Source organism: Bidens hawaiensis, unplaced genomic scaffold (genome assembly GCF_021521415.1).
Source record: "Bidens hawaiensis isolate Kalapana, Puna unplaced genomic scaffold, B.hawaiensis_p1.1 tig00026938_1, whole genome shotgun sequence".
Classification (NCBI taxonomy): Eukaryota; Viridiplantae; Streptophyta; class Magnoliopsida; order Asterales; family Asteraceae; genus Bidens; species Bidens hawaiensis.
This window is the reverse complement of record NW_027494350.1, coordinates 22,641-94,729: the sequence shown is the minus strand read 5'-3', so window position 1 is coordinate 94,729 and position 72,089 is coordinate 22,641. Positions and strand designations below refer to the sequence as shown.

The following is a 72,089-nucleotide window of genomic DNA, read 5'->3' as shown; positions in this document are numbered from 1 at the left end:
TTTGATGTTTTAGGGCCTGAATTTACATCGCTCTGCGACCACAATGCACGTTCTTGTTGTTTTTAATGTTGACACCGACCGAATTGATGTTTGTTCACGGCTGCAAAGCGTGGTTTTGTTTTTTTATATATGCTAATTTGTTGGGCATTGACGGAGTAATTTTTTTCCGATTATACCATTAGCCCGGCGCAACGCGCCAGGGGTATTAACTAGTTTTCTTTTAATATTGTAAACCAAAGCCGAATTTTACAAAGTATAATAGGATTACTTTACAAACCAAGATACATCACATGATGGCAGGCCCTTTCGTATTTTAAAACTTATTACCTTATAGAAAAAGATTAATATCCGTTTTTTTAATATATTTTTTTTATTTTATAATAAGCTTTTGTCTTTTTATTTTTAATATTTAAATAACCTATTTTACTTGAATAAAAAATATCTTGTAATAAGAGGACTGATAGCAATGTTCTTTACGGTGAGGAATGAAATATTTTACTTTTATTGAGATATGTGTTTTTTTTTAATTTGATGAAATATTTTATTAAGTTTGTACTTTTTTTATATTAGTGAAGTAATTTAGGTTTTTTATCAAGTATTTTTTATGTTTCATTTTAATTTAGAAAATAATTGATTACAAAAATTTTAAAAGTATCTAATTATTTGATAATGATTAAAGGGACATGAAAAGATTGTAAAAATATCTAATGATTGAAAGGGCTCGTAAAAGTTTGTGTTTTGTTTGGGAAATAGTACATGATAAGTTTTTGTGGCATACATTTTTAAATATCTAATGATTGTACGTGTCTTATCGTGTATTGTTATACACGATATATCAGCCTTAGTTTTTTTAATCAAAAGTCAAAGTTTAACTATAAAGATTCAATTCTATGAAATTTCAGTTAGGGGTGTATGGTGAGGTTCAGTGAGCTTTTGACTTAAAACTGAATCAAAACCAAAGTTGCGGTTTTTTGATTATTTTAAAACGAGTAAAGTGTCATTTTTGTTCTTGTGGTTTGGCAATTAATGCGAATTTAGTCTAAAAAAATTAATTTTTGCATATGGACCCTCCACGTTTCCCAGTTCTTGCCAATTACATCCAAATCACTAACCCCGTTAAATTTATTCCTTAAGTCAGATGTAGACATGTCTTTTCACTCTTTCTTTATTATAAGGCCATGGGGTATACTCTAACCCATACATAGGTTAAAGTGACATGGCACTTTAAAGATGGATTAAACCACTCCCCACTTGTGTTAAGTGTGTTAAAATGGCCCATGGGTTATGCTTTTAACGGGTTAAAAGGAACAATATGCATTAATTATGTATTAATTACTAATTGATTTGTTATAATTATGTGTTAAATGAAGGTTAACCCATTTCCTTTGAATGACATAAAGTGAAAGAGAAAAAATTGAGTGATGTGAAGCTTATGTGGAATTAAGATGGGTTAGAGTATACCTCATAGCCTAATACTTATCTTAGTGAATTGCGGTTTTCGTCCTTTTGGTTTGTCCAAATCTGCGATCCTAGTCCAATAGTTCAAGTTTGCAATTTTTGTCCTTGTAGTTTTATTTCACTTGCAATTAAACCGGAATTTATTAACCTCGTTAAGTCTGGTCGTTAACCCATTTGCTTGCCCCTCATGTGACGATCAGTTTTGTCGTTTTTCTCCCAAAATAAACCTCAGTCCTAATTCGCAACCTCTCTCACGTGAGGGGCTGAGGTGTATTTGAGGAAAAAAGATAAAAAGAAGGAACAAAACTGCCCCTTACGTGAAGGGCACATTAATGGGTTTAACGATCAGACTTAACGAGATAAGGAATTCGGGTTTAATTGCTTGTGAAATGAAACCATAGGGAAGAAAATTGTAAATTTGAAATTACTTGACTAAAACCGCATATTTGGACAAACCAGAGGGACGAAACCGCAGTTCACTGAAATAAGTATTATAATAAAGAAAGAGTGAAAATACATGTCTACCTCCTGACTTAACGATTAAATTTAATCAGGTTAGTGATTTGAATGTAATTGGTAAGAACTGGGAAACGTGTAGGGTTCATATGCAAAAAATAACTTTTTTGGACTAAATTCGCATTATTTGTCAAACCATAAGGACGAATATGACACTTTACTCTTTTAAAACCATTTGGTTTCGGATTTTTTGGTTTTTGGTTTACGGGTTTGATTCGGTGTCCCACCAAACCCTGATAGCACTTAAATGAGTTATAACATTTATTTAATTGTGAAACCCTTTCATTATCGAACAATAATTCCCGCCTATCACGAGTTTCACCAAACCCGAATAGCCCTTAAACAGGTTACAACAACTCATTTATTGAAACTCTTTTATCTTTGTTGTCGGTCTATCTTCTCCAACACCATTGAACTTCCGGTTACCACCCACCATCGTCAACATCCCCTCTCATGCATCAGCCACTATCGTCATCTACATATCAACCACCCATTCTTTATTGGGTTCCTCATGAATCGTCGAATAAACACCGGTTAGTTGGCCATCGGTTCAGATCGATCTGGTCAGCCCCCCCCCCCCCTACCTCTTTTATGTATAAAACCTTATTATGGTTAACATGTTTTTATCTTCATCACTTATATCATCACCACCACGCCAACCTTGATTCCATGCCTATAATGGTTGTTATTGGTAGCAGATTACTAATATACTATGCTATCTTAATTTATAAAATAAAGCACGTCTCATTTAGTTTTTAATATTAATTTTCTCTAATAGAAACCTAGGTTAAACGTTCGTCCATTTAAAATTTAAGTGATTAGTTCATGAATATAAACGAATGTAAACGAACATAATTGAACAAACGTAAACGAACAAAAATAAACATGTATGAACAATTAAACGTAAACAAACATAGGTAAATATACATAAACACGCTTAATTATGAACACGAACGAACAAATATAAAACATTAAGTAGATGGTTCATTTAATATTTCATTAAAATAAACATAAACGAACATAACAATACATAAATGTAGGGGTGTTTAGGAAATCTGAAAGAAACCGAAATCCTAACCGAGACTGAAACCTGAATAATTCGATCCGAATAACGAATTCGGATTCAGATTGGATTCGGATAGGGATTTAAAAAAAATTCTGATAGTTCGGATTATTCGGCCGAATAATCCGTACAAATAACATGTGATTTAATTATTTTGAATTTTGGCTTTATTTTTATATGTGTGCTAGAATTATGATGGATCATGGATTTAATTCAATTTTGTTTGAATTTGACTTATATTTGTGTATATTTTATTTTAATTTTCAGGTTTTGTAATTTATTTAATTAGACGATTGTTTGAATGTTTACAATAGGGTCTATTTCGGGCTATTCGGATTTATTTCGATTATCCGAATACATTCGAAATTAATTCGGATCAGATACGAACACCCCTAAATCTGATCGGATCGGTTCAAATTTCGGATAGGGACATAAAATTTTCAAATTCGAACCGAATAATCTCTTATCCAATTCGATGAACACCAATACATAAATGGATCTAAATAGGTCCAAGTATTATAAACTTCCTTACAATAAATTAAGTTATAATTTAAAATATATATATTCACAATATTCGAAATGACAAATGTAAAAAATTTGTAAAAGAATTGTAATGCGGGGGCTCAAAGCTAATATATAGACTTGATGTGTAACTCGAAAACCCACTTAAGTTGAGAAAACTCTTAAAAATCATTGTAACAGTTAAATTTTTATAACATAATGTAATATATTATTATCATCACTTAGATAAAAATAACCACAAAAATATTTTAGTTTACATGTGGGTTACGCTATGTGCGTGTATTAGAGAACATATTTTGTATAAATAAGATGGCATGATTATCTCCTAAAGATGATTTGTAAAATCATTGCCTAAATTATATATTGTACGATGTATATATGATAGACGGATGAATGAAAGACGCATGCAGTTAGTTTACCAAAAATCTAATTCTATCATGGTATCATTCCTTTGAACAACAAACCCTAGCGCCGCTACTCATCCTCTCCGGCTCTGTTCTTCTTCCTTCGATCCTCAACCTGTGTACTTTCATCCTCCCTTCATAGTTATACACTTCAATGGCCACCATGCACACTACTCTAACCGTGAATAACATCCGCACCTTAACCCAGCTCACCCTAGACCTTGAAAACGGTGAGTATGCATCTTGGGTTGAACTATTCACAATATACTGCACGGTTTTCGAAGTACTGGATCACATCTTCCCAACGGCGGACTCATCTTCATCCTCTTCTACCGCCGACAAAGACAAGCAAAAAGATAAAGATCCTGCACCACTTGCTTCTTGGACTCGTTTGGATGCCGTGGTTAAGCAATGGATCTACGGCACGATATCTCGCAACCTTCTAATGAACGTGATCAAACCGAAAGCTACCGCAAAAGAGACATGGGACACCATTGCTCACTTGTTTCAAGACAGCCAGGCTTCTCGAGCAATAGCCTTGAAAACTCGCTTCGCCAACACTAAACTTGAGTCGTTTCCCAACATATCCGCCTAATGCCAAGAGCTAAAGGTAATATCCGATCAGTTAGCTAATTTCGTGGCACCTATTTCCGATGCCGATTTAGTGTTACAGTTGATTTCCGGTCTCACCCACACTGAATATGATGCAATCGGTATGTTTATTAGTCAAACCGTCACACTGCCCACCTTCTCCCAGGCTAGATCTAGACTCACACAAGAAGAAACAAGGCGGGCTGGATATTCTTCTAACTCGGTTGCGGGTACAACCTTACTCACCACCATAAACAACTCGGCTCGTGAAACGTCTAACCGTGGCTCTCCTGGTTCGATGTATGAAAATCGTGGGTCCGCTGACACATTCCAACGCGGCCGAGGTCGTGGACGATCTCGTGGTCGAAGTTATTCGGGTCAAAGCAACCCTCCTGGCCTCCCTGCTCAAGGAACATACTACTCTACACCTAACAATCCATGGGGGTATCATACACCATACAACAGCATACACACTCCACCACCTCCTCACCCAACTGTAGCCACAACCAATCGCCCTCCCTTCAACTCTGGGCATAATTCACAATCTGGAATACTAGGCCCAGCACCCCAAGCCCACTATAACTCCCTACCACAACAAACACCACAACAGTATCCAACACCTCCGTATGTTCCTAACACCCTTGAGCAAGCCTTCCAAACCATGACTTTGAACCCGGATCTACAATGGAATCTTGACTCTGGTGCAACAAACCACATGACCAACACAACAGGTACTCTCTCTTCTTTTTTCAATAATAGCATTCCTAATAATATTGTCGTGGGAAACGGGTTCCAAATCCCCATTCTAGGGACGGGCTATACCAAACTCAATACCACATTTAAACCCTTACATGTCAACAACATTCTTTACGCACCTAATCTAATTAAAAACCTCTTATATGTTTGTCGCCTTACTACTGACAATATGATTTCTATTGAATTTGACCCATTTGGTTTTCTTGTGAATGACTACCAAACGCGGATCCCTATCCTCCGCAGCAATAGTACTGGCGACCTATACCCGCTTTCACTCTCTACCGACACCAAATTCACAAGTCCAACAGCCTTTGCTGCTCTCTCTCAAGACCTCTGGCACAAAACACTTGGGCATCCTGGAATTTCCCTTTGGCAACATTTGAATAAACAAAACTTTATTTCTGTTACCAAACCATCTATTAAACGTATTTGTCAGTCGTGTGGTTTTGGTAAACATGTTAAGTTACCTTTTTATGATTCATTATCAATTACACATCTTCCATTTGATATATTGCACAGTGATTTATGGACGTCTCCGGTGCTTAGCACCGGTGACCACCGCTATTATATATTGTTTCTTGATGACTTAACAAATTATCTATGGACTTTTCCACTTACCAATAAATCACAAGTGTTCTCAATTTTTCTAATTTTTCATAAGTTTATACTTACCCAATTTAATGCTCACATTAAAACTTTCCAATGTGACAATGACACCGAATACAATAATAAATCATTCCATGATTTTTGTGCCCAACACGAAATGTCATTTCGTTTCTCATGTCCCCACACTTCTTCTCAAAACGGTAGGCGGAAAGAAAAATTCACTCCACCAACAACATCATCCGTACACTCTTAACACATGCTTCCGTTCCCGCCAATTTTTGGCATCATGCTCTTCAACTCGCTACTTATCTCATCAATATCCTACCTAGCAAAACTAAACAAAACCATACCCCCACCTCACTACTATACCACACTTATCCCATTTACTCTCATCTTCGCACCTTTGGGTGTCTTTGCTACCCGCTTCTTCCATCTACCTCCATTAACAAACTCCAAAATCGTTCCTCTCCTTGTGTCTTTCTTGGATATCCCGCTAACCATGGAGGATACAAATGCTATGAACTATCCACACGTAAAATTATCTTATCTCGCCACGTCGTGTTTGACGAAACTATTTTTCCTTTTGCTTCCTTACAAACTCCTCCTCCTTCATATGATTTTCTACATTCGAATCTTTCGTCCGACACATCTCGGGTGTTTTGGACGTCCCCAACCCCACCTCCCAATCTAAACTCCACCACTCAAAACTCTCCAAACCTCAACTCATTCGAAACAACAAATCACTATTCATTGTCCTCACCCCCCTCATCTCCAACGGCCCAACACTCCTCCACTCAACTCACGGCCCAAACACCACCCTCACATACCACAACCTAGACCCCATCTAAACCATCCCCTACTACTACTACTACTACTACTACTACTACTACTACTACTACTACACAAACTCATCCCATTTCACCACCCTCCACTCCGACACACACCACCACCACACCCGACACCACCACGGTGACCAACACATCTCGCACCACTACCTCTACCCACAACTCACCGCCGCCTCCCCCTAACCGGACCATGACCACCCGCGGCATGTCCGGAATTTTAAAACCAAAAACAATATTCAATCTTCACACTCATACCACACTCGAACCACTTCCTCGCAACCCTATTGATGCCTTAGCCAGTCCTATTTGGACCCGGGCCATGACTGATGAATTCAATGCTCTTATTGAAAATGAGACATGGGAGTTGGTACCTCGTTTACCAGACATGAATGTTATTCGGTGTATGTGGATATTTAAACACAAAACTAAATCAGATGGTACACTTGAACGATATAAGGCCCGTCTTGTGTGTGATGGAAGGTCTCAACAGGTGGGTGTCGATTGTGACGAGACATTCAGTCCGGTTGTAAAACCGGCGACCATCCGTTTGGTTTTATCCGTTGCCCTATTTCATGGGTGGGATATAAGTTAGTTGGACGTTAAAAATGTGTTTTTACATGGGAATCTATCTGAAACCGTTTTTATGCATCAACCTATGGGCTTTAGAAACCCCCACTTGCCTCATCACGTGTGTCGCCTGAAAAAATCGCTATATGGTCTAAAGCAGACACCTCGGGCTTGGTATCAACGGTTTACAGATTACGTGACTACTTTAGGGTTTCGTCATAGTTTGTGTGATCACTCACTATTTATCTATACTCATGGCCGTGACACTGCTTATTTATTATTATATGTTGACAACATCATTCTCACAACCTCGTCGGCATCTCTGAAAGAAAGTATCGTATCACGGCTTTCCGGTGAATTTGCAATGAAGGATCTTGGACCTTTAAGTTATTTTTTGGGCCTTTCAGTGTCTCGGGATTTCAATGGAATGTTTCTTTCCCAATCTACATATGCCATGGAGATCCTTCAACGAGCTAATATGGCACAGTGTAACCCCGCACACACACCCGTCGACACTACAGGTAAACTTAGTGCCGACGCCGGCACTTTACTTACAGATCCGACCATGTATAGACGATTAGCAGGTGCCTTACAATACTTGACCTTTACACGGCCTGATATCTCCTACGCTGTGCAACAAGTTTGCATGCACATGCATGCACCATGTACTGATCATTTGCACGCTCTTCGAAGGATTTTAAGGTATGTGAAAGGTACTATATCCAAAGGTCTTACATGCATCGTAGTCAGATTTCGACCTTAGTTTCGTACACTGATGCTGATTGGACCGGGTGCCCGGACACCCGTAGATCTATTTCTGGATATTGTGTCTATCTAGAAGACAACCTAATCTCCTGGTCATCGAAAAGACAATCCACAATTTCTCGTTCTAGTGTCGAGGCAGAGTATCGCGGGGTTGCTAATGTTGTGGCTGAACTTTGTTGAATTCGCAATCTACTTCTTGAACTAGGACGCCCTCCGTCTCGGGCATCATTGGTTTATTGTGATAATGTCAGCGCCATTTATCTTTCAGGAGGGGGTACATGCTATGTTTAAGAAGGCGGCCTTTAAACGGATGTATGAAAGTCTAGAAACAAAAGAGGGGGAACATGCTATGTTTAAGATTGCCAAAGCCAGGGAGCGTAGAAGGCAAGATCTAGGACCGGTGAAGTTCATAAAGGATACAGATGGGCATGTACTGGTCAAGGAGCAGGACATCAAGCTAAGATGGTAAACCTACTTCCACAATCTTTTTAACAATGGGAGAGCTTTCCAAGAAGAACATGACAACATAAACTTTCAACGACAACAATCGAATAACTGCTACTGCCGACGGATCACACGAGAAGAGGTGAAGGATGCTCTTAGGAGGATGGGAAGGTCTAAGGCGGTTGGCCCAGACAACATACCCATCGAGGTGTGGAAGTGTCTCGGGGAGGAAGGAGTCATGTGGTTAACTACTCTATTCAATAGTATTCTCAAATCAGGTAAGATGCCAGACCAGTGGAGGAGCAGCGTTGTAGTTCCTATCTATAAGAACAAAGGAGACGCCCAATGTTGTGGTAACTACCGAGTAATCAAACTACTAAGTCATACTATGAAGCTATGGGAAAGAGTGATTGAGGGTAGACTTACACGAGAAACTCGGGTTACGGTCAACCAATTTGGCTTCATGCCGGGGCGTTCCACCACAGAGGCAATACACCTTATAAGAAGATTAATGGAAAAGTATAGGGAGAAGAAGCGTGATCTACATATGGTGTTTATTGACCTAGAAAAGGCCTACGACAGTGTGCCACGACAGGTGCTCTGGGAGTGCTTGGAGGGTAGAAGAGTGCCCAGGAAATACATAGAGATAATTATGGATATGTATACCAGGAGTGAAACAAGTGTCCGTGCGCCAGTGGGGGATACTGATTTCTTTCCTGTAGAGGTAGGTCTTCACCAGGGGTCAGCGTTGAGCCCGTTTCTTTTTGCAGTAGTCTTGGATGAGTTGTCAAAGTCGATTCAGGGGACTCTCCCGTGGTGCATGATGTTCGCAGACGATATTGTGTTACTTGCTGAGAAAAAACAAGATCTAAACATGAGGCTTGAGGAGTGGCGAACAACCTTAGAGACAAAAGGTTTAAAGATTAGCCGATCTAAGACGGAGTACCTCCACTGTGATTTTGGTGGGATAAACGACAATGAAGACGCACAGATCACAATTGAAGGGCAGGTGGTCCCGCAGGTAACGAAGTTCAAGTATTTATGATCATTTGTACAGAGCGATGGGGAATTAGACAGTGATGTGACCCACCGAGTTCAGGTAGGATGGTGTAGATGGAAAGCAGCCACAGGTATATTGTGCGACAAGAGTTTCCCGACTAAACTAAAGGGAAAATTCTATAGGGTGGCAGTTAGACCTGCAATGCTATATGGAACAGATTGTTGGGCCATCAAGAAGGCACAAGTGCGGAAGATGGAGGTAGCAGAAATGAGAATGCTACGTTGGATGTGTGGGCACACAAGGCTAGACCGAATAAGAAACGTTGTGTTTCGCGAGAGATTAGGGGTGGCGAACATAGCAGACAAGATAAGAGAGTGGAGATTGAGATGGTTTGGACATGTAAAGAGAAGACAGACGACGAATCCTGTTAGATCCGTAGAAAACATTACTATAGAGGGGAGGAGGGGTAGAGGATGACCGAAATTGACTTGGGATGAGAGGATTAGGCATGATTTGATAGACCTAAACCTCTCCGAGGACATGGTTGAGGATAGGAATTCGTGGAGAAGTAGAATTAAAGTTAAGGATTTTTAGAGAGAATTGAATACCTTAGGGCTTAGATTTAACTTATTTATGTCACATACCATAATGGTATTTCCCTTACATATATTATTATTATTATTATTATTATTATTATTATTATTATTATTATTATTATAATTATTATTAGCTTTTATATAGCTGTTAAACTGTGATCTTATTATTAATATTATTATAATTAGTAGTAGTTTTTATATAACTGTTAAACTTTGATTTCCTTTATTTTGCTTCATACACATGTACTTAGAGCCGAGGGTCTCTCTGGAAGCCACCTCTTTATTCCTTTGGATAGAGGTACGGTGTGCCTACATCCCACCCTCCCCAGACCCTACTTATAGCTTTGCTGTCGGTGGGATTTTACTGGGCATGATTGATTGATTGATTGATTTATCTTTCAGGTAACCCGGTTCAGCATCAACGCACAAAGCATATTGAAATAGACATCCATTTTGTTAGAGAAAAAGTTCAAACAGGTCAGATCCGAGTTTTACACGTCCCTTCGCGTCATCAGTTTGCTGATATTTTCACCAAGGGATTACCGCGCACCTTGTTTGAAGATTTTCGAGACAGTCTAAGCATCCGTGATCCTCCCGCTTAGACTGCGGGGGTATATTAGAGAACATATTTTGTATAAATAAGATGGCATGATTATCTCCTAAAATTATTTGTAAAATCATTACCTAAATTATATATTGTACGATGTATATATGTTAGACGGATGAATGAAAGACGCATGCAGTTAGTTTACCAAAAATCTAATTCTATCAGCGTACAACATTTGATTATTACATGTTTTTGCGCGTGCTAGATGTGTAACAATCAAAATGTTGCACATTGCTCATATATAACCTATTTTTTTTATTTTTATTTCACGTGATGATAATAAAATATATTGCATCGTGTTAAAAAAATAAGAATAAATAAATATTGTTTGTTGAACTAATTTTCAATTGGCTATGTATGCACATGTTCACTTACCATTGCATCATTCTTGTTATACCAATAAAGATAAAAGAAACAATGGAGCTTCTTCCTTTGATTCTTTCCACCATCATATTTTTCTTCTTCCTACATGGAATCGATCTTTACCGAAAAAGAAGACTCCCTCCCGGCCCGGTTGGCCTTCCCATCATCGGAAGCCTCCTCGAAATTGGACCAAAACCCCATGAATCCCTAGCCAAACTCGCACATAAATACGGTCCATTTATGACCATCCGACTAGGCAGCATCACCAGCATAGTGGCATCTACACCCGACGCTGCTAGAGAAGTCCTTCAACACAAAGACGAGGCTTGCTCAGGCCGTCTCATCCCAGACGCTGCCACCGCTTTAAATTACCAAGAAACTGCAATCCTTTGGATGTCACCTAATAACGAGACATGGCGAGCCATGAGAAAAGCCCTTAACATGTATCTCACCAACAAACAAAAACTAGACAGCCTTAGTGACCTAAGGCAAAATGTGGTGAATGAAACTCTAGACTTCCTTAGGGAGTCCGGGCGAAAAGAAGTACTCGTGGACATTGGAAAACTTGCGTTTACGGTCGCACTCAACCAGATGTCGAACACGTTTCTTTGGCAGAATTTGATCACCAGCTACGAGTCTAATAATATCAATGGGTTCAGGACGGCTGTTGAGACAGTGATGGAAGTGCTTGGGAAGTTTAACATAGCCGACATATTTCCTATGTTGAAACCCTTGGACCCACAGAACATACGAAGACATGCTAAGGAGGCTTTTAACTGGATGGATGAAATGGTAGATGGTTTTGTAAGTGAGAGACTAAAACACCGAGAGTCAGAACTTCCTAGGTTTGGTGATATGTTGGATTCACTTTTGGACTACAGTCTAGAGAATGAATCCAAGTTCAACCTTAAACACGTCAAGGCTTTAATTGTGGTAAACCCTTAATTATATTTATATGTTCAATATAGAAAAAACTAAAAATTTAATTATAGTATATAGTTTACTTATGAAAAATAAACGAAAACATGATGATGATGACATGAAAAAATATTTGGGTGAAGGATGTAGATGTTTGTGCCAGGTTACTTGGCACATTTATGGGTGAAAAACATCTTTACAGTCTACACATAGATGATCTAATACATAAAATCTAATAAAATTATAATGAAATGTATATTATGCAATTTCAGTAATGAAAGCTATCAATGGCTCAAAAGACTCACGATAATTCCCTTAATTAAAACCAAAGGTTCTAACAACAAAGGTTTTTTTCAATAAACTTAATCAAAAACTAAACAACCTTGTATCCTTATTTAAACTAACTACATGAAAACGATAAACTAGGAAACAAATAAGATAAAATAGAAAGTTGAAATTCAAACAAATAATAAAAGAATTTGCATATGATGATCCTAAGAACAACTTTAATTAAAACTAGTTGCTTTAAAATATAGGATCTGTTTATAGCAGGAACGGACACAGTTTCAGTCACAGTAACATGGGCAATGACTGAATTGTTGCTTAATCCTGACGTGTTACTAAAACTCCGTGAAGAAGTTAACCATATAGTTGGACAAGATGGAAAAGTACAAGAAGCAAACATACTTAGTTTGCCATACTTGCATGCTGTCATCAATGAAACAATGCGACTTCACGCACCGGCACCTCTATTGGCACCACACAAAACTATGACCGAGGTTAAATTCGGAAACTATATTGTACCCGCCGACACTCAAATATTTGTGAATTCATGGGCCATTTCAAGGGACCCGAGATATTGGGAAAACCCTTTGTTGTTTATGCCAGAAAGGTTCTTGACAAACAAGATTGATTACAAGGGGCAAGATTTCGAATTTTTACCGTTCGGGTCGGGCAGAAGGAGATGTCCCGGAATGGCTTTGGGTCATAGGATGACAAGTTTGATACTTGCATCGTTTGTGTATTATTTTGATTGGAAGCTTCCACATGCAAAAGATGAGATGAATATGAATGAAGTTTTTGGTCTCTCACTACAGAAGGCGACACCACTTATTGCTATGCCTATACCCGTACCGGTACCCCTCAAATAACATGACGATTTCCAATGTTAATGTCCTACGATTGTTGTTGTGGCTAAAGATATGTTTTTATTGAAGAAGTTACTATGAACGTTTGTAACATTGTCTAAAGTGTTAATTGTTGAATTTGGGGGAAAGAAAATGAGAGACAGTGCTACCTAATCGACATAGATGCGAGTTACGGATAATGTTTATGTCCTCATACAATTATATGTCAAGTTTCAGTTGCGCGTCTAGCACTAGTAACCAATGATGCATTCAACGTCGGTTACTTGTCTGACGCTGGTATCACGTTTGACGCCGATTATTGTAGGGCTAATATTCTATTTTAGTATTAGGATTGTGTATGTCTTTATATTTGCTAATAGTTTGTATATTATGTATATCAGTACGTTTATTTTGTAAGACGAAATGTAAAAGTTTGAGAAATGATGACTATATAAAATGGCCACTTAACTCATTTCTCCAACAACTCTACACAACTTCTTGGAAATAAAGAGAGTTTTCTCTCACCAAACACCTCCACCACCTACCTAACTTTCTATCTTTCTTTCTTTTGTTTATACAAACTAAGATCCGAGATCCGAGTGTTGTTAGTGATTTTCGCAGCTAACAACACGGATTGATCCAATTAAAGTTGTTAGGTCCATCCAAAGAGGACCTACAATTATGAGTCTGACACTAGTAATCAGGAATGCGTCTAACGTTGGTTATGTTGCCTGCATTGACCGACGTTGATTCTGTGTTCGGAGCTGTTATGTTTCCGACATTGGTAATCAGCATTGGCGAAGCTTAGACAAGTTCGTTGGGGGGGGGAATAAACGAGAGGGGCGGGCTCAAATTTTTAGTCAAAACATGTACAAATTTCGTTCAAAAAGCGGTTAAATTTACACTACTGCGTAAAAATGCAGGTGGCCCTCACTAAGCTTCTTACTTGGTAATTAGTTATGTGTCCGATGTCCGTTACATTGGATATCCGATTACCATACTTTGAAATTCCTATATACACCTCTCTTGTTCTACTAACACAATCAAGAATTCCCGAATGAACACAATCAAGAATTCCCGAATGCATGCATAATTGTATTACTATAAGCGCAAAAAACCCATAGATGAAATAATGATATCACATGTGCAGATAACTATCATTGAGTTCTCAAGCGATCAAACTTAAAAGTTCCTTCAAGTCTTTGTTTTATTTAGTTATATAAGTTATCTATAAACTCAACTGAATTAATGGGCAATAACAATTAAGTAAAAGTAAAATTAAGTAAAATAACTAGCTAATTTCTAGTTACATCAATCATTTTCCAATAACTATTTTTATGCAAATAAATAGATGAAACAATGATATCACAGACAGATGCATAACATTTAGGTTTATTGGATTTTAGTAATCCTTGTTGCATGATATTGGCCGATAATAATCCATATTCATTTTATCGTCACTGGTGGTCCCAAATTAAAAAAAGTTGGCCTCCAGTGGTCCCCCGTTAAAAGTGACTTAACGGCGTTATACTTTTTTCTGATTTTTAAACTAACGTTTTAGGGCTTTTGATGTAAACTTAGTTCGAAACGGTGCTCCAAAACGACGAAATAATGCTTCAATTCGAGTGTATGAACTTACAATTAACAAAAATCAAGCCATCTGGATCACCGTTTCAAGCTAATTTTTACATAAATCGATTCGTATCCTCCTTCCGATCAAAAGCCCTAAAACATTAGTTTGAAAATCAGAAAAAAAAATATAACTGTTATTAAGTCATTTTTAACGGATGACCACTAGATGCCAACTTTTTTAAATTTAGGACCGCTAGTAAGTTATCATATTAACCTATAATAGTTATAATAAGTTATCGTATAATAGTTGATGAAAGAATTGTTATTCTGTATGAGTCTTGTGTACGTATGAGTCAAAACTATTTATATAAGTTATCTATCCAAATCATACGGTTCCAGACCATGCTTTTTTTATCTCTTTGTAAATAATTTGGAGACCAATGCATATGAGTCAGGACCTACAAGTAGAGATGGCCAAAAAAACCGGTTGGGGAACCGGTTTACCGGTTTAAACCGGAAACCGGTTTTTACGAAAACCGGTTTGACCGGTTTACAAACCGCCGGTTCGTATATCGGTTACAAGTTCTAGAGAAAAAACCGGTTACTGAACCGGTTATGGAAAAAACCGGTTAATTTTAAAACCGGTTATTATGAAAAAAACCGGTTATTAACCGGTTATTTTAAAAAAAAAACCGGTTAATTAAAAAAACCGGTTCTAACCGGTTTCTAAACCGGTCCTAACCGGTTAGACCGGTCCTAGTTTTGCACCAAAAAAACCGGTTAATAAACCGGTCCGGTTATTTAAAAACCGGTTTTTTTCCAGGCCAAGAAAAACCGGTCCGGTTATTAACCGAACCGGTTTTTTTAAAAAAACCGATTTGTGCACCTCTACCTACAAGCAAAACTTTATGCATACTGCCATCATATGCTTTATTAGTTGATTGATCTCTCTAGAGCATGAAACACCACCTACACATAAGATGCTAATTTTAATTATATCTTATGCTTTCTTCAAATATTTTCTCTCTTTTTTTCATAAAACTTTGGCAATTTTAGAGAAATTAAATTGACTTCAAAAAAATACAAAATGCAAGTAGTCTTACACTTAACCGCGAAGAGATATTGTTCACAGGTGGATTTAGATAGATTACTGATTGGAGGAGAATTAATCTTATTCGCAACCCGCCGTCTTGCATTGTTCAACTTGAGGGAGCGGTTTTGGTAGAAGCAAGTATTACGGAAACACAGAAGAGACACCATATATATGATGAAACTAAATCATTAACTAAAGAACTAATCTATTATATATGGTGATGATATAGTTCTTTTAAAATCGTATTTAACGCGTTATTTATTAAAAAAAAATAAGTACCTATGTGGGTTAACCCGATCCATGCCCAGTTAAGTAGTTAACCTACAGATTTAAAAAAAAAAGGAAAATTGGATTTTAATAATCCCAACTTAATGTTGTTGGCCAATAATAATCCCAACTTTAAAAATAGCTGTCACTGGTCCCAACTTTCACACTATTTGTTTTCATTGAACATTCGTTAAAAAAAACTTAACGGCGTTAAGTTTTTTTCAAAATTCAAACTGATATTTTAGGGCTTTTGATCAGAATGAGGATACGAGTCGATTGATGTAAAACTTACCTCCAAACAGTGGTCCAAACAACTAAAGGATGCTTCAATTCCGGTGTTTAAACTATTAATTAACAAAAATCAAGTTGTTTGTAGCGTCGTTTCAAGTTAAGTTTTACATCAATCGACTCGTATCCTCATTCTGATCAAAAGCCCTAAAATATCAGTTTGAAATTTGAAAAAAACTTAACGCCGTTAAGTTTTTTTTAACGAAGGTTCAATGAAAACAAATAGTGTGGAAGTTGGGACCAGTGACAGCTATTTTTAAAGTTGGGATTATTATTAGCCAACTGCATTAAATTGGGATTAATAAAATCCAATTTTCCAAAAAAAAAAAAGATGTGTTCTTACTTTAACTTGTCCCTTTAAGTTGTTTGATTTTACTAATAATTTGTTTCTCTTCGTTTTCATGTTGAATGTGGTGTTGCATATACTATCACTCAGCATTAAAAAAACGTGCATACAACGATCATTGAGCTCTTCATCAAATGAACGAATATAACCTCATTTGTTATCTCTATTTGCATTGTTTGGGACCCGCAGTTTGCCTAAAGCCTGCTGGTGTCTCGGCTTCTTTTGTCTTGTCATCCATGATTGTCATTGAAGAGGTAGGTCCCAGCAGAGCCCAGTTGGACCCGCAGGACTCACCTTGAAGAGAGACGTCTGCGCAGAAACCAACTGGATCCGCAGGACCCACCATGCTCAGAGACGTGACGTCCTTACGCGCAGTACGCAAGCTGTTCCCGCAGGAAATGCCTCCCAATGGTGAAGTACTCCGCCTGTTCCCGCAGCTGCAGATACAAGCCATCAGGGAAGGCCACCCGCGCAGCAAGGCTACACGCACAAGGCACTTAGCTCTCAATAATTCAGTAGTCACCTGAAGGAATGAGCAAAGCCGGGAACAATCCCGCACAAAGGCGGGAGGGGGAATACTCCCGCCCAAATGAGCCAGTCCGTACGATACTGGAGGATCTTTTGTACTGTACCTGACGAGGTATGGGCAAAAGATCTGACCAGAGATACGACAGCTCATTGACAACAGTATGGCGAGCAGCATGCTCTTGTACTGTAGGTCACTATTAGCCGCTGCCTACTCACCAACTCCTGTCATACCACGTGCATAGCCTGCAGTTGGTGGAAAAGGAATAGTACACAGCAGGCCTGGTCACTGTCGGCCGCTGCCTACCCACCAACTACCAGCATGGCACGTGCGTAGGCCACAGTTGGTAGAACAGGAATACTATTCAGCCGGCTACACCTTCTTGGAAACCTACCTTCGGCTATAAATACCCCAAATGGTATGATCATCTCATCTTATCTTGTATCTTATATCTTATACCTGATATCTGCTCTAGCAATCTCTTAATATACACTTATATTCAAGAGCAATCTAGTCTGATTCTCACGCCGGAGGGTGGTCACAAGGAGGTACCCCCCCCCTTCTCAGTGACGAGCTCACGGTGTCTGTTTTGCAGGTTATCAGAAGAACCATCTTTGCCGGGTCTAACCCCTCGTGGGAAACATCTATTTAACCCCCAGATTATCCGTAATCTGCCCGGGGTCATTTAGTGTTTCTTTATTCGCCATCCGTGCATAAAAGCTAGAACTTCATTTCTTTTCAGTTTTTTCAAACTTCTGGAAAGATGGTTAAAGAAACTCCGGTAACAACAACCCCATCTACTGGGGGGAATACCGGCGACTACACAGTTTTAACGAACACTACCCCAGTTACCCAAGCTGGGGCAAGTGCAGTAAATAATCTCTCACTAGGATTCACCGATACCCAGTTAGAGAGACAAAGAACGAGGCTCCCCCGCCAAACACTCGATGAAGTTAAAGCGTGGGCGGAAGCACGTCAAAAAGAATTCCAAGCTGAGTTGGATGAACGCTTACGTTCACTCCAACAGCCTGAGGAATTCGGAGAGTACTTGGACGATGATTCGGAGGAATCCGATAGTGACGCAAACCCTCGTCATAGGGCGAAAGGGAAGCGTAAGGAAACGGACTCCCAACCGAGAAGGCGTTTTGGAGAAACCTTCAAACCAAAAAACGCGGGTGGAAACCCACGTGACTTCTCCAAAACATTTACACCAACTGCTGCAAAGGCGGGAACGTCCAAATTTGCAAGGGACATTGCGGAAGCAATCGTCCCGAAAAGTGCCAAACAGATGTCCAACATCGGCACTTACGATGGTATATCTGATCCAGACGATCATTTGAACAGGTTCATAGCGGGGGCAACCGTCAGTAGTTGGACGGAACCTACGTGGTGTTACATGTTCCAAATGACGCTTGTTGGGGCAGCTAGAGCGTGGTTCGATCGTCTACCTGTCCACCACATCTACGATTGGGAAGACTTCCAGCAGAAGTTTAGCCAACACTTCAGCCAACAAAGAAAGTATACCGAGGAGCAATGGACAATCCTCAATTGCATTCGAGAAAAAGATGAATCTTTGCCAAACTTCATCACTCGCTTCAACTCAAAGAAGCTAAGTCTGGGTAATATCAGCGAAGATCTTGTTCGCGCTGCTTTCATCCAGGGCGCGAACGACCCAGAGCTCATCCGCACCTTAACGGGTAGAGATGGCATGCCATCCACATGGGATGCCATCATGACAGCAGCTAAACGCTTTGCGGAAACGGAAAAGCAACTGGGTAGAGATCTCCCCCAGAGCACAAACCTCTACACCCAGAAAACAAGAGAAGACAACATCCTTACCGCCCGACTAAACAAAAAGCGGAAGCTAGGCATTTGGCAGTCAAGGGTAAACTTTGACACCTCATCCGGCTTGCAACATCGGTTAGGCGGAAGGGATAACGTACAGTCGAACCAGAACTCCAGATTGACGCCACTCACCAAAAGCGTCACCGAGATATTCGCCACTGAGGAGCTCCCATGGCCAAAGGCTCCAATAATCCGACATCGTCACAATGCTGATCGGAGCAAATACTGTGAATTTCACAGGACAAAAGGCCACAACACTGAAGAATGCACATACGTGAAGGACATCGTCGAAGCATTTGTCAGAGATGGGACGCTCGCGCACCTCGTGGCGTAACGAACGCTGAGCAGGCCGATGCGTGTAGAACCCCAGCTGGGGAAAACACGAATGAAATTGCAGCTTCAATGTTGGAGACTACATACTGCGTAAACAACGAGATCCCGAACCAGGTGCATATCGGCTCGATGGCACTCTCATCCCAACAACATGGAAGGGAGCTCAATTACACAGTTTGCATGTAGATCAATTCCAAACTTGTAAAGAAAAGGCCCACAGCCACTTCTAATGGAAATGATTCTCCTTAGAACATTGATGTTGATAATCTTACATTTATACTTATGAACTTTCCACACTGATATGCCAGTCTTAACCGCATACATAAGTGGGAAAGAAGTCGTTACTTGTGGAAGGCGGCAAAACCCGCATAAACACAAAAAACGACAAACCTTCACGCAGGTCAGTCATAGGTAAAGTTTGGTGATCCCACTAAGTGAAAGTGCCGGTCCTAACCGCACAAATCATGATAAACTGAACCCATTGACAACCGCGCGTCGAACGGTTAATTTATTCAACACTGATGCCGGCTTTCACCGCATAAATAAGTATAAAGAAATTGTTGCTTGTGGAAGGCGGCAAAACCCGCATAAACACAAAAAACGACAAACCTTCACGCAGGTCAGTCATAGGTAAAGTTTGGTGATCCCACTAAATGAAAGTGCCGGTCCTAACCGCACAAATCATGATAGAAGAAACCGAACTAACCTATTGACAACCACGCGTCGAACGGTTAACTTATTCAAAATACTTAGAAAATTTCTAACAGAACGATGAGGAAAACCTACACGCAGGTCAGATGTAGGTAAAGGTTAGCCATCCTACTAAGTGCAAGTGACGGTTTTACCCGCACAATCACGAACGAGGAAGCAAAACTTTAGCCTATTATCTACCACGTTCAAAGGTTAACTTATTCTAAACACTTAGAAAATTTCAAAGGAAAAGATGAGGAAAACTTCCACGCAGGTCAGATATAGGTAAAGCTTAGCCATCCTACTAAGTGCAAGTGACGGTCTTATCCGCACAATCACGAAAGAGGACGCAAAACTTTAACTTATTATCTGCCACGTTGAAAAGTTAACTTATCTAAGTACTAAAGAAATTGCTAAGTTAAAACAAAATATGCGTGAAATAAACAAGGCAAGGAATTGGCAAATAATCTTTATTCCATCGAAATTCAAATATTACAGATTGCTGGGTACATACCCGCATACAAAAGAAGCTATACAAAAATAAAAATATATAATGGTGGAAAGGGATCTTCAGGATCAAGCTTCAGGACCACTTCCACTTGGACCCGCACCATCAGTAGAACGTGGCGGTTCAAGGAAAGCTTTAAGGATAGCTAGCCCATCATCAGCAACAGCAACTTCGTTCACCTTCTCCACCACCAGATGCGGGAAGGCGGCATACTGATTCACTGCTTGGTCATATACAGCTTCAGTATCAACGTCATATAAAGGGAAGTTGGAAGGCGGGATGCCTTTCTCAACAAACCCTAGACCAAGCAGGAAGCCGGCCTTTTCCCCATCCTCATGAGAAGCGTTGAGGGCTGCGCTCATAGCATCGTCATAAGACGTATCCGTGAAGACCCGATGCACAACCTACAAAAAGAAAAAATACAAGTATCAAAACCTTTTCTATTTACAAAGAAAAGCGTAAAGATATAATGAAATTAAACATACCTGAGACAACGCTTCTCGAAGAAGCCATTCCTTGGCAACCAGAGCCTCCTGGAGGGCGGCTTGAGCTTGGTTACGGGCGCGTTCGGCTTCACTTTTGTTGATGTTGGCAAGCAACACTTCTTTAGCCGCAGCCTCTTCAACGCCCTTTAGCTTCCGCTCAGTATGGTCAAGCACCCCCCTCTGGTCCAAGATCTCTTGGAGCTTCTTGGCGTCTTCCATCGCCAAGGCATCATGAGCCTGTTGGAGCGCCTCTAGTTTGGCTTTAAGTTCCTCATTCTCGAGGCGTAGAGGCTCAGCAACAGCTTCAGCCTTGGTGGCCCTCTCAGTTGCGTTCCGTGCAGTTTCCTTAGCCAGCCGAAGCTGTTCGTTAACAGCTTGGGCAGCCTTGGAACGGGCCTCGAGCCGGGCCTGAACTTCAACCTCGAGGGCCTTGAAGGCCTTCTCCTTTTCCGCAGCCACTGCGGTAAGCCTCTTGTTCTCCTCCCGGACAGCCCGCGCCTGAGTTACTTCTTGAATACGAGCTGCTTTTAACTTGTCGTTTTCACGACAGAGCAGCTCGACGCGCGGCTGCATCCGGGCCAGGAGAATCCGAAGCTCGTTGGTTAGCCTACCCTCCTGGTAGCTAGCCATTGCTTCCCCCAACGCACCACTGGGAGCTGCGTGACGAGCCCACTCCACGCACTCCACAGGCGTGCGAAGGGTTGTTCCTCGGCGGATGTTCCATCGTGGAACATACACTTCATTGGAATCCGACACTGCAAAAAACAAAAAGCAGTTAGGAAAAGATGATATATAAAAAAATAAATAAAAATAAATAAAAAAAAAGGCCAAAAGAACCCTACGCACCTGTAGGGTCGACAACAGGCCGATAGCCGCCAAACCCATCACCTGAACCCAAGGGAAATCCATCCAAGAGGTCAGGCAGATGGGAAGGAGGCAGAGGTTGGCGAGAAGCCCCAAGCATACCTGAAGGATCGGCCGTAGCTGCCGACGTCGGAGGAGGCATAGAGGCCGCCGCGGTAGAAACCAACGGAGGTGAACTCACCGGAGGTGAACTCACAACCGTGGTCGCCGCTGCGGAAGTACCCGCAGAAATAGTCACCGCCGGCTCAGTGAAAGATTCAGTAAATATGGCACTGAGAGCCGGCGGAGATGTCATCACAGTTGGAACAGTTGGCTCAACTGGGTGAGCAACTGAACCAACTGAAGCAGGCGCAGCCGCCTGGGTCATCGCCTCAGGTAGGTTGACCAAGCCTACCGTCATGGGTCCGGAGGTGCTCCTCCCCGCTCCACCCTGGAATGCGGTAGCATCCACGCCTGCACAAAGAAGATATAAGTATAATGGCGGAAAGATATGAAGTTAAAAAGTAAAGGAAGTTTGTACTTACGGGTTTTCTTGAGCCTAAAAGTGCGAACAGGCGGGGACGAACCCGATGGAGCCGGCCTCTTCACGCCGCTCACCGTCGTTGTCCTGGGCTGCTCGGAGGTGACGGTCGTCTCAGCCTCCGGAGCAGTGGTCTTAGCACCACCAGGGTTCCCCGCCACCTCCTCGCTTTCGGTCTCTGAATCAGACCGATGCACCGGATCGGCAGTGGAGGCAACCTTCGCCTTCCCCTTCCCGCCGGCAGCCTTCTTCTTCCTCACCAACGGAGGACCATCTGCGGATTCCTCATCAGAATATGACAAGATTAGAGGAATTCCAGCAGAGGTTTCAGCATTGAGAGGTCGAGGGTTGAATAACGCCTTACCTGGCCGCGTGGCGCTCGGAATAGGGTGGCCTGGCGGGTAGACCTCCACAAACCGATCCCTCGTTTGCTCCAAGATGGGCAACTCGTTCTCATCGAGAGCACGAGTACCCATCCGAGCGGGACCATCACTCTCCCGCGGCTGCAGGAGAGACTGCAAGTCGTTCCCCTCTGAAATAAAAGAAACAGTTAGAAGACAAACCTATATAAGCAAATAAGACAAAGCATACCGTAAGGGACAGAGTTCAAACCGTATTCGAGGACGATGGGAACCTGTGACGCCTCCTTCCACACCCGGCTCATCCCAAGCATCACCATCCCAGACTCCGCAAAGCGGTACACCGGAGTCTGGATCCGGGAGATCTTGGCAAACCATTCCGCCTCCTGGTAGTTTGGGGCGTGAAGGGCGGGGAGTGCTATCCCATTTCTAAACGTCATCGCTATCGGGACGACGCGAGCGGAGATATAAAAAAACTCCCTCTTCCACGACCGAAGACTACGCTCGGTTGCGCAGATCCTCAGCCCCTTGATCCGGTTGACCAAGGTGTACCACCCCTGGATGCACCTCCAAGAATAGAAGGTCATCAACCAGTCAACATGGGGCTCCACGCCCAGAATGAGGCACACCCACTCAAAGTGGCGGATCTTGGCGATCGCCATCGGGTGTACCTCCGTCAAATGCACCCCGTGCCTCTCCAAGACACGGTATACAAACTTCGTTAATGGGAACCTGAGATTCCCATAAACGAAGAATGCAGCGTACACCCCTATCTTGCCCTTGGGGGCATCGTACACCGTCTGGTGTGGCTCCGAAAACTCAGGCTCGAACGGCTCGAGCATGAACTTCCGGACGATGTACTGAAAAAGCTCAGTGGGAAGAGCACACTGGCATTCGCCAGCAGTGCTCTTATCGTCTTTATCAGACGTAGACGTCGGCATCTCGACGTGCACGTCAGATTCCTCGGCAGCAGCTTCGAAATCGTGAGTAGAAGACATGGTTTGGAGGTAAAGGAATGATTTTAGGAGAATGCTTGGCAGAAAGTATTCGCCGGAAATCGTTTACAAGAAGAGTGAAAGTGTGAATTACAAAGGACCCTCTCCCCCTTTATATACTCATCGCAATTAATGCGATGAATTTAATGCGGAAGAGAGAGAAATCACAGGTGCAATGAAACTATGACACGTGGCAAAGTGCAAGCTGGCAACAGCTGTTGAAAGGACGCGTGCCATTAATTTCGCGGCCACGCGCCCGAAAAATCGCGCCCACGCGCCTGAAAAAGCGTCTGGAATGACCATGTACTGTCACGTCGCCATAACTTCCTGCACGCCTGACACAGTCAGAAGAAACCGTCGGACGACGTTTCAACAGTTTGGACTGTTCTTATCCTTTCACCAACTCTTCGAATTTCAAAATTTCAAAAAGATTCAAAAGTAAGCGGGAAAATACCCCTTACCTTGGCAACCAAGAAACTATAAGACAGGTGCGAGTACAGTGTTAAGGCAAAACCCTTCACATACTTAGCAACCGGCAGGGAGTTGAAGCCAAGAATACCTCGGCGACCAAGTAACTATAAGACGGGTGCGGGTACAGTGTTAAGGCAAAACCCTTCACATACTTAGCACCCGCAGGGAATTGACGCCAGGAATACCTTGGAAGTAAAGTAACCGTAAGACGAGTGCGGGTACAGTGTCAAGGCAAAACCCTTCACATACCTAGCGCTCCGCAGGGAATTGAAACCAAGAAGGATCTTCTGGGCCATGCTTGCGGAAACGGGAATAACATCCCCGCATAGCGGGAACGTCGAGAACTATATTGTTTGAAGCTCCAAGATGGAATTGGTGGTTTTAACATAATTGATCACTATGTTCAAAACTACCAAAACCTCATGGAGAATCCACACAAGTGGGACTCAACGCTCCTGACTTGCGAGGAGGTTACAGACCTACCCGCATCATACCCAAAGATCAAGCAGGAAAGTCGGGAATTTCTGCAAGTGACATTAGGACTTCCGCGGGAAGAATCCCCATGGAAAACCTTAAAACTAAACCCTTTTCAAAAACCCTTTGCTTAAGTCCAAAAGTTCACATCACTTATTAAACATTCATGAGAAGAACATTGGACTGGGGGGACTTGAAGAGGTAGGTCCCAGCAGAGCCCAGTTGGACCCGCAGGACTCACCTTGAAGAGAGACGTCTGCGCAGAAACCAACTGGATCCGCAGGACCCACCATGCTCAGAGACGTGACGTCCTTACGCGCAGTACGCAAGCTGTTCCCGCAGGAAATGCCTCCCAATGGTGAAGTACTCCGCCTGTTCCCGCAGCTGCAGATACAAGCCATCAGGGAAGGCCACCCGCGCAGCAAGGCTACACGCACAAGGCACTTAGCTCTCAATAATTCAGTAGTCACCTGAAGGAATGAGCAAAGCCGGGAACAATCCCGCACAAAGGCGGGAGGGGGAATACTCCCGCCCAAATGAGCCAGTCCGTACGATACTGGAGGATCTTTTGTACTGTACCTGACGAGGTATGGGCAAAAGATCTGACCAGAGATACGACAGCTCATTGACAACAGTATGGCGAGCAGCATGCTCTTGTACTGTAGGTCACTATTAGCCGCTGCCTACTCACCAACTCCTGTCATACCACGTGCATAGCCTGCAGTTGGTGGAAAAGGAATAGTACACAGCAGGCCTGGTCACTGTCGGCCGCTGCCTACCCACCAACTACCAGCATGGCACGTGCGTAGGCCACAGTTGGTAGAACAGGAATACTATTCAGCCGGCTACACCTTATTGGAAACCTACCTTCGGCTATAAATACCCCAAATGGTATGATCATCTCATCTTATCTTGTATCTTATATCTTATACCTGATATCTGCTCTAGCAATCTCTTAATATACACTTATATTCAAGAGCAATCTAGTCTGATTCTTACGCCGGAGGGTGGTCACAAGGAGGTACCCCCCCCCCCTTCTCAGTGACGAGCTCACGGTGTCTGTTTTGCAGGTTATCAGAAGAACCATCTTTGCCGGGTCTAACCCCTCGTGGGAAACATCTATTTAACCCCCAGATTATCCGTAATCTGCCCGGGGTCATTTAGTGTTTCTTCAGTCATGAAATGGAATTTTTTTCAAAAATAGTGCTTTTAAAAATGTTGTTTCAAAAGTGGTGTTTTTTTAAGTTTTTTCATAAATGGTGTAATCGTGGTTAAGTGTGTCAGGTGAAATTTCAAAATCAAAATAATACAAACCGTGGTTTGAAACCACGGATTGCACCCAAAATATAAACTTAATACCGTTTTTCGTGAGTGAGATGGTTTTGATAGTCAAACCACGGTTTTATGTTTTTTATTATTGTTTTGGTTAAGTGTATAATGTTCACATGTATGGTTTTGTTTTTTAGTCAACCCGTGGTTCAAGACCACGGTTTGATTTTTTTTATTAGCATCCAATACTGTTCATATGTGATATTGATGATTTTGTTTTTTCTTTATTGAAGTGACATTACAAGTGCATAATTAATCCGTGAATCTTAAATTTTCAATTGAAAGATTCTTTTGAAATCCTATATATTATTCGTACATGCTTGATGCATGTTTAAAATTAATCATACAATGTATTTATATATGGAAGTTAATTGTGATATTCTAATCAAAGCCATCCTATCAGTTATTCAATTTATTTGTTAGGAGCCATATTTTCAAGCAGAAGACCTTCTGGTTTTCTGGAAATTTGTTTATGTGGAAAAGATAGTTGGAGATGTGATACCACACTCATATTTTGGGAAGTTGTTGAACCACAATTACCAAGAAGGGTTATGCGCCGATTTGAAATATTACAAACCATTACTAGAAATTTGAATTTTAACAAAAAAAAAGAACATATGAGAAATGCATAAAGTCAACCGAAAAGGACAATCAAATGATTGTAAAAATGAACGCTTAATTTATGTTAAAATATGGCGTGGGAGGTTAAACAGTGTTGTAAATGGTATACCATGTGATACAAGTGTGGGTAGCGAAGAATATATGACATGATTCATGGCTCTAACCATAATTTATATTTCTAACCCTAGCCAAGCAACCTCACAAAATCACAGCGGTAGATTTGAACTATTGGTGTGTTAAACTTTTGTATTAACTAGGTTTTATCCACTGTATTACGGGGTTGTTTTACATTTTTCGTTTCTAATATTTATATATATTTTTTTATTTTAATTTTATTTATTGTAAGAAAGTTAATAATATGCATAGAGTTTGATGATGAAAAGGTTGCGCAAATAAATAAGATGTTCTAACTCGTTTAAAAGCTATCTTGGTTTGGTGAGACCAATGACCCGTTTATTCTTTTTACTATATAATTGTTTCTTAGTATTAAATAATATCTTTTTTTAAAACCAAATATTAACTTTAGTGTATCCATATTTTATATGATTTTCATATCAAATATTTGCTAAGATTAATTTTTAATTTAATGGGATGTTATAGCTCGTTTAAAGGCTATCTGAGTTTGGTGAGACTCATACCCGTGAATTCGGCTCAAATGCATAAAAAGTGTCCATTTATAAAACAATCTGGTAGCTTTAGAGAATTTACGGAGCAAACAGAGCTTTTAAATGCTTCGTTTATATATATTTAAGATTAGCAAGTAAATACCTACAAACTATATAGCTCCATATTAACCAAATAAATCTTAGATTTTTGTTAAGAGGCAAAAATTCAAATTGGAACGGTGAATTTTTACATAGCTTGTTGTCGAAAACAAATAAATCCGAGATTTTTGGCAAATTTTAAAAATGGAACGATGAATTTTTACATAGCTTGTTGTCGAAAACACAAAACTCCGATGATTAAAGTTAAATTATGAAGAATTAGTAAGTAAATACCTACAATTCTACAAACAATGCAACACCCATGGTAATTGCACTGGAACTTTCACACCAATTTTGCAGACCCCATATGAAATATGAAGATGTTTATTGATTTAGATAAACACCCAGAGACCACTGTATCGTCACTCGAGTTTTGACTACAGAAATCAAGCAGAACATGAAGGTCGAATGAGAAGTAGTGAATTCCATCAAGCATAAATGAAACAGTTGAAGAAAAGCAAACGCATTTAAAAGCCACGGACATTAAAACCTGTACACGTCGACGTTATAAGGAATGTCTTTCGGTTATAGATGATAAGGGTATGATCGTTGCATCATTTGTGTATCATTTTGATTAAAAGCTAATGTAATTTGTTTTGGTTTTATGTTAGAAGTTAATGTAATAAGCCCCTACATCATCAAACAAACACATCAATATCCGTATATTATTAAACAACATAAATAGATGCCTGTTGTCATATATTGTTATTATTACTACTACTATTCAGACGCAGACTCTGAACGTACTTTTTCATAGAGCCGATAAATTAACGTGGACCTCGACATTTGAATCTCCCTTCCCAAAACCGAGATAACATCCTTCACCGTGATAGTACGTGGAATGCTACCACTCTTTGCCAATTCTTGATTCCTAGTCGGTTTCCTTATCACCGGGCCTGTTTGTTAACGAGGACACGATACAAATTAATTTCATAGAGTAACTTAAATAATATGAGCATTTTTTATAATATATACTAACCAGGATTAGCAGTGACAGTATTGGAAGTCATCCTCTCGGTATCTGGATTATCCTTTGAAGTTCTCTCGGTACTTGACTGGGCCAGCTTAGGCCGAACATCTATACTGGGCTGGGAAGTAGACCCCGTATCAGTCCCACCTTCACGTTTCTGGCGGTTCTGCTCAGCCATTAGCTGCCATTTTGAGAGCATGTCGTCTCCTCCTACAGCCGCCCGTGCAGCAACATTGGCAGCTGTGGCTCTCATCTTATCATCTTCCTCTTTATTTGCCTTCAATTCTCACATATATAAATATTATTATAATTTTATTTTAAAAAACTACAAAATGGTTTGTTTTTATACCTTGAGTGATTTCCCGCGACCATCTTCACCGTCACCACTACCTTCAGGCTGCATTTACAAATAATGTCAAATTTTATTTATATTATTATTATTATTAACATTAAAGTTAATTACAAATACGGTTGTGACTTCAGCAAGGTAACATATTTGGGTACAAAAAATCGCATGTTAGGGGTTCGTGGTTTTAACCTTATAACATGTTTGGGCATTTACACGGATGATCCATGTGGTTTGGGCAAGTAACAGATTTGGGTACCAACTTCGAAAAGTTGCATGTCGAGGTTCATGGTTTTAATTTGTAACAAGTTTGGTACTAACACTAACTTCTATTAACTTTTCTGTTAAAGTCTAGGTGAAATGACAAAATTACCCTTGAACATTATAAAACAAAAAACGATAAAGCGCACTTGCCTCGTCAGCTCTTTGGAGTTTTTCTGCATCAGCCTGTTTTTTCTCCCATTCCTCCCGCGCTTTTTGATTCATTGACATTATTTGTTTTCTAACATCGGATGTGACAACTGTCTGGTGCCTCGGCTTCTCAATATCCACCCGCTATTTAAAAAAAATGATATATTTATAACTGTGTTTATGAGACTTGTGATTTATAAAAGATTGAGTACAAACTATTTACCTGTTTTGAAACTCGGATCAAGTTGCTAATCAATCCTCGCATTCTTTCCTCTACACACTGCATACCAAATTGCATTAAAATTTAAAGCTGTATAATTTCATAAAAATAACTACTTAAACAAGCTAACTTGCAGCTCACCAATGACAAGCATCGTTCCACATCATTGCTTCGGTTCTTTACACCACATTTTGTCACTACAACACTCAAATTTGTAAGACACATTCTGTTTATCATATAGTATTATAAGATGATGAAATTATTAACAAGTCTTAACTGATTTCAGCTAATTTCTTCTGAAGTGGAGTTTTCTGTAAAATCAGCCTTTCTTCTTCTTCTTGAACAACCTTTCTAGAAGCTTCTGAAACCCGACTATCCTCTTTGGACCCAGAAAATAACTGTTCTTCCTCTTCCTAGAAGACAAAAATCATCACTGAATGAACTAACTGGTTTTCATGAAACGCATGTCGTGACAAGGAAGAACACATACCCTGAGATTCACTCCACTGACTGCTGTCACGTCATTAAGCTGCTCAATACTTTGATCCGAAAACGTTCCCGACACTTTTTGCTTCTTACTGATGTATACCCAAAAAAAATAGCGAAGTCAAAATTATAATTTGTAAGCAATAAGCATGTAAACAAACCAAACGTTTGGCGTACCGTCCACGAACCGTTCCGCAGGAAGTTCGTTTATGTTTGTTTATTTAATCAACGAAAGAACATGAACAAAAAAACGTTTTGTTCATTTAGTTAAACGAACGAACATGAACATGTGCCTTGTTCGTAAACATTCATTCACATATGTTCGAGACCACTCATGTACGTCCGTTCATTTAAATTTATTTAGTCTAGTTTTAATAACTTTTTTATACCGTTAACAAATATCAACAAGCATAGATGAACATGAACACGTTAACTTTCTTAACAAACAAATATAAACAAGAAAACCTTGTTCATTTAATCGTTCGTGTTCGATCGTTTGTGCGGTTAAAGTTAACCAAATGAACAGGCACATACTCCGTTCGTGTTCATTTACAAGCCTGATAATTTGAAAAAAAAAAATGTTGGCTAAACAACTTTTTACCTTAGTGAGGAAATAGGTGTTTCTGATGGTTTTTTCTGACCAACAGTCGGCTTTTTTGGTGGAGTCTTTGCATTACTTCCAGATGCCAGTGAAGAATTTCCAGCAGACTGTATTAAAAAAAGTTAACATCTAAACAAACTGATCAAATATTTGAAAAAGCAGATCAAAACAAATGCAGTACTAGTCCCTGTGGTTTGAGTGTTTGACCCACATAACCCTTTTAGTCAAAAACTTAACCTCTAAACAAACTGATCAAATATTTGAAAAACAGATTAAATAAATACGGTTTAAGTCTACTGGTTTGACCCATATAACCCTTTTAATCCATTAGTTTAAAGTTGACTTCTTTATTCCAACAGATTCATTTTCATATCTATTAAAATCCAGCCCACTAACCCCCATACTCCAGGATTGCTTGTTACTTAATCAAAGTCATAAAATCCTTAGGACCCTCTTAAAAATAATACCACTGGGGAGAAAATTAATATAGTGGGTCCCAAAGATTTTATGGTTTTTGACTAAGTGAAACAAATAATCCAAAGGTTATTTTGGTCTTTTAACAGAAAGTTAACAGAACACTGGGATGGGGTTAGTGGGCTGCACTTTAATTGATATGACACTATTGGACTAAAGAAGTCAGATTTAAACTAAACGACTAAAAAGCGTTATTTGGGTGAGGCCACAGCTCCACAAGGACAAAACTGTACTTAACTTCAAAATAATAATGTAATAATATATTACCGCATTCTGGCGCTCCAGTTGTGCAGTAATAGACATAACCTCAGGCTTATTCATAGACGATGAAAAACCGGGCCTTGATGACATCATCTCAAAACTTTCATCCTTTGATGATTCAATCTGACTCTGTGGTGCTGACATTTGGGATTTATGTGGATCATTCATCTGATCCAACGGCTCCTGTTTTGCATAGCCCATTGATGGCATCATACTCTGATCTTTATGCATTGACTGTTGCCAGTGGGCTGAATTACCTGTGAAATGAGCAAGGCCTCCAGTGTGCATCCGTTTCATGTCGTTAAACGCGTTTGGAACCGGGCCTTGCCGCATTTGTAAATCACGGGCCTGCTGTTTAAAGGGCTGTGCAGGCATGTTCATGTTTGGACTAGAATAGTTACCGGGGGTATTCCCGTAATTCGGAAAAGATTGTTGTGGAAAAGGCATGTGTTGTTGATGTTGTTTTCCCAGTCCTTGCATTGGGAACGGGTCCCGCTCTTGCTTAATAGGATTAACATTAGAAGGTTTATGGATTGTTTGTGCTCCGTGTGAATCTGATTGGTGATCTAATAACCGTTGCTTTTGAGCATTGTTATCCATTGGTAAACCACTCGGTTTAGCAGTAACCTGAACAGGTTGATTGAATTTGGTTAAATGTATTTTCCATTATCCTTATATAAGCAATGGCATGGCATATCTATGGCCTATCTAGAAACAAAACATTATACTACATCTCTTCGTGTGTAACTGTCGATATGAATTCAAACAAACAGGGCTTGCTCGTGTTTGTCTGTTAAACTGTAGCCTCATGAACTAACAAACACAAACATTTAAACGAACGGATTTTCTTGTTCATGTCCGTTCGTTAGTTAAGAAAAGGAACGGGTGTGCGCTCATTTGTTTAACTTTAGCTGAACAAACACAAACACTTAAACAAATGGATTTTCTTGTGTCCGTTCGTTAAGAAAAGGAACACGTTCATTTTCGTCTAAGTTCGTTTGTTAAATTTTTAAATGGACGGTTCACATATATAAACCAACATGAGTTAAAATAAACATGAAGATCAAAATTAAAATATAAAATGCCATCATCATTACATCAAACATTTCAAAATTACACAAATACATCTGAGCAAGTTTTAATACATAATAATCAAACTGATTTCGAATTAATATTAGCAATAAATAAATTTGAGTGAATATTTAAATGAATGAACAAATATAAACAAACATGAGCGAAAGTAAATGAGCGCACATAAACGAACGTACATAACAGACGTAAAACCAGAAAGAAGATGAAAAGGTTTTTTTCCCCTTACCTTCCCTTGTTGTAATTTATAGACTGCCATCTTAAGCATATGATCTCCTACAAGACTTCGCATGTGCCGAACAAATTCTTCCTTATTAATATTATTGCTCTGAGAATAACATACACATTTAGCATAATTATGAGTTCAGAAAACATATAGCACAATGAAAAACATTAAAAAATCACTATACCCTTAATCGAACATATAGGCCCTGAAGTTGCATAGCTCTATCTTTATCAAGTTGTGGTTCTATAACTGGTAACAACAGTGCAAAAGGAACCTGCTTTCCAGCTGGCTTATTCGCTGCTTGCTGATTACTCACTCTTTGCATCCTTTGCATTTGAGCTTCATCTTCTTGAGTCTGTGTTATATTTTGAGCCGGATTTTTATCAGCATTCTGCGTATTGGTAACTTGAGGCACATGAACATTATGCTGGTCAGGTTGCTGTAGTGAGGGATCCTCTTTGGGTTTGCTTGGTTGACTTACATCACGCGAGGAGTCATTTGGTGGATGTTGAGGTTCTAAACTGGATCCATATCGGTTTATCTCCATTGCAGATGGTTGTTGTTGCTCTTGTGTCGGGGATTTAACTTCCTCTTCACATTTAGAAGATTGCCATTGTTGAAACACTTGACTTGGAGTATGACTGGTTCCTTGAGATAAAGCTGCAATACACATACAACATGTGTACAAGTCAAAATCTTTCAAATTAATCTTCATATAAACCTACTTATATACTTCTGCATTGGCCAAATTACACCATTATGTTTTACTTTTGCATTTTATATAGGGGTGTGCACGAAACCGAAATAACCGAACCGAAACAAAAACCAATGATTTGGTTTTATCTTTTCTTAAAAATCAAACTTTCGATTCGGTTTTGCGCGAAGTAAAACCGATCCAAAACCGAAAAAAACAAACCGATATAACCGAAACAAAAACCCACGGTCTAGTTTTATGTTTCCATAAAAACCAAACTTTTAATTCGGTTTCAGTTTTGCGTGTAACTAAAACCTAAAAACGAACCAAACTTATAGACTTTTATTTTAGATTTTAAGCAATTTATAATAGCTTAATATATAGTTTAACCCAAATATTTTAACCAAAATGTAGAATAATCCACTAATTATTACCTAACAAAAAAAATTTGGGCCCAAAGTCATCATTTTTAGCCACGTTTTTTCTCGGTATGGTATGTACGATGATGATTAAGGTAATTGCTTATATCAACATCTGAATTTTATTATTAATAATTATATTGTTTAATTCAAGATTTTATGCATATATTTATCAGATATTGAAAATTCCAGACTTATGCTATTATTGTTCTTTTTTTATATATACAAGTTTAACATATGTATATGCATCATGATATATTGTTGCAAATGTTATATTCAGATTGTTTGAGTTTAATTTAAATACACCATGGAATGTAGTTAGTAGGTTGAATTAAAGATTCCATAGTGGATTACTTAACAGATACACATACATGTATATAAGTTTTATGACATAATGTTGTTATATTCTCTTGGTTATTAGCCTTAGTACTTTTATCCTTATCATATGGTATAAATTTTTCATCTCAATTATGTTTATTTTTTCCCAAATTATAACAATAACAGCTTTTATATATACTTTAAATCATCATCTTTATTACATAAGTCATCATGTCTGTGTGTGTTTAACTAACGTTGTCAGTTGTCTATATTCCACCCGTGGCGCGCACAGGTCAATAACCTAGTATATAACAAATTAATAAATAATAATCCGCTAATTATCACCTAACAAAAAATTCGGGCCCAAAGTCATCATTTTTAGCCCACCTTTTTCTCGGCCCAAAATTTTTAATCCCAAATAGCAAAACCGAACCAAAAAAATCGATTTTCAAAAACTGACATTCCGGTTTTCGGTTTAGTTTTAGCCCAAAACTGAGCTGAACCAACCCACTCACACCCCTAATTATATACACCTAAATTTCAATCTTAAAAAAAACCCTAATTTGGACATCCAACTGCAATTGTATCACTATGTAAACAAAAAAAATTTAAAAACTGTAGACAAAATTGAGAATTGTGAAGTACCAGTGGCAGTATCAGTAGTAGTAGTAGTAGTAGTGGTAGGCTGAGGTGTTGAAGTATTACTATTAGTATTGTTATTATTATTATTATTATTATTATTACTATTATTATTATTATTATCGCCTTCAATATCTCGATTTAGGGCAGCAGTGAATGCCTCAACATCTGCACCTGAATGCATGGTTTCATCCTGTGGAAATGAAATTAAGGTGTAAATACACACACATGTTAAATAATTAACAACAATTAGCAATTGAACTGATTCAATTGAATTAGAGTGTGTATATATATATAATAATAATCATAATAGAACCTCGTCTTCCTCAAGGAACTTGACTATAGAAGGATCCATCGGATGATTTCGAAGTATGAAAGGCAGATTACGGTGATGAGTTGTTGATTTCTGCTTCGATTCAAATCAAATCAAACAGAGGATGAATGTATTGTGTGAAATTGAAATAATAATAATTGGAACACACGAATACTTGTGGGAATATATTATTATATATAGAGCGAATTATGGCCTTACGGGTATTGGCCCGTATGGTTTCGGGTTTAATAACCGGGTCTTGTTAGTTAACCATGTTTAACCGGTTACGGTGGAGCCGGGTATGGTATCGAGACTTTCTTGCGCGTTAAGTCATTGCACTTTTCAATTTTATAGAGTCTGGTTTCTCCACTTTAGCTCGACTATATTATCTTAACCGGCCCATATTGTCTTCAGAGTTTGGTTTGGGTGTAATCATACTGTCGGTTGCTGCTTGACAATTGTTGTGCAACCACATGAGCATGATTCTCTGGCGTAACACATAGTGGAACGAAAACCGGGGTGGGCTCGGGGAAATATTGTAAAAGTAGGTCATCAAGGCCGAGTACTCACTACAAAGTATGAAGCTGATGAGAGTTTCTTTTTACTCCGGCTAGTTACTAAAAATCGATTAAATGTGGTCAACTGGTCAAGCGCAGCCAAATCACATTTAGTCAGTTAACTTTGGCCGATTGGACTTAAAGAAATAAAACATAATTCATATTTTTACAATATTAAAAAACAATATCATTTTTTTTAGTTAATGATTAACAAATTTTAGAATAATTAATTATTTAAAAATGTATTTATCTTATTTATATCGATATTCACTTATTTTATTAAATATTATTATATTGGACATATATATAATATTCAAAATTCCTTCATATTTATCATTTTCGAGAACTCTCTGAGTACTTCCCGATTACTTTGAGTACACCCAACTCCCCAGTTGGCCGCCTAGAGTCCGTCTGGTGACTTTTGCAACCTTGGCTCGGGGTTTGAACTGACAGCATTTGCACAAGACCTAGCTCAAATCCTTCATCATCAATATTCATCTAAAGTGTCAAAGTGACACAAGTGATAATCAAACTTGAGTCTCCACTAATTAATCTAAACCTCCTACCACTATGCCACAAATGGACAATGTATAGTATCAGGTTTCAAAATCGATGTTTAATTCTTCTTAGAAAAGAAAATTACATTTGATCTTAAAATAAAGAACTAAAATAAGTTAACTTATAATATTGTCAGGTACAAAAACATTACATGATAATATGAAAAGTTGAAAACTACAAGTGTGTTTTATTTAACAGTGTTTAATTGTTGTCACATTGTTGTTTGGTGGATCGATATCCTCGTTGCTTGGTATTCGTTTTATGCTTAAATTTTCATGGAAGTGAGTTCTTTATTGCTTAGTGGGGTCGGCATTCCCTCTACAACCCCATCCTTGTGTATTGCCGCTCCAACATTATTTTTGCCTTCGAGTGAAAAAACATGTATTCGTTCTGTCACATCCAAGTGGTCTTTCAAAAAAATGCACATTTTTGTTAATTCATGAGTTAGCCTTGTTCGTCTTAAGGCAATAACCCTATCACTAACAGACAAAACAAATTCGGAAGCTACTATTGAAGTTTGGACGATCAGTAAATCATAGGTTAGGATAACATTCCTTTACGCCAACCCAAAATATCAAACTTTTCTAATTAGTCGAAAGTTACATTATATAAAAGTATATGTTCCAATATATCTTTTTAGATCTCTATTTGGGTGCTAGCTCGAGCTCGTTTAATACCATCACTCTTAAATTAGCTAATAAACATACTTATATTTATGGCATTTTGATTGATAAATATCAAATAACCAAGTTAGTCCGTATCTTATATGTTGTTAAAGCTCATATCAACACAATATCACCCCTGTAATAGTTTATTTCAAACCTTAACAAGCGTATATATTCAATCCAAAATATTTGTGGATGTTACAAAAGTGCGAAAGACAGTTGCTATAAACTAGTGAAAAAAGCAATTACAAGTTGGTCTTTTAGGACGTAGACACAACTCTTTCACCTCACTTATATTTCTTGTATTTCCCGAATAACCATATGTATATGGTATTATTTGTTAAACGATATGCATCATCGACTTGTTGGGTGGATAGGTTGGTCTCGTGGGGTGGCTTGGAGGAGATCAAAATTTATCATTATCGTTTTAATTTTAATTTGGTTTATCCATTATCCTGAGTCTATTTTGTTTAGTTTGAAATAGTGTTTGGTTTTGAGTCAAAACTGCAGCAGTTGAGTTAAAGTATGAGTCATATGTATGGGTGGAGTTATAAACCCAATAAGTCTAGTTTTGAGCAATATCGCTTTGTTGTGGTTGGCTTTCAATCTTTGGTTTCACTTGTTCCACGTTCAACATTATTAGCATCATTTCTATAAAATATCGACTCCGACCCACTACAACAATCACGTACCATTTCAACACCGAAATCATTGAGTCATTTAAGTGGTAGTTTAATAAACATACTTAAAATAAGTAGATCAATGTAAGTAAAACATACTTACAAATATATCACTTAGCAAAACAAATGGTATAATCTGAGGATGATGGGATAATAGCAAACCTTTTTATTCCAAAAATAGAAAACATGCTCTCAAGGATATACCACTATCTAGTATACCCACCACATAACAACATATATTTGTCACAACAATTTTGTGTCCATTTCAGCATGAAATCATCTACTCATTTGAAGGGTATAGGTGTAGCAACAAGTGGTGTTGCCTTTTGTAACGTAAGACCAAAAACATCATTCATATCCATTTCATCTTTAGCATGCGGAAGCTTCCAATCAAAGTGATACACAAATGACGCAACGATAAAGCTCACCATCCTAATACCCAAAGCCATACCCGGGCACCTTCTTCTACCCGAACCAAACGGTATTAACTCAAAATCTTGGCCTATAAAATCAACCTCTTTACCCAAGAACCTTTCTGGCAAAAACGACGTTGGGTTTTCCCAGTAACTTGGGTCTCTTGTAATAGCCCACACATTCACAAAAATCTGAGTATTGGCTGGTACAATATAGTTTCCTAGTTTGACCTCTGTCTCGGTTTTGTGAGGCGCCAATAGAGGACCTGGTGTGTGAAGTCGCATTGTTTCCTTGATGACAGCATGCAAGTATGACAAGCCAATGATTTTTGCTTCTTCAAGTTTCCCGTCTTTTCCAACTATTTGATTGACTTCTTCACGGACTTTTTGTAACACGTCGGGGTTAAGTAACAGTTCGGACATCGCCCAGGTTATTGCATTTGAAGCTGTGTCAGTTCCCGCAATAAATGATTCCTGGTATTTAAAAAATATTTCATCATACATAGTTTATGATTACTAACTTGATGGGCCACAATAAAAGGACTTTATAAGGTTCTTAAATTGATTAATTCGTAGTTCAATGTCTACTATCGTGCCCTCATAACTTGTAAGTTAATTTTTGGTTTTTAAACTGAAATTGATTTTTGAGTCACATCTAAGGGTATCCGTAGTGGGCGATAAATATGCCCAAAATGGAGCGTTTTTTTTATGGGTAAAATCTTGATGTTGTTTTACGAAGGGGTCGTGACACCCTCTGGTGGGATGCCTCAGATAAGCTTTCCTTGACAATGGCGACGACCCGTTGTGAAACACAACCAAGATTTTGTTGGCGTGGATCTTGATAAACACAAATGCACACAAACTGAATATTATGATAAACTAGAACAAGCACAAATGTGTTTGTTATAAACTCCAACCATGACTCTTTTGTTTATTAATCAATTCACAAAACTCTACACGCATAATGTATCAACCTAACCTATATTTCTACTAGACTCAATAGACCCAAACCTAACATGACTCAAACTTTAATTAACCAATAGATAAACACATTCAGCAATCTTATCAAATAAATTAAAATTACACTTAAACTCTAATGAACTTTAAGCTTATCTCAACTTCAATCATTATTCGCGATCCTTTTCACACACATTTCGCATGTGAACCATCAAGGATTAACACGTTTGTATTGTACCCCTTAATAAACTTGATTTTTTGAGATTAGCCATTTGACTTTTTTTATTTTTAATTTCCAATAATATCCACCAAGAGGACACGTGCAACCAATAACTGAGAGATTACACTCTTACTTAAATTCTCTCACAACGAAGTGAAAACTTACACGTCACGTCTTTTTTTTTTACATAAGGATTCATTCTTTTTAATTCTTGGTGTTGCACGATGCAAGGATCTGCTATGTCATGATAAAAAATTTCAAAACTTGTTACAAAATTATTTTTAAAGACTATTTTTTTTCTACAACTTGAACTTAATCTTTGTATGTTTAAAAGACTTTAATTATTTTTATGGAGGACCAACATCAATCCCAGCACAACTAAACTATATTGTAAAAGAAAAAACAAAAGGATGGAGCATTTACCACAAGGAAACCCTTAATGTGTATAAGGTTAAGCTTGGCATCCTTCTCTTCACTATAATCCATAAGTGAATCCAACATATCACCAAACCTAGGAAGATCCAACTCCCTATGTTTCAATCTTTCATTCACAAAACCTTCTATCATATCTTCCAACTAAACATAAGCCACCTTAGCTTGTCCCCTTATACCTTGTGGATCCAATGGTTTCAACATAGGAAATATGTCCGCTATGTTAAACTTCCCTAGCACTTCACTGTCTCAATGGCCATCCTAAACCCCTTAACATTATTATCACAATCATAGCTAACCACATTACGTGACAAAAACGTGTTCGATAGCTCATTAAGCGCAACATTAAACGCAAGTTTTCCTATGTCCACGGGTACTTCTTTCCGAAGGAAGTTCAAAGTTTCGTCCACCACATTTTGCCTAAGGCTGCTAAGGGAGTCGAGTTTTTGTTTATTGGTTAGGTGCATGTTAAGCATTTTTCGCATGGCTCGCCATGTTTCGTTTGGTGGCATCCAAAGCATGGCCGCTTCGTGGTATTTTAAAGCGGTGGCAGCGTCTGGGATGAGACGGCCAGAACAAGCCTCGTCTTTGTGTTGCAGGATTTCTCTGGCCGCCTCGGGTGTAGATGCCACTACACTGGTGACGCTCCTTAACCTGATGGTCATAAATGGACCATATTTATGTGCGAGTTTGGCTAGGGATTCATGGGGTTTTGGCCCAATTTTGAGGAGGTTGCCGATGATAGGGAAGCCGACGGGGCTGGGTGGGAGTCGAGATTTTCGGTAAAGATTGATGGCATGTAAGAAGAAGAAAAAAATGATGGTGAGTATTAGAAGTAGAAGCTCCATTGTATTCATTTGATACATTTGATACATCTTATGTTGGTTAATATGATAATAGAGTGTACATAAATTATAATAAATTACTAATATCAAATCTTTGAATGATCTGGGATCCGAGAAAACCGGATTATAATTAATATAATAATGTTTTAAACAAAGATTATTAATGTCACGCATTGAAAATTATATAAACAAATTCAACACTAGTCGTATATTAACCACTAAAAAAGCTCATTTCACACCAACTACAAAAATATATTCAATACTTGTCAGTTTGTAAGTATTAAACATGTGTTTTTTGACTTTTTATGAAGAGCTGGTTTTTATATATATCTCTTATTAATTTTTAAATATTTTTTTATTGATATTACTAGAGATTTACGTCGTTACTATACTTCATTAATAAGTTACTGCATGTCTGCGTTGACTTAATTTACCACATCCTTTTTTATTAGAATGACGACATAGATATAATAAAGAAAACAAAATATAAAACAAAAGCATGACAAGTGTACAATAGTATGAACAAATCAAAATATAAAATAAAAAATTACAAACTTATTCATTATTTAATGACCTCTTCAAAAAATAGTTACATGATATTCTTATCTTAAACTTATTGAAAATGAATGTCTATATATAATACGTAGAGCTACAATCTTTTTACCATACTATAAAAATGTTTTAAACAAAGATTACTAGCAGTACTTCTACAACATAATTATATAAACTTATGGGGATGTTATCCCGTGCTACGCTGAAGAAACACTAACCGGACCCCGGACAGATTACTGGTAACCTGGGGGTTAGATAGATGTTTCCCACGATGGGTTGGACCCTTGGAAGATGGTTCTTCTGATAACCTGCAAAACAGACCGTGAGCTCGTCACTGAGAAGGGGGGGTTCCTCCTTGTGACCACCCTCCGGCGTGAGAATCAGACTAGATTGCTCTTTAAATATAAAAGTATATTAAGAGATTGCTAGAGCAGATATCAGGTATAATATGATGATATAATATGAGATAAGATCAGATGGTCATACCATTTGTGGTATTTATAGCCGAAGGTAGGTTTCCAAGGAGGTATGGCCGGCTGCAACAGTGTTCCTGTTCCACCAACAGTAGCCTACGCACGTGCCCTGCTGGTAGTTGGTGGGTAGGTAGCGGCTGACAGCGACCAGGCCTGCTGTATACTATTCCTTTTCCACCGTCAGCTACGCACGTGGTATGACAAGGGTTGGTGAGTAGGCAGCGGCTAATAGTGACATACAGTGTAGGAGCATGCTGCTCGCCATACTGTTGTCTATAAGCTGTCGTATCTTTAGTCAGATCTTTTTCTCATACCTCGTCAGGTACAGTACAGAAGATCTTCCTGTATCGTACGGACTGGCTTATTTGGGCGGGAGTATTCCCCCTCCCGCCCTTGTGCGGGATTGTTCCCGGCTTCGCTCATTCCTTCAGGTGACACTGAACGATTGAGAGCTAAGTGCCTTGTGCGTGTAGCCTTGCTGCGCGGGTGGCCTTCCCTAATGGCTTGTATCCGAGGCTGCGGGGACAGGCGGAGTCCTTCACCATTGGGAGGCATTTCCTGCGGGACCAGCTTGCGTACTGCGCGTAAGGACGTCACGTCTCTGAGCATGGTTGGTCCTGCGGATCCAGTTGGTTTCTGCGCAGACGTCCCTGTTTAAGGTGAGTCTTGCGGGTCCAACTGGGCTCTGCTGGGACCTACCTCTTCAAGTCCCCCCAGTCCAATGTTCTTCTCATGCATGTTTAATAAAGTGAGGTGAACTTTTGGACTTAAGCAAAGGGTTTTGAAAAGGGTTTTTTAAGGTTTTCCATGGGGATTCTTCCCGCGGAAGTCCTTGTCACTTGCAGAAATTCCCGAGTTTCCTGCTTGGTCTTTGGGTATGATGCGGGTAGGTCTGTAACCTCCTCGCAAGTCAGGAGCGTTGAGTCCCACTTGTGTGGACTCTCCATGAGGTTTTGGTAGTTTTGAACATAGTGATCAATTATGCTAAAACCACCAATTCCATCCTGGAGCTTCAAACAACGTAGTTCTCGATGCTCCCGCTATGCGGGGATGTTATTTCCGCTTCCGCAAGCATTGCCCAGAAGATCCTTCTTGGTTTCAATTCCCAGCGGAGCGCTAGGTATGTGAAGGGTTTTGCCTTAACACTGTACCAGCGCTCGTCTTACGGTTACTTTACTTCCAAGGTATTCCTGGCGTCAATTCCCTGCGGGTGCTAGGTATGTGAAGGGTTTTGCCTTTACACTGTACCCGCGCCCGTCTTATAGTTACTTGGTTGCCGACGTACTTGGCTTCAATTCCCTGCGGGTGCTAGGTATGTGAAGGGTTTTGCCTTAACACTGTACCCGCATTCGTCTTACGGTTACTTGTTCGCCAAGGTTTTCTTGGCTTCAATTCCCTGCGGGTGCTAGGTATGTGAAGGGTTACACTGTACCCGCATCCGTCTTACGGTTATTTGTTTGCCAAGGTAAGGGGGTATTTTCCCGCTTACTTTTTAATATTTTTTAAATTTTGAATTTTGAAATTCGAAAGGTTGGTGGAAAGATAGGAACAGTCCAAACCTCTGAAACGTCGTGCGACAGTTTCTTCTGACTGTGTCAGGACGTGCAGGAAGTTATGGTGACGTGACATTATATGGTCATTCCAGACGCTTTTTACGGCGCGTGGGCGCGATTTTTCGGGCGCGTGGCCGCGAAATTACTGGCACACGTCCTGTCGACAGCTGTTGCCAGCCTGCTTTTTGCCACGTGTCATAGTTTCATTGCACCTTCGATTTCTCTCTCCTCCGCATTAAATTCACCGCATTAATTGTGATTAGTATATAAAGGGGGAGAGGCCTCTTTGTAATCCACACTTTCACCTCTCTTCTTCTTCTTAGTGATTTCCGGCAAATACTCCCCTTTTCAGGCAAGCATTTTCCCGAAATCACTTTCTTCTTTCTGCAAAATGTCTTCTCATGATGCTGAAGCTGTAGCCGACGATAGGAGTACTGCTGGCGAGTGCTAGTGTGCTCTACCTATCGATCAGTACCAGTACATCGTCAGGAAGTTCATGCTTGAGTCTCTTGAGCCTGAGTTTCCTGAATCCCACCAGACTGTGTACGATGCCCCCAGTGGCAAGATCGGGGTATATGCTGCATTCTTTGTTTATGGGAACCTTAGGTTCCCATTGACAAAGTTTGTGTACCGTGTCCTGGAGAGGCACGGTGTGCACCTAACCGAGTTGCATCTAATGGCGATTGCCAAGATCCGGCACTTCGAGTGGGTGTGCCGGATTCTGGGTATTGAGCCCTATGTGGACCGCCTGATGACCTTCTATACTTGGAGGTGCATCCAGGGGTGGTACACCCTGACAACCCGTATTAAGGGTTTGAAGATCTGCGTGACCGAGCGCAGTCTCCGATCGTGGAAGCGGGAGTTCTTCTACGTTTCTGCCCGCGTCATTCCTATTGCCATGAAGTTTAAGAAGGGGCAAGCGCTTCCGAGCCTTCATGCTTCCAGCTACCAGGAGGCGGAATGGTTCGCGAAGATATCCCGGGTCCAATCTCCGGTTTACCGGTTTGCGGAGTCCGGGATGGTGATGCTGGGGATGAGCCGGGTATGGAAGGATGCGTCCCGGTTTCCCATCCTTCTCGAATATGGTTTGAACTCTATTCCTTATGGTATGTCTTGTCTTTTTTGCTGATATGAGTTTGTCTTCTAACTGCTTTTCTTTCAGAGGGGAACAATTTGGAGTCGCTCCTGTACCCGCGGGAAGCTGACGGTCCCGTGCGGGTGGGTACTCGTGCTCTTGACGAGAACGAGTTGCCCATCCTGGAGCAAACGGCGGATCGGTTTGTGGAGGTCTATCCGCTGGGCCACGAGATCCTGAGCCAACGGCGGCCAGGTAAGGCGATACTCTATCCTCAACCCCTCAATGCTGTACCCGCTGCTGGAATTCCTGACATCCTGTCTTCTTCTGAGGAATCCGCAGATGGTCCTCCGCTGGTGCGGAAGAGGAAGGCTGCCGGTGGGAAAGGGAAGGAGGTGGCCTCCACAGCTGATCCGGTGCTCCTATCTGACAGTGAGTCAGATAATGAAGAGGTGGCGGGGCACCCCGGTGGTGAGAAGACCACTGCTCCGGAGGCTACGACTGTTACCTCCGAAGAACCAACGACGACGACGGTGACCGGCATCATGAGACCGGCTCCATCGGGTTTGTTCCCGCCTGTCCGTACGTTCAGGCTCAAGAAAACCCGTAAGTACAAACATCCTTGTTTTTGTAGATTTAACATACTTCATAAATTTTTTGTTTTAACACTTCTTGTGCAGGCGTGGATGTTGACGCATTCCCGGGTGGAGTGCCTAGTAGTACCTCTCCGCCGATGACGGTAGGCTTGGTCAGCCTACCTGAGGCGTCGACCCAGGCGCCTGCGCCTGGTCCCGCTGGTTCAGTTGCTCACTCTGAGCCGACTGTTCCAGCCGAGTTTATGCCACCGCCGGCCGTGAGTGCGATTTTTACGGCGTCCTTCACCGAGCCGGCGGTTACGATTGCTGCGGATTCTGCGGCAGCGACTGCGGCGGCTGCCACCATGCCCCCGCCACCGGCACCGATGGCCGGCCCATCAGGTACGCATGGGAGTACTCGCCAGTCTTTGCCACCTTCCCATCTGCCTGACCTTTTGGATGGGTTTCCTTTGGGTTCAGGTGATGGGTTCGGCGGTTATCGGTCTGTTATAGACCCTACAGGTGCGTAGGGTTCCTTTGGCCCCTTTTTCACTTTTATTTTTTATCATCTTTTTCCTAACTGCTTTTTTGTTTTTTGCAGTGTCGGATTCCAATGAAGTGTATGTTCCGCGATGGAACATACGCCGAGGAACAACCCTTCGTACCCCTGTGGAGTGCGTGGACTGGGCTCGCCACGCTGCTCCTCATGGTGCGTTGGGGGAAGCCATGGCTAGCTACCAGGAGGGTAGGCTAACCAATGAGCTTCGGGTTCTCCAGGCCCGGATGCAGCCGCGCGTCGAGTTGCTTTGTCGTGAAAACGACAAGTTGAAAGCAGCTCGCGCCAAGGACGTATCTCAGGCGCGTGCTCTTCGGGAGGAGAACCAACGATTGACCGCAGCTGCTGCGGAGAAGGAGAAGGCCTTCAAGGCCCTCTAGGTTGACGTTCAAGCGCGACTCGAGGCCCGCTCCAAGGCTGCCCAAGCTGTTAACGAACAGCTTCGGCTGGCTAAGGAGACTGCGAGGAACGCGACTGAGAGGGCTACCAAGGCTGAAGCCGTTGCTGAGCCTTTACGCATGGAGAACGAGGAGCTCAAGGCCCAATTAGAGGCTCTCCAACGTGCTCATGATGCCTTGGCCATGGAAGATGCCAAGAAGCTCCAAGAGATCCTGGACCAGAGGGGTGTGCTTGACCACACCGAGCGGAAGCTTAAGGGCGTTGAAGAGGCTGCTGCAAAGGAAGTGCTTCTTGCCAATCTTGCTAAGAGCGAAGCCGAACGCGCCTGCACCCAAGCTCTGGTTGCCAAGGAATGGCTTCTTCGAGAAGCGTTGCCTCAGGTATTTTAGCTTTACGTCTTCACGCTTTCCTTTGTACATAGAAAAGGTGTTTTGACACTTGTATATTTTCTTTGTAGGTTGTGCATCGGGTCTTCTCAGAGACTACTTATGATGATGCCATGAGCGCAGCCCTCAACGCTTCTCACGAGGATGGGGAACGGGCCGGCTTCCTGCTTGGTCTAGGGTTCGTTGAGAAAGGCTTCCCGCCTTCCAACTTCCCTTTGTACAATGTTGATACTGAAGCCATATACGACCAAGCAGTAAATCAATACGCCGCCTTCCCGCATCCAGTGGTGGAGAAGGTGAACCAAGTAGCTGCTGCTGATGATGGGCTAGCTATCCTCAAAGCTTTCCTTGAACTGCCACGCTCTACCGATGGGGCTGGTCCAAGTGGAAGTGGCCCTGAAGCCTGATCCTGAAGATCCCTTCCCACTGCTAGGATAGTTTTAGCTTGTATAGATTTATTTTCTTCTTTCCGTAGGCGGGTAGTTACCCGGCCATTCTTGTAATAATTCACTTGTGAAATATTAATCTTTTTGCGTATCAGATTGTTATTTCCTTCTTTGGGTTTCTTGCTTTATAAACTTATGACTTGCATACTTAGTTTAAATTAGCAATTTTCCAAGTGTAGAATAAGTTAACCTGTTGAACGTGGTTGATAATAGGTGTGAAGTTTTGCTTCCTCTTTCGTGATTGTGCGGGTAGAACCGTCACTTGCACTTAGTAGGATGGCGAAACTTTGCCCTTATCTGACCTGCGTGTAGGTTTTCCTCATCTTTTGAGGATAAGTTAACCTTTGAACGTGGTTGATAATAGGTGTGAAGTTTTGCTTCCTCTTTCATGATTGTGCGGGTAGAACCGTCACTTGCACTTAGTAGGATGGCGAAACTTTACCCTTATCTGACCTGCGTGTAGGTTTTCCTCATCTTTTGAGGATAAGTTAACCTTTGAACGTGGTTAATAGGTGTGAAGTTTTACTTCCTCTTTCGTGATTGTGCGGGTAGAACCGTCACTTGCACTTGGTAGGATGGCAAAACTTTACCCATATCTGACCTGCGTGTAGGTTTTCCTCATCCTTTGAGGATAATTTAACCTTTGAACGTGGTTGATAATAGGTGTGAAGTTTTGCTTCCTCTTTCGTGATTGTGCGGGTAGAACCGTCACTTGCACTTAGTAGGATGGCGAAACTTTACCTTTATCTGACCTGCGTGTAGGTTTTCCTCATCTTTTTGAGAATTTTGTTTTGAACCGTTCGACGCGCGGTTGTCAATAGGTTAGTGTTCAGTTTCCTTTCATGATTCATGCGGATAGACCGGCACTTTCATTTAATGGAATAATTGAACTCTTCCCCTTTGACTGACCTGCGTGAAGGTTTTTTCCTGTTATTGGGTTTGTGCGGGTAGGACCGCCTTCCCACGCAACGACTTCATCACGTAATGTGAATGCCGTCACCAGTGTTGCATAGTTTAACCGTTCGACGCGCGGTTGTTGATAGGTTATTGTTCAGTTTCCTCATTATGATTCGTGCGGATAGACCGGCACTTTCATTTTTGGGTGCTGAACCTTTCCCCTTCAACTGACCTGCGTGAAGGTTTTTTCACATTATTGGGTTTGTGCGGGTAGAACCGCCTTCCCACGCAACGACTTCGCATAATGTGAATATCGTCATATTAGTGCAGAAAAGTAAAATCATCAGCTTCGATGTTCTAAAGAGAATCATTTCCATTAGAAGTGGCTCTTGGCCTTCTTTACAAATTGGAATTGATTTACATGCAAACTGTGTAAATGAGCTCCCTTCCATGTTGTTGGGATGGGAGTGCCATCGAGTCGATACGCACCTGGTTCGGGATCTCGTTCTTTACGCAACATGTAGTCTCGATATTGAAGCTGGAATTTTTATTCGTGTTTTCCCCAGCTGGGGTTCTACATGCACCCGCCTGCTCAGCCTTTATTGCGCCACGAGGTGCGCGAGCGTCCCATCTCTGACGAATGCTTCGACCATGTCTTTTACGTCTATGCATTCTTCAGTGTTGTGGCCTTTTGTCTTGTGAAAGTCACAGTATTTGCTCTGATCAGCATCGTGACGATGTCGGATTATTGGAGGCTTTGGCCACGGGAGCTCTTCAGTGGCGAATATCTCAGTGACGCTTTTGGTGAGTGGCGTCCATCTGGAGTTTCGGTGCGGCTGTACATTATCCCTTCCGCCCAATCGATGTTGCAAGCCGGATGAGGTGTCAAAGTTTACCCTTGACTGCCAAATGCCTAGCTTCCGCTTTTTATTTAATCGGGCGGTGAGGACATTGTCTTCTCTCGTCTTCTGAGTGTAGAGGTTTGTACTCTGTGGGAGATCTCTACCCAGTTGCTTCTCCGTTTCCGCATAGCGTTTTGCTGCTGTCATGATGGCATCCCATGTGGATGGCATGCCATCTTTACCCGTTAGGGTGCGGATGAGCTCTGGGTCATGCGCGCCCTGGATGAAGGCTGCGCGAACAAGATCTTCGCTGATATTGCCCAAACTTAGCTTCTTTGAGTTGAAGCGAGTGATGAAGTTTGGCAGAGATTCATCTTCTTCTCGTATGCATTTGAGGATTGTCCATTGCTCCTCGGTATACTTCCGTTGCTGGCTGAAGTGTTGGCTAAACTTCTGCTGGAAGTCTGCCCAGTCGTAGATGTGGTTGACCGGTAGACGATCAAACCAAGCTCTAGCAGCCCCAACAAGCGTCATTTGGAACATGTAGCACCACGTGGGTTCCGTCCAATTGCTGACGGTTGCCCCTGCTATGAACCTGTTCAAATGATCGTCTGGATCAGATATACCGTCATATGTGCCTATGTTAGGCATTTGTTTGGCACTCTTTGGGGCGATTGCTTCTGCAATGTCCCTTGCAAACTTGGACATTCCTGCATTTGCAACGTTTGGTCTGAACGTTTTGGAGAAGTCTCGTATACTTCCACCTGTGCTTTTTGGTTTGAAGGCTTGTCCAAAATGCCTTTTCGGTTGGGATTCTATTTCCTTACGCTTCCCTTTTGCCCTATGGCGAGGGTTCGCGTCGGAGTCGGATTCCTCCGAGTCATCCTCCCAGTATTCGAATTCTTCGGCCTGTTGTACGGAACGCAAGCGTTCGTTCAACTCGGCTTGGAATTCCTTCTGACGTGCCTCCGCCCATGCCTTAACTTCATCGAGAGTTTGGCGAGGGAGTCTTGTTCGTTTCTCAACCTGGGTATCAGTGGATCCCAGTAGGCGATCATTTACTGCACTTGCCCCAGCATGAGTAACTGGGGTAGTGTTAGTAAAATTTACTTCACTTGCCCCGGCTTGGGTAACCGGGGTAGTGTTTGTAAAAACTGTGTTACCGGTATTCCCCCCAGTAGCTGGGGTTGTGGTTACCGGAATTTCTTTAACCATCTTTGTAGAAGTTTGAAAAAACTGGAGAAAAATGTAGTTCTAGCTTTATGCACGGATGGCGCCAATGAAGAAACACTAACCGGACCCCGGACAAATTACTGGTAACCTGGGGGTTAGATAGATGTTTCCCACGAGGGGTTGGACCCTTGGAAGATGGTTCTTTTGATAACCTGCAAAACAGACCGTGAGCTCGTCACTGAGAAGGGGGGGGGGGGGTTCCTCCTTGTGACCACCCTCCGGCGTGAGAATCAGACTAGATTGCTCTTTAAATATAAAAGTATATTAAGAGATTGCTAGAGCAGATATCAGGTATAATATGATGATATAATATGAGATAAGATCAGATGGTCATACCATTTGTGGTATTTATAGCCGAAGGTAGGTTTCCAAGGAGGTATGGCCGGCTGCAACAGTGTTCCTGTTCCACCAACAGTAGCCTACGCACGTGCCCTGCTGGTAGTTGGTGGGTAGGTAGCGGCTGACAGCGACCAGGCCTGCTGTATACTATTCCTTTTCCACCGTCAGCTACGCACGTGGTATGACAAGGGTTGGTGAGTAGGCAGCGGCTAATAGTGACATACAGTGTAGGAGCATGCTGCTCGCCATACTGTTGTCTATAAGCTGTCGTATCTTTAGTCAGATCTTTTTCCCATACCTCGTCAGGTACAGTACAGAAGATCTTCCTGTATCGTACGGACTGGCTTATTTGGGCGGGAGTATTCCCCCTCCCGCCCTTGTGCGGGATTGTTCCCGGCTTCGCTCATTCCTTCAGGTGACACTGAACGATTGAGAGCTAAGTGCCTTGTGCGTGTAGCCTTGCTGCGCGGGTGGCCTTCCCTAATGGCTTGTATCCGAGGCTGCGGGGACAGGCGGAGTCCTTCACCATTGGGAGGCATTTCCTGCGGGACCAGCTTGCGTACTGCGCGTAAGGACGTCACGTCTCTGAGCATGGTTGGTCCTGCGGATCCAGTTGGTTTCTGCGCAGACGTCCCTGTTTAAGGTGAGTCTTGCGGGTCCAACTGGGCTCTGCTGGGACCTACCTCTTCATATAATTCATAATTCAACCATTACAACATTTAGAAAATCACATTAGCAATTCTAAATTAAATTAACAAAATGAACTTTTAAAACTCGTACAAACATCCTATTAAACTGTCTTTATTCCAAGATTTTGCAAAAGAACTGTCAGGTTGCGGGTCCCATTCGGGTGTACTATTGATTGTAGCTCGATTATTATGGTTTAGAGCCGAGAGTCTTACCGGAACCAACTTATATATCTCACTCTCTCCAGACCCTACTAATAGCATTGCTATTAGTGGAATCTCTACTAGGTTTTTGATTGATTGATTGTGCTCGAGAATAGAGGTAAGGTAAAGACCACCCAAGAAACAAGAGCCGGTTTGCGAGTAACATCGTCTAAATCTGACAATTGAGCATACAAGTCATTTAATACCATGTTTTGACCATCTTTTCACAACCAACTATGCCAACAGTTTCATCAACCTTGGCATTATCTTAACTCATTTGACCACAAAAGTCAAACTTAAAGTCCTTATGTTTTCTTGACCACAAAAGTCTAAAAAAAGTGTGATTTCGTGTCTTAAACATGTCGACCTGTTTAAATTCGTGTCTTAACAGGTTAAACACATTGTAGCATGTTAGTAACGAGTTGATTTGTATTATGTTTTTATCTCAAACAGTGAAACAGGTCTAGAGGTGCACAAAAGAACCGGTTCCGGACCCTAACCTACCCGCGGGTACGGACCGGGCTTTGGTTTTCCCCCGAGAACTGTACCCGGAACCGGAAACGACCCGGACCTGGTGGAACCGGTTCCGCCAATACCCGGTCAAAACCTGACCGTAGCCTACCCGAAACCCCAAAAAAACCCGATGGAACCGGCCAAATACCCAACTATACCCGGAACCGGTTCCTACCCGGACCCGGTTTTGACTTTTGTTGACCATACCCGGTTCCGGTTCCATCCCGGTTTGTGCACCTCTAAACAGGTCAAATAGAAAAATTAGCTAAAAAGATAATACATCAAACAGGTTGAAAAAGGTATTTCTTTTATGAATACAACAACATCCTGTAACAATATATACACTTCATATGTAACAAATTTATAAATATAAATGTGGATATAACTTACTCCACAAGACCAAAAACCCATGAACTATCTTACATTCGTGCGAAAATCCTATTCAAACCGAGCAATCTACCCTTACTCCAAGATTTTGCACCCGAACTTTCAACCTGCGGATCCCGTTTGGTTGCACTATTGACAGCAGCTTGAGGCAAGAGGTAAGATAAAGACTGCACCCAAGAAACAAGAGCCGGTTTGCGCGTCACATCATCTGAATCCGACACTTGAGCATACAAGTCATTTAACACCATGTTTTGACCATCTTCCGGTAGTTGCACAACCAACTGTGCCAACAGCTTCATTAAACTTGGCAATACCTAAACACAGTTGACAACAATAGTCAAATTTAAAACCGATGTTGACCACAAAAGTCAAATTTTAAAAATAGACGCTTAATTTAAATCTTAGAGTAAACTGCGGTTTTCGTCCATGTGGTTTGTCCAAATCTGCGGTTTTAGTCCAATAGTTTCAAATTTGCGATTTTCGTCCCTGTGGTTTCATTTCACTTGCAATTAAAACCGAATTCATTAACCCCGTTAAGTCTGGTCGTTAAACTCATCAGCATGCCCCTCACGTGAGTTTAACGACCAGACTTAACGGGGTTAATAAATTCGGGTTTAATTCCAAGTGAAATGAAACCACAGGGACGAAAATCGCAAATTTGAAACTGCTGGACTAAAACCGCAGATTTGGACAAACCACAAGGACGAAAACCGCAGTTTACTCTAAATCTTAATTACCTGTATATCGACCAATGAGAGAAGTCTTAGTAATAAATCAAGAAGCTTCTTACAAGGCTCCAGCTCATCGTTCAATTCTTTCCATTCACTGCATAAACTGCTAGCTTTCTCCACAAGTGAGTGAACACAGTAAAAAGTTGACGGACTGCCAGCTGGCAGATACCGAACCAATGCAGCAACACCAGAAGCCATACCTTCAAACGGGGCGACACCTGGAAATCCCTATAATTTAAAAAAAATAAAGAAAATAATAAGCGGTTATCAATAGTTTTAGCAATAATTAACGGATAGAATATAGATACCTCTAATGATCTTTGCATGTAATAATAAACAAGTTGCTCCTTTAGTAAAACCCGTTCACTATCAATACTATCAACATCTTTCCCGGAAGAAATGAAAGCCACAAATGTTGAATGTGAGGCTCGGGTCACTTTCCCATTTGGATGTCCCATGTATCTAGTATCAAATGTGTTAAGTAAAATAGATGTATGAGTGACCGTCACTTTTTACTAGGCATGTAAATGAACCGAGCGGGGCTTATTCATATTTGTTTGTTTAACTTCAACCGAGCACGTGAACAAACACGAACATTCAAATGAACAGATTTTCTTGTTCATGTTTGTTTATGTTAGTTCGTTAATATTCTAAATGAACGACTCACGAACATAAAAACAAATACAAGTGACCATATATAAATGAACATAAACAACACGAGTTAATACTGAGAGTGAATATTGAAACTGAAGTCTAAATACCATTATCGTTATTTCAAAATTAAACAAATATATCTATATGAAAATAAAATTGATTTCAAATTAATATTAGTTATAGATAAACATAAATGAATGTTTAAACGAACCTAAACGAATAAACACATATAAAAAACATAAATCAACGGACATAAACGAACGAACATAAATAAAACGGCCACAAACGAATGCTCATGAACGTAAATGAGCGGATGAGACATTTGTTCATGTTCGTTCGTTTAATTAAATGCACAAAAAGTTGTGTTAGCGTGTGTGTCTGTTTTTTAAATGAACGAACTTCCTGGTAAACAGTTAACAAACTGTTCAATGAACGTTCGTTTCGTTTACAGACCTACTTTTTATCAAATATGAACTAAAGAATAACATTTGTTATTGATAAACTAGTATATGTATAAAAAAATTATATATCATGGATACAAGAAAAGAATGGGAGCCACGGTCTTTCTGAACACTGAAGTCGGTATGCCTTCGGCACAAGTTGGAATCACACGCATATAAAATAAGATTCTAGAAGTCTGCATTTCATCTTTAGACCATGTAAACTCCATTTTGTTTGAAGAAACTATAAACCAAAAAAAATATATATACTATATGAGTAATTAAGAAATGAATAGTAATATAATTATATAATACTTACCATGAACTTTGGTCAAATCAGCATATGAAGGTATAGATTCAACAAAAGAAACACAAGCCATATGATCTTCTTGAACACTACCAGCAACGGCCCTAATTGTATCCATATACTCATTCAATCTCATCCGTCGAAAATACTCCAAACACGAAAACGAAATTAATATCTTAACCGATGTATCCAACTGAACTTCTCTTGAAACATTAGGTATCAACTTCTGTTTAGTAACAGCCAAAGCAAAGAACACGACCATAAGAAACGCAGGCTCGGTTATTTTCTCCAAATCTTGAATCAACTCTTCATGTTTCCCTTGAAGCATCAACGCCACCTGGCGATGTGACGTGTACACATCTTGACAAAAGTCCCATATAAGATTCTCCACTTTCGTTTTACAACCTTCACTCGCCTGAGCATATTGCTTGCAAAACACACCAGTAATCACTCCCGCTTCCTTAAAAACAACACTTTCCAAATGTTGTTTAACTTCATGAATCCCGAGGTTACTAAAACTGACATGAGATTCAAGAATCTTTGAGTAAAACCGCCTTAACGGAAAGATTTCAGTTAATAATGCTGAAGCAAGACATAAAAGAAAAGAATCCCTACACGCCACGTCACCACTTCTAGCTAAAGCTAATGATATGCATTGAAGCAAAACATTATCTTTAACTTTATACACGTTTCTCGAAACTAAATCACTACCAATAATATCAATTCGTTTTTCAGCAGAACTTCTTAAATCCATTAGACCGGTAGATATAGACCGATTGGAGGCCCGCAGGGCCCCAGCAGCACCCATAACAACAGAAAACGATGCATATCGTCGATTGGAAGCTTCTAGAATCTCTTGTGAGAAAATGGTAATCTTCTCGAATGATTGTGATTGGATGCAGTTATAAAGAACCCATTCTACAAGATGCAGTATCATCAACCCGTGTATTACATTACTCGTGGGCCCGCCTTCTTTACTCCAAATTCCAAATAACGAGTCGAGAATCCGAATAAAGTGAATACTCCCACACGAAGACAGAGCATAACCAATTCCAGCAAGTACGCTCGGGACAAGATCATCAAACAAAGAAACCAGCTTATAATCTTGTTCAATCAGTTTACAAAACAAATCCAAACATTGTGTTCTTGTATCTTCAGATACCGCGGGCACAAACGTAAATGCACCAAGAAGTAGAATCCCTTCGGTGAAGAACAACGCGCTCTTATTGGAACCCGACTGCGACGAAAACAGTTGAAACAAAACATTTACAGACGAATTAACAAGCGCAACAGACGGTTTCGACGATTTCCTAATCCATATATATAACAGTCTGAGAAAAAGCGGGTACGATTCCGAAGGTAAAGACAGGTCCGAAGCCGACAAAACAGAATTCACAACTTTAACTTGCGGATCCGCGACATACAGCGAGGTTCCGGAGCTAATTAAAGTTTGTAAAGACTGGTAATGCTGTTGAGTGAATGATTTTTGGTTGAGTGATTCTCTAAGATCAGCCCATGCTTGGATAATGGCCCGGGCCGATTGCGGTGCAGATTGTGCAGCATTATTATTATTATTATTATTGATACCAGTGCTGCTGTTTGTTTTAATCCATTCTTCAAGGAAGAATGTTTGACCTTGTTTTGCCATTTGACCTACAAATTATAATAACTCGTTCAATCAAACATGATATTATTGATCATTTTAGTGTTACATATGCAAGCAATAATATTATGGTTGGGATCAAGTACAAATAAAATTAACGTGCTAAACGTGCGAATTAGACAGTGTAATTATATATACAACATAGTGTAATTACAGTGTAGCAATGTTGTAAAAGTAGGTTTACAAGGCAGAGTACTCCCCAAGTACTCGCTACAAGGCATGTCGCCGAGTGGAGTTTCTTTAACTCCACCTAGTTACTAAGAATCGATCAAAGGCGGTTAACCTCAACCAGAATCACATCTAGTCGGTGAACTTGTGCCGATTTTGACTTCAAAAAATAAACATGGTTCGTATATTTATAATATTAAAGAACAAATATCATTTATTTTTAATTAATGATTAGCAACTTTTAAAATAATTTATCATTTAAAAATGTATTTCTCTTATTTATATTGATATTCACATATTTTGTTATAAATATTAGTAAACTAATGATATTTGACATATATACACAAAAATTAATTTTCTTTATATTTATACTGCCTAGGGGCCGCCTAGCTACTTCTACAACAATTACACTGTAATAATTAATGTATAGTGTAATGACACAACTTGTATATATAATTACACTACTTGATTCGGGCAGTGAAACATGTTAATTTAATTTGTACGCTAACTTTCCCCATAATATTAATTATATGAATTAGGGTTTCAAATTTCAATATAAGATAACGAATGAATGAATATACAAACAATTAAAACTCAGAATTATAAGCAGAATGAATAAATTGTTATTTAAAATGGAAATTGGAAGAAATTATACGTACTAATTAGAAGTTGAATCAGCAGCAGTGGGTGAGCGGTTGAGCTAATTTTGGTTTGAATGAAGTTAAATTGTTGGTAGGCAAGTACTAATTACGAAGCTAATTGCTTGCTCCGGTGACCGGAATGATCATCGCCGTCGTTGTTTCAGTCGGGTAAATGGTAGTTGGGGAAAACGAGTTTATTTGTGTATCTGGATAACCCGAAACCACATATGTTTTATTATTTAATGTTTCATGATTTTATCTGGTGTCGGTAGCGTCGGTAAAACCCAAAGATTGTCGCCCCAAAGCGTTGAGGCGGTAATTCGACGGGAATTAGGTCGGTTTTGATTACGTGCGTTATTGTGCTGGAATTAAAACCAAATATAAAACAAAAAAATATAAAAATTGAAGTTGACCAATGGGGTGACGTCGGTAAATAAAACTCGAGCGTTGGTAAAACCCGACGTTGTCGACCCCAGGTATTAAGGTTGTGACTCTGTGAGTCTATTAAAATTCGGCCGGTTTTCGTCAATTTTGTTAACCGGAAGCCAAGGCTCAAAATGGTTGAATATGTTTTTGCCAACGCTATTGTAAAGAATTGATCGATTGGTCTATTCTAACATGTGTTGTACCTAGCAGCTTTTTCTGAATTGGAGGTTATGTATGAAGCACTTCAGGTGATCCATCCTCACAACTTATTTGTAAAGAATCAAGTTAGTTGTAGAAACATGATAGCAACCAAAAGCATAAAATAATATGTTATACAATATATTTTTTATTTTTTAGAATGACTCATAATATACTCTTAATTAACTCATATTAACCACACATATCTTCGACTTAAGTTTATGTATGGATGAAAGACACATTACTATTAAAATGTTTTTCGTAAGATGATAATACAATATATGCTAATATGCATACAACATCTGGGATAAATTGTTAACATTTAGAACGCGTGCGTTGCGGTTCACGTTAACGTAAATTTGGTCAGTCTCAGTTACGTTCATTATGATATCGGATATAAAACAAAAGGTTGGTAAAACCCGAGCGTTGTCGGTACCGGACGTTGCGGTGGTGAGTTGGTAAAATCTGAGTGTTGTCGGTCTCGGGCATTGTGGTGGTGAGTCAACGCGAATTTAATCAATTTCAATTACGTTTGTTACGTACCCGAACTAGAAAAACAAAATAAACATATTATTGACATGACCCAGTGCCGAACCGCCGCTTGGCTCAATAGGTTGCCTAGTGGCACCAAACTTCTATTTTATAAATATTAGATAATTAGTGGTTTATGATTTTATCTAGCGCGTTGTACCAGGTATGCTGGTAAAACTCGGACGACGGTAAAACCCAAACGTTGTTGGTATCAAGTGCTACAGCGGTAAGTAGATTTGAATTTGGTCAGTTTCGGTTGCTTATGTTATTAAACCAGAACTAAAACAAAAAAATTATAGAAAATGAGGTGGACCAACGAGGTAACGTCGGTCGGTAAAACTTGATGATTGGTAAAAGCCGACTGTTTGTCAATCCCAGGCGTTGAGACGGTCAGTCTACGCAAATTCGGACGGTTTTCGTCACGTTCGTTACGGTACCGGAACGAAAGCAAAACAAAATCAGCATTCGGTTGGTTTTCGCTACGTTCATTACGGTACGATAACTAAAACAAAACGTGGTGAATGTACGTGAATTCGGTCGGTATCCGTCCCGCTCGTTACGCTACTAGAACTAAAACAATACAAAAAATAAACAAAAACAAAATTGGCATTCGGTCAATTTTTGTTACGTTCGTTACGGACCAGAACTTAAAAAAGACAAAAGAAAATACATTTTACCAATAAGGTGTCACAAAGTGTCCTAGTGTGGACTTTGTGAACAAATCTGTCAATTGTTATATATAAAAAACAAAGCCTTTCTATGCAAGACTATTGAAGACATAAAACCACTTGGTTTCTAGTCAAGAATAAATTTAAAGAGGTTGAGATAGATTGGGGTTGTTGGTGTAATTTCAATTTGTGAAATGTTGATGTTTACTGCTTGTTTGGGTTTCTAGCTACTTGCTAGTGTATGATGTTAATTACTACAATTGTTAACATCCCGCGTTAATTTAAAGTCTTTGAAACAGTGTGAAGAGACAATATGATGTTTTATTGAAACTTCGGCTTCTTTTAACGCTCACTTCGGCATACGGTGAAAATGGTAAAAGAGGAAAAGAAATCTAATTATTATATAATATAAAGAAGAAGTTTGGTGCCGCAAGTGCCCTATTGGGCCACTTGGCGGCACCGAACTGATCCACAATTTTTTTTTAGTTTAGTAATCTTAACGATGTAATGGTATCCGACTGAATTTCAAAAAATAATTTGTCGTTTTATTTTTTTTTGTCTTAGTTTCGGGATCGACAACGGTCGTAACGAACGTAACGTAACCAACCAAACGTCCAAATTTTCTTCTTATTTTTTTGTTTAAGTTTGTGATCAACAACGGTCGGTTTTACCAACGCTCGATTTTTACCAACCGACGTCACCCCGTCGGTTGACCTCAAGTTTAATTTTTTTTATATATATTTGGTTATAATTACAGTCATTAACGCACGTCACCGAAACCGACCGAATTCGCGTCGATTTACCTGCTCAACGTTTGGGACCTGTAACGTTTAGGTTTTACCACTGTCCGAGTTTACCAACCTGCCCAGCGCGTAAAAATCTAGTTTTTAACAGTTTCACTTTACAAAGTATGCTTCATCTAAATGAATAAAAGTTATTGCTTCATAATATGCCACTTTAAAGGTGTTGATCGAGATTACCATAATGCTTTATCATGATTTGTTATTTTATTTGACGAACCCAACCCGCTTTATATCAAAATATTGTTTATAAGTTGGTTATCAACTTTATCTTGTAACTTGTAAGAAAATATTTACCTAGTTTCTATGTTGGTCTAGTGTTATTAAGTTTCATGTATACTCAGATAAAAATCGAAATTAAAAATCCACACTTTTTGATAAAACGGCCCCATATTTTCATTTGTTTTAAGCCCCAACAATAATTAGGCCGCCTTCCTTCTCCATGCATAACTTGTCAAATTTTAAATTATGTCGTTAACAAAAAAAAAAAATCTTTATACTTTCTTATATTTAAAAAAAAAAGTATAAATTTGTAAGGCCCTCAATATATCTTTTGAAGTTCCACTTGTACTAAAGTTCACATGACACAAGAAAATTATCATTTTGACCAACCAAAAGTCAAAACAATAAACAAACCTAATAATAAGCTGTCTTGGAACAAAATGGTGGTACAAAAAGCAAATCATTTTAAGGTGGTTCTCTTCTCTCACGAGACACCTTTCAAAAAGCCACTCTTGTCATTAAAACAACACAAACACACACCACAAGATTAACCACTTCTTGTGACACCCCAAAAGTATGAGTATTCACATGTGAAATCACACCATGCAGTTGTATGTTACATATTATTATGAACCTTATGTTTGTCACATATACATACTATAAAAGTATAAAACATAACATAACAAAACAAATATTAAAACTGTTTTATTGTTGCTAGAAATGGTTAAGGAAAGAAATACTCAAAACCAAACATTAAACCATTTTGTTGATATCCATGAAGCCGTGCCCGAAGAAGAGGAAGAAGACGACGACGTGGAAGAGATGAAACAACAAGCTAATCATCATCATAATCATAATCATACCAATAACAATAATAATAATAATAATAATAATAAAGTGGCTGAAAAACCACCCGAGAAAAGGTTAAACCGACCACAAACAATGAAGTTTCGAGAAGGCAAAAGAAACACCCCACACACTAGTTTCAGCAGGCAAGTGTCGTTAGAAACAGGCGTGTCAAAGCTTAACAAAGCGAACGATAATGAGATGAAAGCGCTTCCGAGAAGTGGAAGGAGTTTTAGTGGCTTTGGTACGTCGCATGGAGCCGAGACGAGTTACAAGAAAGGTGATTTTAATCTGTTTAGGACGAAATCGACGCTTGGGAAACAAAACTCGTTCATGTTGCCGTTGAGAAAAGAAAGCGGGTTCGATCAGTTTCAGAAGAATATTAATGGTGAAGAAGGTGTTGGGCTTCTTGATGAAACTGTTAATAAAAGTGTGCCTGCTGGTAGATACTTTGCTGCTCTTACTGGACCTGAACTTGATCAATTCAAGGTACTTTTATATTTTGCTAAATATAGAATATTATATTCTTAAGAGTGAACTGCGTTTTCGTTCCTGTGGTCTGTCCAAATATGCGGTTTTAGTCCAGTAGTTTCAAATTTGCGATTTTCGTTCTTGTGGTTTCATTTCACTTGCAATTAAACCCGAATTTATTAACTCCGTTAAGTCTGGTCGTTAAGCCCATCAGTGTGCCCCTCACGTGAGCGGCAGTTTTGTCCTTTTCTCCCCAAATAAACCCCAATCCTAATTCGCAAGCCCCCTCACGTGAGGGGCTGGAGTGTATTTGGGGGAAAAAGGACAGAACTGCCCCTCACGTGAAGGGCACACTGATGGGTTTAAAGACCAGACTTAACGGGGTTAATGAACTCGGGTTTAATTGCAATTGAAATGAAACCACAGGGACGAAAATCGCAAATTTGAAACTATTGGATTAAAACCGCATATTTGGACAAACCACAGGGACGAAAATCGCAAATTTGAAACTATTGGATTAAAACCGCATATTTGGACAAACCACAGGGACGAAAACCGCAGTTCACTCTTTGAGTTTATTTGTAACTTTAGACCCTTGGTTTTAAAAAGCGTGTGACGCTCCCAACGCGTTTTGATCCCAAAAGCCGATGACGTGGGAAGCACGCACAGCGCACATGTGTTCGTTATTAAAAAACAACCAAAAAGTATTAGAGAAAATATTTTAATTTGTTTACTTTTAAATACTAAAAATATAAGATATTCTCATCGTCTCTGATAAAATTTGTTCAAACGATGGTCTAACGTGTTCAAATATTCAAAACAGTTAAACTCATTGGTCAATTTGTTCGAGTAATGGTCGATTGCATAAGGCGCCATATAAGATCACATCCGACTGCATCATGTGATGCGTGCATTGTGCATTATGCACGCCTGATGCAAGCAATTTAAAATTAACTCTAACCCACGGCCCGAGTTAGATTTCTATAAGTTAACACAAATTATAAGTTAACAAGTTTCACTAACTTATGTCCTTAATTTCTGCAGGACACTGAAGACATTCTTCTACCTAAAGACGAAAAATGGCCCTTCCTCCTTCGGTTCCCAATCGGTTGTTTCGGGATGTGCTTAGGATTAAGCAGCCAAGCAATCCTATGGCACAATCTTGCAATAAGTCCAGCCACAAAGTTTCTACACATTCCACCACAAATCAACCTTGTTCTTTGGATCTTAGCGCTAACCGTGCTCGTATGCGTCACCATTACATACCTTCTCAAATGCATATTCTACTTCGAAGCAATCCGACGAGAGTATTTCCACCCCGTGCGCATCAACTTCTTTTTCGCACCATGGGTCGTATGCATGTTCTTAACCATAGGTGCTCCACCTATACTAACCCAAAAACCACTTCACCCCGGTTTATGGTGCGCTTTCATGATCCCGTACTTCCTCCTCGAGCTTAAAATCTACGGCCAGTGGTTGTCGGGAGGCAAGCGACGTCTCTGCAAAGTGGCTAACCCGTCTTCTCATTTATCCGTTGTCGGAAACTTTGTCGGTGCGGTTTTGGCTGCGAAAGTCGGGTGGAAAGAGCCGGGAAAGTTTCTTTGGGCGGTCGGGTTTGCGCATTATCTTGTGCTGTTTGTGACTTTGTATCAAAGGTTGCCGACTAGTGTGGCGTTGCCTAAAGAATTGCATCCGGTTTACTCAATGTTTATCGCAGCTCCGTCGGCTGCTAGTATCGCCTGGGAAGCTATATACGGCGAATTTGATGGCTCCGCAAGAACTTGCTACTTCATCGCGTTATTCCTCTATCTTTTGCTTGTCGTACGGATTAACTTCTTCTTAGGATTCAAGTAATACGAAACTTCCTTAACGAGTTAACGAATAAATAGCTATTAACTTATTAAGTTATCAAGATTCGTCAACTAATGATTTACGTTATGCAGGTTTTCGGTAGCGTGGTTTTAGTCTAATAGTTTCAAATTTGCGATTTTAGTCCATGTGGTTTTATTTCACTTGCAGTTAAATCCGAATTCACTAATCCCGTTAAGTCTGATCATTAAACCCATCAGCGTGCCCTTCACATGAGGGGCATTTTTGTCCTTTTTTCCCCTTTTCCTCAAATACACCCTAGCCCCTCACGTGAGGGGGCTTGCGAATTAGGACTAGGGTTTATTTGGGGAGAAAAAAGACAAAATTGCCCCTCACGTGAGGGGCACACGGATGAGTTTAACAACCAGACTTAATGGGATTAATGAATTCGGGTTTAATTGCAAGTGAAATGAAACCACATGGACGAAAATCGCAAATTTGAAAATTTGAAACTACTGGTCTATAACGAGTTAACGAATAAATAGCTATTAAGTTACCAAGATTCGTGAACTAATGATTTACGTTATGCAGGTTTTCGGTGGCGTGGTGGTCTTACACCTTCCCAATGACTACAATATCTATCACATCGATCAAGTACGCGGAATACAACCTGGTATTCCAAGCAAGGGCATCGCGTTGACGTTATCGTTTCTTTCGTCGTTGATGGTGTTTGTGTTATTTGTGTCTACGTTACTACACGCGTTTGTGTGGCAGACGTTGTTTCCGAATGATCTTGCTATTGCAATCACTAGTACGAAGCACATGAGAGGAAAGAAACCGATGAATCTGAAGCGTTGGGCAAAGCAGTCGCTGGTTTCGATCAGGAAGAACGGGTCGGGTGATAAGCAGGAACCGGAGAATGACAAGGGTGAACACTGAACAGGATATTAAGTTATGCATTTCATATATTGATATTAAATCAGTCTATAGTTTGTGATCTTTGTATGAATGTATTGAAACTGAACAAAACAGATATTGGTCATTGATCAAATGCAAATATAATTCTATTGTAATAAGCGAAACGATCAATGGTTGGAGTGCCCCAACGAGCTTTTCCTGTAGTTGTAATAAGCGAAACGATCATCACATGCTATGGCTCACAGACACTGTAACGAGCTTTTTCCATGATCGCAATAAGCAAAATGATCACCACATCGACACCAAGATAGATTTAAACCGAAGTTGTCACCTAACATAAGTGTTGTAAAAATCCAGACTAGGCGCTAATTAATAATCGACCAGCGCCTAGTCGGGATTTTTACGGCGATTAATCATTAATCTCCAATTAATCGCGGTCTCCACCACACTGATTAATTTTAGCCTAATCGGTCAATGGTCAAATCCGACAAAAATCAGGATTAATCGAACTTAGTCGGCGTTGGAGGCCAAAATCGGTGGTTTCCAAAATCGGTGGTTTCCAGTGAGTTTCCGACCAAAATCAGCAGTTTCCAGTGAGATTCCAGCTAATTTCCGGCCAAAATGTGTTTGTGTATATATAAAACTAAAAATTACATATAAATATAAAAATGTGGACATGTATATATAAAACTGAAAATTATACATTAAAGTCCAATCAGATTAATCCCGATTAATCACCGGTCCCCACCCCACCGCCCGACTAGCGATTTCTGCAACACTGCCAAACATTGCTCACAAATTAATAAATAAATCAGTTTCAATTCTTTACTTACATGGACAATTCTTTCTACAGGCTAAAGCCAAACACAGTGGCTGGACATTTTACGATTTATTGCGAACAAATATACTAGAAAGAAGAGATTTGATGTGTTAGCTGCTGCATATCTTCGGAGCCAAGTTATTCGCAAATGTACTATGTAAGTTCACGGCAGAACATGTTTTGTTACTGCAATAATGGCTGCTGTTCTTCCTCTTTCTGCAACTTACTCAACCGTCTTTTTGCATAAACTGTCACTCCAACGGTTGTCACCACCGCTAAAAGAAACCCTACCACCATGCATACAATCTGTTGTGCTGAAATCATTCGTTTTTCATTCGATGCGTCCGCCAACGTTTTTATCATTATACCCCTGTAATCACCACCATGTCATTTCTAGAATAGTTGAATAAACAGTTCGTGTTCAGGTTGACATGTTAATCCGCATAACTAAACAAAACATATTCTAGCAACATATATATTATATAAGTTCAGCCCAACAGCTAGGGGTGTGCAAGAAACCGAAAAAACCGATCCGAAACCGAAAAAACCGAAACATCGAACCGAACTGAAACAAAAACCTACGGTTTGGTTTTATGTTTTTGTAAAAACCGCACTAACGGTTCGTTTTTGGTTTTGCATGTAAAAAAACCGAAAAAACCGAACCGAATTCCTAAACTTTTGTTTTTTATATTAAGTAATTTAAAAGAATTTAATAAATATGTAACTCCAATATTTTTTATTTAATGTATAATAGTCTATTATTTTACAATTAACAAAATTATTTATATCTAAATTCATTATTTTTTGCCAACTTTTTTTCGGCCTACAATTTTCAAGCTCAAATCATCAAATGGCAAAAACCGAAAAAACCGAAACCGAATTGAAACCATAACGAAAACCGAAAAAACCGACACCGAACAGTTTCAAAAACTCCAAAAACCGAAGTTTGGTTTTCGGTTTGGTTTTAGCCGAAAACCGCACCGAATCGCACCACACACACCCCTACCACCAGCACGTTAAATATAATAAAAATACACACATCATATGATCAACTAGTCAGCTCGTTTAAGTTACATTGGTCGTGTAAATTTACACAAATTTAAAATGTGTTGGTTATTTGACACGAATAAATGTATGAATCATATTCAGGTTAGAAAGAAGAGAAATCTTACGTGTATATCGCAACGAATATTTCAGGAACCATTCCAACCATAGTCCCAAACAAGTACGGACCGAATTTAACACCCGTTGCCACAGCACAGTAATTGTACACAACATACGGAAACGGTGAAATCCTCAACAATATCACAGCTTTAAACTGATTAAACCAATTCCCTTCACCCGCTAGTCTCAAAATCGAAGCTTTCTTCGGAAACCTTTCCAACCTTTTCTACAAAACATAAAAAAAAAATATTTTTAAAAACACATAAACATAAAACAAATGTAATCATATGAAAAAAGTCATCATATCATCATCGTACTCAGTAAATCTCACCAATAGCAAAGCTATGGTAGGGTCTGAGGAGGGTAAGATGTAGACAGCCTTACTTCTACCCCGTAGGAATAGAGAGGCTGCTTCCAGTGAGACCCTCGGCTCGATAGTAGTTTTGCATCAAGCCTTGGACATAAGGCACATAAGTCATAACACTCAGCCATTGGGACACCCGCCAATTGGTGCATGTACCTTTGTCTTTCGGCCATCAACGCCACCACATGATGCATGATTAACCTTCCGCCACTTTTAACGTTATTTTCACGAAATTAGTAAAATAACGTCGAAGTTAGTGCAATTTCACTTTTGGTCACCTGAGGGCCCACATATATACATTATATGCATGCACCGCAACCAGGACGATATCATATGAAAAAGATCAAAACAGTTAAAACACTCACATCAATTTTGTGGTAAAAAATTGATCCAATGAAGTAAGGAAGAGACGTGCCGATTATGACTCCACCGATGATTAGCAGAAACCCGAAGCCATAACCGAATGTCATTCCGGCCACCCACATCGACGGTGTGGACGGTAAAAAGATGGTTGGGAATAATGCAACTGAAGATACTATTAGGATAGCTAGCATTGGCTTCTTGAATGTCTTCATCTCCCAGTTTAATATCGGTATCACTTCCTGAACATCATTAACATAAGTTTTCAGGATCATAATTCTACAAATCCATTACCTTATCATAAATTCTACAACTTCAATTTCGTTTAGAAATCTAATTACATAAACAATCACTTTTTTTCATATGGTTTCATATTTACTTGATATTATAAATTTTTATCAAACCTTTTAATCTAGGCTTGTAATGAACAGAACATACATATTAGTGAACTGTTCATGAACAGTTTGACGGAAAGTTTGTTTATGTTCACTCATTTAATTAACGAACTAACATGAACATGAACAAAAAGTACGTGTTCATTTAAAAAATGAACAAACATGAAAACAAATATAATTACACTACTTGATTCGCACAATTAGCATGTTAATAACGAAATTCTTTTAGAAATCTAATTACATAAACAATAACTTTTTTGCTTAACTATGTTTTCAAAGTTGTTTTTATTTTATATGGTTTCATGTTTTACTTTACAGTAAAATTAACAATAAAATTAACGTAGGGAATATACAAATAACTAGATTAATTACTCTAGTTCTATAAAGTTATATAAAGTTATATTGTAAGAAAATAATTACTCTGAGTTATTTGTGAAAGTTTATTTGTACACCTTCACGATAAAAGTCATATATGATCCAAACACTACTTTGTATTATAAATTTTCATTAAACTTTTAAATCTAGGCTTGTAACGAACCAAACATTAATGAACTGATGAACCGTTTGACGGGAAGTCATTTATATTCGCTTATTTAATAAACGAACTAATATGAACATGAACACGACACAAATATTTGTCCTGATTAAGTGTTTATGTTTGTTTAAAGTTTAACGAACGAACACAAACATGCCTTCCTATTGATTTTTGTACCTTATTCATGAGAAAAGGGCCGATCCATATAACAAAGCAACCACCCAAAACCACCACGAAAACAATAATAAAAACAAGCTTTGCCCACCGCCAAAGTGACCACCAAACACAACCACCACTACCATTACTACCACTGCCACTGCCACTGCCACCATCACGTTCTATTAATATCTCATATTCGTTTCCATCACTCATCGTAACAAAATTTCAATCAATCAAAATTGAATATATTGAAATTTGAATGTATCCGTCAAATTCTGGGCGATGAAACTGAAAACGGAATTTGAGGAAAATGCATGAATGAATGATGGTTACATAAGATCGGAATTAAGATACGATGAGGAACTGATAAAACATGTCGTGTCGGACAATGAACACAAGTGGTGATGGATGTTTGTATCCGAGGAATGGGAAATGGAAACTGAAACTGGCAGGCAGCCGAGAGAGAACAATAATTGGATGGAAATCAGTTTTGTTACTTTTAACATAGGCCCATGATATACATATTACATACATTGAACGATCTATTATTAAATATTCATTAAAATTGTACAAATATTAATTAAATATTCGTTAAATTGTAAATATTAAAAGACAAATTAAATTTTAATAGTTTCACACTTTTTCCAGTTGAGCAATAATAATCTTGTCTTAGAAAATAGTTGTCAAGAGTCTCAACTTTTACACTAATTGTTTTCATTAACACCCCCCCTTCTTTTCCCGGTTAAAAAAAATAACTTTGTTAAGCTATTTTCGATTTCCGACTCATGTTTTAAGAGTTTTGATTGGATTGAGGTTACAAATAGATTTATGTAAAACTTACCTCGAAATGGTACTCCAAACGGCTTGATATATGTTAATTGGAAGTTTAAGCACCGTTTCGTCGTTTGGAGCACCTTTTCAATGTAAGTTTCACATCAATCAACTCGTATCCTCATTTAGATCAAAAAACCCCAAAACATCAATTTGAAAAACACTTAACAACGTTAACTTTTTTTGTTAACAAACAGTATAGACGATTGACATATCCTCTCAGTGATTCTCACTTGGGTATTATGGATATTTTTAAATAATGTTAATTTTTTTTTGTAAAATCGTACAAGTTATTGTTTTGTTGCCGTTAATTCACCGTCACCAGTAGAATTTAACGTGGAAGCAACTCTGTGACTCATTGACGGTGAAATCTCATCGGTTAGTGACACGTATGAGTTATAGTCGTCAAGCATGCACCAGTTTTAAGTTTTGTGACATTGACACATTCCAAGACCAAAGTTGGCGAGTAAAGTTATTTAATGTTCTTCAAAACTACATTTGCACTAAAATTGGTTGAACTACAAAATGTATGCATGCTTACTTTTTTCTTTTGATTTAAACAATTTAACATGTCGAAACATCATCCAAAATTGACACATTTATTAAACGAGTTAGAGTATAAAAATAAAAAAAATCTTATCATTTTTATGACGAACATATCAGATAATGTTATAATCGTTATGTCTGATTCCAGGTATGAGATAGAAGCTTGCTCCTCTTTTCTTTGGGTGAAACTAAAGGTTGCACATTGTAACTAAAGGTGATGCTAATGTATTGACTACATTAGGATCTTCGTGATCATATGCTCAACGCAAAGCAGTTAATCGATGAGTTCATCGAGTTTTGTCTTGTGTGATGTTAGAACACTAATTAGTTTATGTTAATTAATTGTTTCTAGTTTTTAATGCTTTTGTAGTATAAACTATAAAGTATAAAGAAAGAAATATTTTTTTAACAAATACAATAGTACTTTTGTGACACCAAGTTAAATCACAATCGTTTGGTTCACATCGGAGATACTAGGTTATAAGAAAAGTTTTCTTTCAAATACCACCCAACACATTTTGGTTGTGGAGAAAAAATATTTGGTATGAGAACTTGGATAGTAACAAGAGAATAGTAATGGGAAAATAAACGTTGATAGTACTGTCAAATTGATGCCAACAACGACAAACACAAGGTAATATATATAAGGTGGTGGACAAGACCGGTGGTGTTATGCCATTATGAAACTATGATGCAGCCTGCCACAATTTTGGGACATGTTAGGTTCAATCATGATAGTGTATTTGTCTGATTCATATGGATTTTAATGCATGTATTGTGAGTATACTTTTTATTTCGAGTAATAAAGATATAAATAGAGTGATATTTTTTTTTTAATTTTGATTAATAGTATACTATGCCAAATATTATACGTTTAATAGTTTAATCACATTCACAAACAAATTATTTTTACTTAAGGTAACATCTAAACCGTTGTAATAGTTATCACTTATATGTTGTAGACTTACCTGGTTCCGGACCCGACCTGAAACCATATACGAACCAGGTTTCAGTTACTCAGGAAAACTGTAAGGCCTCGTTATCGGTAGCCCTACTTTAGCGTCGGATCTACTCATAAACACAGTTCTACAAATCAGAGTTTATTAAAACTTTCGCGGAATATAAAAATGTAACTGTTTATTACAAAACATTTAATATTTTCTTTAAAACCATAACATAAATCATCACATTAAAACATCATTTCTTCCATCTTTAAATGCCAGCCGTTCGATCCATGTCATGTGCTAACCTCATGCTAGCTCTTTAATCATATTCACCTGCATGCATACTAAAAGTCAGCTACGCTGAGTGAGTTCTAGTTAATCAGGCGACATACAATACATACACATATATTACATACATACATATCTTAACCTTGTATAATTATCCATAAGAGGACGTCACATAATATCTATTAAAAGAACTATTACTATTTCCCTACTATTTATATTCTCCATGGAAGGACACTCTATATGTATATTCTCCATAGAAGGAACATCCTATATACTTTCATAGGAGGAACACTATGCTTTCCATTAAAGGAACACTATGCTTTCCATCAAAGGAACACGGGGCTTTCCAATAAAGGAACACTATGCTTTCAATTAAAGGAACACTATGCTTCCCATCAAAGGAACACGGGGCTTTCCATTAAAGGAACACTATGCTTTCCATTAAAGGAACACTCCGTATATTATCCGTATAGGGAACTCTGTATATAAGTTATCACTTAATATCCATATAAGGAGACAATCATAGCTATCCTTGGCAATACATGCAATATCCGAAGATCGTTCACGTATCGACAAGTAATTATCCCTGCATTTCATAAAATATCCATATCTTTATTTATAACCTAACGGTACATGCAGTATTCGAAGATCGTTCACGTACCGACAAGCAATCATTCATACCGTACACATATATCACATAGGGCATACACTTATCACTTAGGATAAGTGTATTAACTGATCACATCGAGTATGCACACAGCCCCGAAAACATAACAAGGAAATGGGGCTAGAAACTCACATGATCTCAGCTACTTCTTCTGTTAACGGTTACTCCTTCTCGAGCTGTGCGCGTCTAACTGTTTAATAATTGAATATCAAATACTACTCTAGCCACTCTCATTGCTACTTAATCAGTCTTACGCGTCAAAGCCGGTTTTACTTCATTGAATCATTACCGGTTAGTTAATCGTTACTCGTTAACCTTTTAAAGGTATCTTTCATAATTTATCAAAGTCCAAGGGCTAATATGTAATTAAATCATTTTTTTCTAAGTCCAGGTACCATTCTGTCATTCTATTAAGCTTCTAATTCGTTACTTTTGTCTTAGCGAATTGGACTTTCTAATTCGTTATCTCTGTTAACGGATGGTTTTAACGAATTAAGGGTAATTCGTTACCCTTTTCCTTAACGAATCAGACCTTTTGGAGATGTGAATAAAACCGAAAAACTCGTTAACTATTCTGGAGGTTAATGGTAATCAAATCAAACTTTACCATTCAATTACAACCTTGAAACTTGATTTCATTGGTCTTTCTCATCTTTATATCTCTCATTCACAAAGGGTTCTGCGTTGGATCCAAGATCCTTTACTATCCAGTGGATTCAAGGTGCTTTACTAAAATAGTATTTGACTACTTAAATTATATTGCGCCCTAAGTCATACTGTCAATTGACGACAGGACAGGAGGGCAATAAAAGAATAGAGAAGACGGAAATATAGATTAGGTATATCCGCGCGTGTTAATGTTAAGTTAATAAATACAACATTCATATAGTTTTCTGGTATTCAATATTATATTCAAGTAAATTAGAATTTCAATACCGTTATACATTATATTATACATTATAATATAAGAAACTGAATCAGTTTTGATATTTGATATTCTAAAAAAATCCCAAAGCAGAGTAAGCCTAAATGGTAGAATTCTTTTTCTAGGACTGTTTTATAAACTGAAATCTTTTTTATTAAAAAAATTTCTAAGTTGTCAATCGAAATCAAAAAGAAAGGGTATGGATAAATGGAAGGATGAGAGAAAGAAAGAAAAAGAATAAAGAATATTGATGATATAGATATAGAATTCCAATATGTAAGGTCTATGAGTCATCTCAGAAAAAATCTGCGTAATAAAGCATCAATACGGATTCATCATTAAATGGATCTGCTCATCGAACAAAAAATAAAGAGCTTCGAGCCAATAAAGACTAAGAATATTGACTCAAAAACTAATAGCTCCGTTGTAGAATTCAGACCTAACCATTAATTAAGAAGCGATGGGAACGATGGAACCTGTGAATTCAAAAGATGTCCCAAAAGTACCTTTTCGAAGTCCTGGAGAGGAAGATGCATCTTGGCTTGACATATAGTGCGACTTGTCAGATATATTTGGTCATATGGGATTTCCCCGTTTTCTCCCCAATCGAGATATCCTCTGTTTCGCCCACGAAAGATTCATTTCATCATCAAAATTTTGGAGCGTGAAGTGCAATTAGATCCGTTTTGGGGGGGATTCGGATTACTATTATCAATTAGAAGAATTTATGGTTGTCTTAGTTGGACTACTACATTGAAGTATCCAGGCTCCGTTAAAAAAAACCAAGTGGTAATATATCTATTTCTATTTTATTTTATATCATAAAGTATTCCTTTTTTTAAAGAAAAATTTTTTTCAAACTATTATGTTAATCAATTGAGTAATATGCATAGAACCCTGTTCAATAAGTGGAACGCATTAGCTGTCCGCTCTCAGGTTGGACAGTAAGGGTCGGAGAAGGGCAATCACTCATTCTTAAAACCAGCGTTCTTAAGGCCAAAGAGTCGGCGGAAAAGGGGGGAAAGCTCTCCGTTCCTGGTTCTCCTGTAGCTGGATCCTCCGGAACCACAAGAATCCTTAGTTAGAATTAGAATGGGATTCCAACTCAGCACCTTTTGAACCTTTTGAGTGAGATTTTGAGAAGAATTGCTCTTTGGAGAGCACAGTACGATGAAAGTTGTAAGCTGTGT

General features: G+C 39.4%; 5 protein-coding genes and 2 pseudogenes across 7 annotated transcripts; 3 read left to right on the top strand and 4 right to left on the bottom strand.

The window, feature by feature from the left end:
* Positions 1 to 4,117: 4,117 nt before the first annotated feature.
* LOC143574461 (uncharacterized) lies at positions 4,118 to 4,558 on the top strand. Its single transcript, XM_077059074.1, has one exon. The coding sequence runs from the start codon at positions 4,118 to 4,120 to the stop codon at positions 4,556 to 4,558; it is 441 nt and encodes a 146-aa protein (XP_076915189.1).
* A 6,545-nt stretch (positions 4,559 to 11,103) lies between these two features.
* Positions 11,104 to 13,244, top strand: LOC143574468 (7-ethoxycoumarin O-deethylase-like). Its single transcript, XM_077059080.1, has 2 exons — positions 11,104 to 12,036; positions 12,558 to 13,244. Exons 1-2 carry the CDS (start codon positions 11,104 to 11,106, stop codon positions 13,170 to 13,172), a joined length of 1,548 nt encoding a protein of 515 aa, XP_076915195.1. The 3' UTR covers positions 13,173 to 13,244.
* Positions 13,245 to 28,141: 14,897 nt separating this feature from the next.
* On the bottom strand, positions 28,142 to 35,117 carry LOC143574454 (transcription initiation factor TFIID subunit 4b-like). Of its 2 annotated transcripts, none has more exons than XM_077059066.1 (14): positions 34,969 to 35,117; positions 34,659 to 34,845; positions 32,767 to 33,242; positions 32,586 to 32,684; positions 31,274 to 31,894; positions 30,533 to 30,639; positions 29,936 to 30,023; positions 29,723 to 29,858; positions 29,587 to 29,642; positions 29,449 to 29,505; positions 29,229 to 29,369; positions 28,818 to 28,865; positions 28,478 to 28,745; positions 28,142 to 28,394 (listed from the first exon to the last, which is right to left on the bottom strand). In XM_077059066.1, exons 1-14 carry the CDS (start codon positions 35,005 to 35,007, stop codon positions 28,219 to 28,221), a joined length of 2,499 nt encoding a protein of 832 aa, XP_076915181.1. In that variant the 5' UTR covers positions 35,008 to 35,117; the 3' UTR covers positions 28,142 to 28,218. The 2 variants fall into 2 exon arrangements, with proteins under 2 accessions (XP_076915181.1, XP_076915182.1); XM_077059067.1 differs by having other exon boundaries at positions 29,936 to 30,028; positions 30,538 to 30,639.
* A 2,592-nt stretch (positions 35,118 to 37,709) lies between these two features.
* Positions 37,710 to 40,295, bottom strand: LOC143574466 (geraniol 8-hydroxylase-like; annotated as a pseudogene).
* Positions 40,296 to 51,436: 11,141 nt separating this feature from the next.
* Positions 51,437 to 56,153, bottom strand: LOC143574452 (uncharacterized). The gene is made up of 6 exons (XM_077059065.1): positions 56,031 to 56,153; positions 53,553 to 55,193; positions 53,333 to 53,477; positions 52,448 to 52,601; positions 52,146 to 52,367; positions 51,437 to 51,722 (listed from the first exon to the last, which is right to left on the bottom strand). Exons 2-6 carry the CDS (start codon positions 55,186 to 55,188, stop codon positions 51,441 to 51,443), a joined length of 2,439 nt encoding a protein of 812 aa, XP_076915180.1. The 5' UTR covers positions 55,189 to 55,193; positions 56,031 to 56,153; the 3' UTR covers positions 51,437 to 51,440.
* Positions 56,154 to 59,348: 3,195 nt separating this feature from the next.
* On the top strand, positions 59,349 to 63,207 carry LOC143574451 (guard cell S-type anion channel SLAC1-like; annotated as a pseudogene). Its single transcript, XR_013142590.1, has 3 exons — positions 59,349 to 60,192; positions 61,219 to 62,024; positions 62,575 to 63,207. The product of XR_013142590.1 is annotated as a guard cell S-type anion channel SLAC1-like (transcript).
* A 697-nt stretch (positions 63,208 to 63,904) lies between these two features.
* LOC143574460 (uncharacterized) lies at positions 63,905 to 65,172 on the bottom strand. Its single transcript, XM_077059073.1, has 3 exons — positions 65,161 to 65,172; positions 64,894 to 65,111; positions 63,905 to 64,091 (listed from the first exon to the last, which is right to left on the bottom strand). Exons 1-3 carry the CDS (start codon positions 65,170 to 65,172, stop codon positions 63,905 to 63,907), a joined length of 417 nt encoding a protein of 138 aa, XP_076915188.1.
* Between the last annotated feature and the right edge of the window lie 6,917 nt (positions 65,173 to 72,089).

What these genes read in the sequence shown, in the direction of transcription:
- LOC143574452 (XM_077059065.1), bottom strand. Translation starts at nt 55,188, where the DNA reads ATGGCAAAACAAGGTCAAACATTCTTCCTTGAAGAATGGATTAAAACA. An exon ending in TGATTTGACCAAAGTTCATG is followed by an intron (nt 53,478 to 53,552) that starts GTAAGTATTATA and finishes TTTGGTTTATAG; the next exon opens with TTTCTTCAAACAAAATGGAG. An exon ending in ACATGCAAAGATCATTAGAG is followed by an intron (nt 52,368 to 52,447) that starts GTATCTATATTC and finishes TTTAAATTATAG; the next exon opens with GGATTTCCAGGTGTCGCCCC.
- LOC143574461 (XM_077059074.1), top strand. Translation starts at nt 4,118, where the DNA reads ATGGCCACCATGCACACTACTCTAACCGTGAATAACATCCGCACCTTA.
- LOC143574468 (XM_077059080.1), top strand. Translation starts at nt 11,104, where the DNA reads ATGTTCACTTACCATTGCATCATTCTTGTTATACCAATAAAGATAAAA. An exon ending in ACGTCAAGGCTTTAATTGTG is followed by an intron (nt 12,037 to 12,557) that starts GTAAACCCTTAA and finishes TTTAAAATATAG; the next exon opens with GATCTGTTTATAGCAGGAAC.
- LOC143574454 (XM_077059066.1), bottom strand. Translation starts at nt 35,007, where the DNA reads ATGGATCCTTCTATAGTCAAGTTCCTTGAGGAAGACGAG. An exon ending in AACTCCAAAGAGCTGACGAG is followed by an intron (nt 28,866 to 29,228) that starts GCAAGTGCGCTT and finishes TTGTAAATGCAG; the next exon opens with CCTGAAGGTAGTGGTGACGG. An exon ending in GTCGCGGGAAATCACTCAAG is followed by an intron (nt 28,746 to 28,817) that starts GTATAAAAACAA and finishes TGAGAATTGAAG; the next exon opens with GCAAATAAAGAGGAAGATGA.
- LOC143574460 (XM_077059073.1), bottom strand. An exon ending in ATATTCGTTGCGATATACAC is followed by an intron (nt 64,092 to 64,893) that starts GTAAGATTTCTC and finishes TGGTGATTACAG; the next exon opens with GGGTATAATGATAAAAACGT.